The following is a 71,031-nucleotide window of genomic DNA, read 5'->3' as shown; positions in this document are numbered from 1 at the left end:
ATATTACAAATACATCACTTTTGTCCACTAGAAAGAATACCCATGTGTATCTAGTGTAGTCATCCACTATCACAAAGCCATATCTGTTTCCACTGATATTAGTGTATTGTGTTGGCCTAAACAAATCTATGTGCAATAACTCAAAAGCTTTACTAGTGCTCATCATGCTTTTCTTAGGATGAGTGTTTCCAACTTATTTTCTAGCTTGACAAGAGCTACAAAGCTTATCCTTTTCAAATACAACATCTTTCAAGCCTCTAACTAAGTCATGTTTAACCAATCTATTCAATTGTTTCATTCCAATATGACTAAGCCTTCTATGCCATAACCAACCCATGCTAGACTTAGTGAACAAGCATGTAGATAATCTAGCTTCACTAGCATTAAAATCAACCAAGTATAGATTCTCATATCTAAAGCCTTTGAAGATCAAGTTAGAGCCATCTACACTTATGATCTCAACATCATCTACCCCAAATATGTATTTGAATCCAAGATCACACAATTGAGCCACGGATAGCAAATTAAAATTCAAGCTCTCTACTAGCAACACATTGGATATGCTCATGTCATTGGATATTGCAATCTTACCAAGCCCTTTGACCTTGCCTTTGCCATTGTCATCAAATGTGATACTATCATAACCATCATTCCCATTGGTGTTGATTGAGTTGAATATTCTTGCATCACCGGTCATGTGTTGAGTGCACCCACTATCAAGAACCCAATGCCTTCCTCCAGCTTTGTAATTGACCTACAAAAGAAGATCAATTTGTTTTAGGTACCCAAACTTGCTTGGGTCCTTGAAGGTTAGTCACTAAGCTCTTTGGTACCCAAATGGCTTTCTTCTTTGAGCCCATCCATGGTTTACCAATGAACTTAGCCTTCACACCATTTGTACCCTTAGTAAGCATATAGCATGAATCAAGCTTAATGGAGGATACATTAGCATTTTTGCTCTTATTTTTTCATTCTTGCTCTTTGTGACCCACTTGCTTGCAACTATTACAAAACCAACCATTGTTCTTCACAAAACTAGTCTTGTGAGGAGCAAAGGCCGCCTTGCCTTTCTTGGGGGTATAGCCCAATCCCTCTTTGTAGAGAGAAGCTCTTTGGCTATCCAAGCACATAAGCAAGCGGTCCTCACCACCATAAGCCTTAGCTAAGGTGTGAGTGAGCTTAGTGATCTCCTTCTTGAGGTTCTCATTCTCAACCACTAGTGAGGTATTACAAGTGAGACCATCACTACTAGATGAGGTAGAAGTGGAAGTACTACAAGAAGGGTTAGTAGGAGCAACAATGATAGGCATAGATAGTGATTCATCAATTATATCACAAGTTAAACCTACATTACAAGTTTCAACATGCTTCTTTTTATTTTGCTCATCAAGCAAAGAAGAATGAGCTTTTTCAAGCTTTTTGTGAGCTTTGCCAAGCTTCTCATGGGCTTCCTCTAGCTTCTCATGAGTTGCTTTGAGCTCATCAAGGGCTTGCTTAAGGGCTTTTACCTCCTTATTTAAGCTCTTGCATTCCCTTCTCTTAATGTCAAAGTGTCCTTTAGCATCTTCTAGCATGTCAAATAATTCATCCTTAGTAGGTTCATCATCATCACTATTACTATCATTTTCATTTTCATGTTCATTATTATCAACATGTTCTTCATCACTTTCATCATCACAAGATTGTACCTTAGTGGCCTTAGCCATGAAGCATGATGAAGATTTAAAGAGAGAAGGCTTCTCATTGATAGCAATGCTTGCAAGAACCTTCTTCTTGGTGGTCTTGTTATCATCACTATCATCATCATCATCACTTGAGGAAGCATCACTATCCCAAGTGACTACATATGAACCACCCTTCTTCTTCTTGAATGCCATCTTGTCCTTCTTCTCTTTCTTTTCCTTCTTGTCCTTCTTCTTGTTCTTCTTGTTGTCATCATCATTGTCGCTATTGTATGGGCATTGAGCAACAAGATGATCTTTGCTTCCACACTTGAAGCACCTTCTTGACTCTTCTTTGTTCTTGAATGAAGACTTCTTCCTTCTAGCATGGTAGCCCTTCTTCACCATGAACTTACCAAATCTCTTGACAAAGAGAGTCATCTTCTCATCATCATCATCATCATCATCCCATAAATCATCTTCTTCACTTGATGTTTCTTGCTTTGCTTTGCCCTTGGATGATGTGGCTTTGAATGCCACACTCTTCTTCTTGTCATCCTTCTTGTCATCTTTCTTCTCCTTCTTTTCTTCCTTCTCATCATCATCTCTATAAGTATCATTAGTCATTATATCTCCTAATACTTGGTTTTGTGTCATGGTGTCCAAACCGCTTCTCACTAGAATGGTGACCAATGTACCAAATCTTGAAGGTAAACATCTCAAGAACTTATGGGAGAAGTCCTTGTCCTTCACCTCTTCTCCAAGTGCTTTGAGATCATTGACAAGCACTTGAATCCTATGAAACATCTCCATCACACTCTCATCCTCCTTCATCTCGAAGCTTGTAAACTTTCCTTTGAGAATGTAAGCCTTTGCACCCTTCATGGCTTGAGTGCCCTCAAATGACACTTCCAACTTCTTCCATGCCTCATGAGCCATCTCAATATTTTTGACTTGCTCAAATGTTCTTTCATCAATTGCATCATGAATAGCACTTAGAGCAATGTCATTGTTTTGGAGAAGTACTTCTTCGGCCGCGGTGGGATTCTTCGGATCTTCAATCTCAATTTTTGTTTCTACCACCTTCCAAACCTTCCTATTGATTGACTTGATATAAGTTGTCATCTTGGCCTTCCAATAGGGATAGTTGGAGCCATCAAATTGGGGTGACTTCTTAGTATTATTGATTTGAGCTATTTTAACACCGAAGGTTGTTAAGCCTCAAATAACGGTGACCTCGGCTCCGATACCACTTGAAAGGTCCTAATGGCTAGAGGGGGGGGGTGAATAGCCTAATAAAAAATTCTATAACAACACTTAACAAAATGGTTAGACAATTATGAGGCGAAGCAAATGTTGCGCTAGCCTACTCAAAATGCAAGTCACCTACCACAATTCTAATTTAGATAGTATCTATTCACACAATAGCTATGACACTACCCTATGTTAATGTGCTCTCAAAGGCTAACTAAAGAGCCACACCAACCAAGCAAGTAAGCTCTCACAACTAGCTACACTAAAGAGCTTGACAACTAGTTTGCGGTAATGTAAAAAGAGTGATCAAGAAGGTTATACCGCCGTATAGATGAAGGAACCAATCAATCACAAGGATGAATAACAATGAAGACCAATCACCTCAGAATCAATGATGAACACAATGATTTTTGACCAAGGTTCACTTGCTTGCCGGTAAGCTAGTCCTCATTGTGGCGATTCACTCACTTGGAGGTTCATGTGCTAATTGGCTTCACATACCAAACCCTTAATAGGGTGCCGCACAACCAACACAAGATAAGGATCACACAAGCCACGAGCAATCCACTAGAGTACCTTTTGGCTCTCTGCCGAGGAAAGGTCAAGAACCCCTCACAATCACCGTGATCGGAGCCAGAGACAATCACCACCCTCTGCTCAACGATCCTCGCTGCTCCAAGTCGTCTAGGTGGTGGCAACCACCAAGAGTAACAAGCGAATCCCGCATAAAAACACGAACACCAAGTGCCTCTAGATGCAAACACTCAAGCAATGCACTTGGATTCTCTCCCAATCTCATAAAGATGATAAATCAATGATGGAGATGAGTGGGAGGGCTTTGGCTAAGCTCACAAGGTTGCTATGTCAATGAAAATGGCCAAAGGTTTGAGCTTCAACTGGCCATGGGGCTTAAATAGAAGTCCCCACGAAATAGAGCCGTTGGCTCAAAAACGTGGGCTGACTGCACGTCGACCGGACACTCCGGTCCAATCGACCGGACATAGCACCGGACGCTCCGGTCATGAATACCGGACGTGTCCGGTAGGTCGACCGGACACGTACGGTCTCTCCTAGACCGCCACGTGTCCAGTTCAAGACAAGGTAGCCGTTGCAGCCTACACTTTCATGCGATCGGACGCTCAGACCGGACGCAGAACTATGAATGACCGGACGCTGAGCCACCGAGTCCGGTCGAGTCCAGTAAACCACCAGGCCGACTGGACGCGTCTGTTAGAAAATGACCGGACGCTGAGCCTCAGCGTCCGGTGGAGTACAGTAAGCATCCATGCTCGACTGGACGCGTCCGGTGATACCGGACCGGACACTGCCAGCATCTGATCGACTACTCTACCGAACACTGTGTTTTCTAATTCACACCGGACGTGTCCGGTGTGGCGATCGAATGCGTCCGGTTGTGGAGTTTGTCGCCAAATACCGGACACGTCCGGTCACTCTGTAACCAGCGCGACTAACTCCTCTTCGACTCTATCTTCTTCACTCTTGCTCAAATGTGTCAACCACCAAGTGTATCACCCTGTGCACATGTGTTAGCATATTTTCACAAACATTTTGAAGGGTGTTAGCACTCCACTAGATCCTAAATGCATATGCAATGAGTTAGAGCATCTAGTGGCACTTTAATAACCGCATTCCGATACGAGTTTCACCCCTCTTAATAGTATGGCTATCAATCCTAAATGTGATCATACTCTCTAAGTGTCTTGATCACCAAAACATAATAGCTCCTATGGTTTATACCTTTGCCTTGAGCTTTTTTGTTTTTCTCTTTCTTCTTTCCAAGTCCAAGCACTTGATCATCATCATGCTATGATCTTCATTTGCTTCATCACTTGGAGTGTGCTACCTATCTCATGATTACTTGATAAACTAGGTTAGCACTTAGGGTTTCATCAATTCACCAAAACCAAACTAGAGCTTTCAATCTCCCCCTTTTTGGTAATTGATGACAACCCTTTCACAAAGATATGAATTGAAATTCAATTGAATCCATATTGCTTGCCCAAGCATATTTACCATGTGTAAAAGGATATGGACAAGTTTCATGAACCCCAAATGGCAGCAATTACTCCCCCTACATATGCGCTAAGAGTTTGGATAGTAGCTTGCACATATGCTTAGATAGGAAATATAGGAGACAATGTCTACCAAATGATGCTAAGGTATAAAAGATGGACCTTTGAAGCATGATACCAATCGGAGTGCACCAATATACCATCCTTAGCACCATGGTTAGCTCAATACCACTTGGAAACAACACTTGGAAATGAAAGTTATCTAGATAACCTATGCATGCTAGTTTTTTATTTTATCACTCAAACCTACAACTAGCATACATCACACAAGCATGGATGTTTAAATTTAATACTTGTGCCATGCAAGCAAACATATGAAATGCACATTCAAATGCACCATACAAGTTCATGAGCTTGCTCCCCCTACTTGTGTGCTCAAAATTTTAGTTGATCCCTTTTCTTTGTCATATCTCTCCCCCTATGTCATATATCAAGATATCTTTATGTTTTCTCTCCCTTTATGATATTTCTCCCCATTTTTCACTATTTTTACTACTATCTTTGTTTCTCTCTCCCTTTGTCATCAATAACCACAAAGGTTCTAAATATAGATAGTATTACTTGTAGGGTCGAGATTATCAATGTCAATCAATGGGGTGAGGATCATTTTCCCAAATTTGGTCCAATCTAGATCATTTGCCAAAGATATTTAACTTGGTTTGATCCAAGGACAAGCTTCTTCACACCTCCAAATAAGGGTTATCTTGTACCATGTTGAGTTAAATACTTAGAGCTCATTTTCTAGATTAAACACTAGGTTTACAAACCCATAAACATGTTGTATGCCATCACTAGATCAAGTCAAGCATAGAAGCAATAGTGATACCATATAGACATCAAAATCATTTGATTTTCATAAATGAGCCTAATAAAATAGAACCACTTGAAAGGTCCTAATAAAATTGAAAATGTGACTAGATGCACTAATCATGTCCTTAGCAAAGATGTATGTCATGCCAATTAACTTTTACCTTGGATTGCTCGAAGGAGAGGCATGTCATATGAGTGGGGGTGCATCAACAAAGCATGCCCGAAGGATCACATTCCTTTGCCATGCATAGACTAGATAATTGACTCCACCTCAGGTTGCGAGATCCTCTCCTTTCTAGATGCCTACTTAGGCTATCACCAGATTGCGATGAAAGAGTCCGATCAGCTCGCAACCTTGTTCATCACCTCATATGGTTCGTACTGCTACGTAACCATGCCTTTCGGCCTAAAGAACGCTAGTACCACCTACCAAAGGTGCATGCAGCAATGCTTCACTGACCAAATCAACCTGCTCGATTAGCCTGATCAAGCCAAGCGACCAAAACTAACAATTGCCGTCTATGTTGATGACATAGTGGTCAAAACGGCTCAAGCTTGCGACCTGATTGCAAACTTGGCCGCAACGTTCGCGAACCTCCGATGGTTCAACATCAGATTGAATCTCGAGAAATGTGTTTTTGGGGTTCCAAAGGCGAAGCTGCTAGGATACATTGTGTCCGAGCGTGGCATCGAGGCCAACCCTAAAAAAATCAAGACCATCTCCAACATGGGCCCTATACGCAACGTCAAGGGCACACAAAGGCTCACCGGCTGTCTGGCTGCCCTGAGCCGATTCATCTCCCAGCTCAGCGAATGGGGGATGCCACTCTACAAGCTCCTAAAAAAGATGGATGCCTTCGTCTGGACTGAGAAAGCTCAGTAGGCTCTGGAGAGCCTCAAAGCGTCCCTGACATCGGCCCCAATCCTCGTCGCTCCTGAACGGGGACAACCCCTCCTCCTCTACGTCGTGGCAAACAACCATGTGGTGAGCGCCACCCTGGTCGTCGAAAGGGAGGAGCCGGGACACCACCTTACGGTCCAACGGCCCATGTACTTTGTCGAGGAGGTACTCACCGACCCCAAGGTCTGGTACCCCTAGGTGCAAAAACTCCTATACGTTGTGCAGATGGCAACCCAGAAGCACCTGTACTACTTTACCGACCATGAAGTCGCGGTCATCACTTCATACCCGCTCAGGGACATCGTCCACAACCGCGACGCCGTGGGATAGATCTCCAAGTGGGCACTCGAACTCATGGGCCACAACATCAGGTATATCCCCCATACCGCTATTAAATCTCAAGCTCTCATGGATTTTGTCACCGAATGGACAGAGGTGCAGCTACTGACCCTAGACGTCACTAGACAATGTACTTCGACGGGTCCGTAATGGCGCCCGGCTTAGGGGCCAGAGTGGTTCTAATCTCCCCGAATGGGAGTAGGCTTCGCTATGCCATCCACCTCCATTTCTTGGCCTCAAACAACATCGTGGAATATGAGGCCCTCATCAATAGGTTGTGCATCGCCATCGAGCTCGGCGCAACGTGACTCTACGTCCGTGATGACTCAAAGTTGGTTGTTGACCAAGTCATGAAGGAGTCCTCCTGCAAAAGCCCCCTCATGGTAGCATACTGTCAGGAGGTGCGCAAGCTCGAGGACAAATTCCAAGGGATCGAGCTGCATCACGTCCCCCGAAAGGACAACGATGCTGGCGATTTTCTCACAAAATTGGTCGCAAGGCGGGATCCGTCTCCGAGCGGGATCTTCATCAATGATCTCCATGAGCCATCCGCCCATGTCCTGGAAGGTCTGATCCAGACACACCCCGATGCCAAGCCGGCGCCCAGGGGCTCTAACCCCGACGCCAAGTCGGCACTCGGGGGCTCCAACCCTAGCACCTCCATGATGATGTCACCTACTGACGTCGCCGTGTTGGCACTCGATCAAACCGACTAGCGAATGCCGCTACTCGCCTACCTCCTCGAGGAGCTTCTCCCACCCGAAAGGACTAAAGCCCGACGGATCGCTCGACGCACCAAGACCTTCATCACGCTCATTGACAAACTCTATAAACGGAGTCCATCGGGGGTGCTCATGAAGTGCATCCCTACCAACCAGGGGAAGCAGCTCCTTCTTGAGGTCCATGCCGGGATCTATGGACATCACATGGCCCTAAGGTCGTTGGTCGAAAAAGCCTTTCGCTAAGGTTTTTACTAGCCCACCGCACTACGAGATGTAGAGGAGGTCGTCCGCAGGTGTGAGGGATGCCAATTCTATGCTCGATAAACTCATTTGCCGACACAGAAGCTTCAAACCATCCCTATCACCTGGCCATTCGTGGTCTAGGGCCTTGACATGGTAGGACCCCTCAAAAAGGGCCCAAGCGATTTCACTCACCTGCTCATAGCGATCAACAAGTTCACTAAGTGGATAGAGGCTAAGCCCATCACCAACATCCGCTCGGAAGAGGCGGTCAAATTCTTCCTCGACGCCATCTACCAGTTTGGCGTTCCTAACTGCATCATCACTGACCATGGGACTAACTTCACCAGGAAGAAGTTCCTAGACTTTAGTGATGGATATGGCATCAGAATCAACTAGGCCTCGGTTGGACACCCACACACTAATGGTAAGGTCAAGCGTGCCAATGGCATGGTCCTCCAAGGACTTAAGCCACACATCTTTGACTGACTCAACAAATACGTTGGGCGATGGGTTGTAGAGGTCCCAGCGATCCTCTAGAGCCTGAGAATGACCTCGAACCGATCCACAGGGTTCACACCCTTCTTCCTGGCCTATGGAGCTAAAACAGTGCTATCCTCTGACCTCGACCATGGCGCTCCAAGAGTGAAGGATTTTGACCACAACCAAACCACGGAGGCTCAGCAAGACACAGTCAACCTACTCGAGGAGGCCTATGAGACGACCGTCATCCGCTCTACTCGCTACCAGCAAACTCTCTGTAGGTACCACGAAAGGAAGATCAGGGGGAGGATCCTCGAAGTCGATGATCTCGTGCTCTAGAGGACCCAATCAATAAAGGAGAAACACAAACTCTCTCCACCATGGGAAGGACCCTATATGGTGACCAAATTGATCTAGCCAGGCGCATACCGACTGAAGGACGACAACGGCAACGTTCTCATCAACACTTGAAACATTGAACAACTACATCATTTTTCCCCTAAATTCGGTCTTACCGCTTTTATTGAACACTTGCTCTTGTAAAGCACCCTAGCCCGAACACTTTTAGCCTGATTCGCTCAGGGGCTCCATGAGGGTACAATACTAAATACTACCTCTCTTCTTTACTGTCACATGGTAAAACCTTTTTGCCCAAACGAAAGCGCATTCCATTCCTTCGATTACCCTACATGACTTTATTTTTACTCCCGACCGAGCGCACCATGCCATGACCTACAGTTATGAGCAGCCGAGCCTCGCGGGCCATGCTCGGGTTCTTAAAAGCTACAGCCTATGGAATGAACGGGCAGGTGCAAAAAAAGGATAAAAATAAAGCTATGCTAGGATAAAAATAAGGAACGGATAGTGATTCTATCACAAAACAGAACTGATGTATTCATTGATACAAAAAACTATTCACACAGGGGCTCTCCCATGAACTTAACGATTACATTTGCTGACTACTTCTACTCCGAATACTACGGTGGTCGCTCGGCGGCATCGACTGATGCCAAATGAGAGGCCACGGCACACGCTACCGAACATAACCACCACCGCAAGGGCCCCGTCTGGTTCTGCTCCTTCGACTTCGGTGAGCGCAACGAGTACCTCAAGGGCCCCGCCCAGTTTTAGTCCCTAGACTTCGACGAGCGCAACGGGTACCTCAAGGGCGTCGCACCCATAGATGCTCAGCAGAAGAGCATGGAGCGCTTGACCTTCTCATGCAGTCGAGGCAGCTCCTGGGCAGGGACGCTGCCCGTCGAGTCCCAAGCGTCTTCCTCCTCGACAAGGCTCGCCCAAAGACGACTCACCGAAAGGAGCCCACGTGCGGCTCCATCCCGACGAAAGCCTCACAGCCGGCGACGTGCAGTACCCTCTAATGCGCCACCTCCTTTGATGAAAGAAACACCTTCTCGGTGAAGGTGGCCAACACCACCTCATCTACGCTGGATGACCTCTAGCTCGACATCATGCTCTGAAATCACGAACGGCTCTATGAGTTCTCCTTTCCCTCTCCCTTCCCCTATTTAAGGACAAGATGCAGCAGTTGAAGAAGGGCAAAGGATTGGGGCAAAAAACCCTCTCCCTTCCCCCATTCAATGCGGATGGGAAACGACGGGACACGCCCTGACCGATAGGACGCACTCTGACCGATGAGACGCACCCTGCCTGATGGAACGACGCCTGGTCAGACAAGACATGGCCTAGGTATGGCCCACCACTACCGCATGACCGGGCACGAGAAACAAAGCACCACCACGCAGGCGGCCCTCCGCCTTCCCAGGCAGGACTTGGAAAGGCCCAACTACAGGATCTCCACCCAACAGAGACCATCGGGCTTCCTAAGTCAATCGAACAGCTCAGGAAAACACTGAGAGACAGGTAAGGAGCAAAGGAACGCCCCATGTGGGCCATGCCGACTCTATCATGAACGATGAGCATGGATCCTGGGTTAGACATTTTCGATTGGAGTTCTTCAAACCCCGTCACTTGAGTCATCAAGGTAACATTACCAACCCCTACTATTTCTTTATATAATCATTCATACATCCATACACGCATTCATTCATTCCATACACCTGTGCCCCTAGACGATTCTACCCAAATCGCCCGGGGGCTCGGGGGCTAAGGCATCGCATATGCGGTTAAATGCATCACAACACTCCATGTTGCATCACGAAGTGATAGTTGCCTAATTCAACATGAGCAACAACCGACCGGGGTTCAAAGGCCGGCCCACGAAGGGCTCGAGGCCGCCTCGCGTCAAACAGAGCCAGGGGAGAAAACACAGATGAGCCTCGAGCGACCCTCGCCCGGTCTACCCCGAAGCAGACAGGGCCATCTCAACCTTCTCGTTTGATCCTAAACCTCTGCTAAGCCCACAGAATCTCCATCGAGGGGAGGCCAGCGGGCCACCTGGGTCGGTCTCTGGAATGACCCAGGCATCTACCGGGTTGCAGGTTAAGGAGCACTGGAATGTCACATGAGGGCATGCTGACCCCATCACGAACGACGGACCTAGATTCCACTCGATCATACCCGTTAGCGAGCTCACCGAGCGTGTCACTCTAGCCTGAGCAATAGAGGCAAGCGACGTTAGCTCAGCCCCTCCGATTGTGAGAAACCGCTAACAGGGTAACACACAAAACTCAACCGACCCCTATCAAGCCCATCAGGGCTCAAGGGCTCAAGACACCTAAATTGCCTCGGCTACGCCTGACGCCAGGATCTACGAGCTCCGTCTCATCCGATCCCTAAAAACAATTGCCTCGGCTACACATGATGGGTCCATGAGTCCGCCTTGACCGATCCCTTTGCTATGCCCGACGCTAGGATCCACGAGCTTCATCTCGCCTGATCCCTAAAAACAACTACCTCGGCTGTGCACGACAGGTCCGCGAGTTTGCCTCGACCGATCCCTTGGCTACGCCCGACGCCAGGATCCACAAGCTCTGTCTCACCCGATCCCTAAAAACCGCCTCGACTGCGCACGACACCTTGGTTGACGACTCTGTCTCAACTAAAATGCATGCACACACGCCCGCTAACAAAAAAACCCTAGGTGATCCTGCCCGAATCGCCCGGGGGCTCGAGGGCTACACCCGCGGGTGCGCCCGTGCGCACCCGCTGACGAAACAAAACGTCCCCCGCTGGCAACAAGAAAAACCCCCCCAAGACGATTCTGCTCGAATCGCCCGGGGGCTCGGGGGCTACACCCGTGGGTGTGCTCGTGTGCACCTGCCGTTAAGATAAAAATCCCCCATACGACTCTACCCGAATTACCGGGGGCTTGGGGGCTCCTATCGGGTTCATAAACTCGAGGTCCCTCATGGACCAGCTTTCCAACAAAGGCTCGGCCCAGCAGACAACATTGCAAACGACATGCAACTCATGGGCCTGCCCAAATACCTAAACGACAGGACAAAATGGTGATCCAATCTCCGACCGGAAGGCCTGGTCGAGAAGGAACGGCACCCGCTTCCAACTCTAGCCCGCCTCTCCAATCGGAAGGCCTCACTTCTGACTCTGGCCCGCCTCCAGATGGCCTCTCCGACCAGAAGGCCTGGCCAAACACCACTTCCGACTCCAACCCACGTCCTCAACCGGGGATGCGCCGAACCTCTGCTCACAGCTCTTCTCTAACTAGCGCAATCAGAGCCGACTAGGACCAACTGTTCGGGGACGCCCGCTCGATAAGAACCAAGAAACGGATGGAGAAAGTAAGGTAGGACACTCAAGTCAACTGTAATACCAAGGACCGTACCCTACGACCTTCCCAAGCAGTGTTGTAGGCACCGACATTTTTCCTACAGTGTTGTGGGCGTCATCAACTCCCATACCAGACAAACACGGTAAGGCTTCCCCACATGCCTCTGGGCATCAATAGTGTTGTGGGCGCCGACATTTACCGTACCAGGCGAACATGGTAAAACCCCCTACATACCTCTCGACATCAACAGTATGGCAGACACCGACGTCTGTCATACTAGAAGAAGACGATGCAACCTCCCACATGCATCTGACATTTAACAGTGTTATGGGCGCCTACAATCATCTTGTATCCGACGGCGTGGGCAACAAGACTTAGTATACGTACACTCTCTCCCTCTCACTTGTAAGGTCATCCCCTTCATCTATAAAAGGGGATGCGCTCTCTCCTAAACAAGAGGATCGATCAGTTCACTAACACACAACAGCAGAACCACTAGGTTCAAACCTCGAGCACACGCTCGAACACATAGCACATAGCAGAGCTCCTGTCACTCTCGGCCCTTCAGAACAGAGTCCGACCGGACCTCTTGTACCCCCATATTTCTCCCTTTCGTTTGTAACCCCACAGCAAACTTCGAGCACCTGGACTCAGGAATAAAGTCACCGATTGACTCAAACTGGACGTAGGGCACGTTGCCTAAACTAGTATAAATCCTGTGTCATTGAGTGCTAGGCCACCTCCGATCACAACGCATGGCAAAACTACAAATATTTACGTGTTGGTTACTTTCGGCATCGACAGTGTGCAACACTTAAAACTTATTAGTGAGCACCAACATCTTAAACTTATATGATTACACTTTGACTCTAGATTGATCTTTCATACTGTCTTTGGTTTGGCAATACCACTTGACGTGTTACTCGAATCAAAAGTTGTACTCATATACTGGGATGAATATCTTAAGTTAAAGGAATCTTATAATAATAACTTTGTTCTTACAACAAAATAAACTTAACTTATACTAATTAAACATGTTATACCTTATTTTGTGTTACAAACTATATCTCATGGGTTTGTAACCATGGCTAGTGATTAGTGGTGAATGTGTGGAACTTTGGTGGCTAACACCCAAAACACAAGAAGGTTCATCCTAAATCGAGCTTCGAAGCCCTATGTCCAATCGTGTTAGGATGCTCGAGCGAGTTCTTACAACAGAGAAAGGCACACAGTAGGAGAGCATTTGTCTAGTTCTGATCTAGGATTTTGGGATGAGTTCGATCGGTCGATCCCTTGTTCGAGTGTTTGATCCCTTCCCTAAGGGTTCCCTTGCCCGTCCTTATATCTCTGGTGCGCAAGGGGCATACAAGGTTTGGGGTTTTCCATAGCTTCGTTGATCTTCAAGGAAGTGTTAAGGCTTCATTGTCTTCGTCTTCGAGCTGTTGGGCGTCGCTGCTCCAGGCTTGATCGTGGGCAACAATGTAGATATCGCCAGTGGTAGCTTTTGCATATGGTAGTGGCAGATCCTTGCAGACTAAGAGCTCGTTTCGCCCGTCCTTTGTCATCACTTGCATGCCAAGAGATACGAGGCCTGGGAAGCTGACATGTGGGTCCAACGCGCCCCTTGTCATGTTGTGCCATGCCCCGTGCATGACTTCTTACTGAAATATGCGGGCAAGCAGCGGCGGATCCAAAGGGGGGGCTGGGGGGCTCCAGCCCCCCTAATGGCTTGATTTCAAGCCTAATCACTGTAGCAAAAGCTTAATTTTACCATTAAATCTTCATGCAAATCAACATCTCCATTGTTTTAGCCCCCCTTATCCCGCATCGTGCATCCGCCACTGCGGGCAACTACATGCTAAGGCGGAGGGAATAGCGCCCTGATAGAGCTGACCACACCGTGCTTCTACTCAGGTGTCAGGCTCCTCTTGCATGGCAGGGCTAAGGCCTTATTGAATGCTCTGAGGCATCAGCTTGAGCCAACCCGCTAAGCCTCGTTTGGCCGGTCGGGCCCTCAGGTGACGGTGACACGAGCCGTCCCGGGCTCTAGCCCAGCTTACGAGCTAACTTTGCTTGGCCAAAGCCTCGGGTCATGGAGGCCTGGGCCTCACAGGCTTTGGTCAGGATCTAGAGCGGGGGCACACAAGTGTACATGTTGGTGTATCCACCGAGCCCCTGGCTGAGTATGAGAATCAGTAAGGGGGGTAATTATATAAGTGAGGGATTTGCATAACTCCAATGTTGATATTTATGAGGAGCCACCAAGACACTCGTGGTGTCTCTGAGTCGTCTTCAGAGTGACGATGAGGGGATCAGCCTTTTTTTGACCGTTCGTCCTGCCGAGCCAAGATCCCTGATTCAAAGTCCTTCGGTGGATAAGAAGTACGCCGACCAACTTGTAGGTCGGACGATGCCTTCGGTGAGCTCAAACCGGTCAAGTCTGAGTGGGGCCAAAACAATCTCACGGGGTAAGGCTGGATAGCGAGCTGGCTCGGCTCGGCTTGTTCTGGCTTGCTAAGATAATGAGCTACCTTGGCTCGGCTCGTTATCCTAACGAGCCAGAAATACAGCTTGGCTCGGTTTGTTAAAAGCTCGAGCTGGCTCGTTAAGTTCGCGAGCCAGGTATAAAAAATACACAAAATATAATATTTACATTTATCTAAAGTTTAATAATAATAATAATAATAATAAGGGTTAAGTCCAATTTACACCCTCCAACTTGCAGCAAAGTTCGAATTTCAGCCTCAAACTTCAAAACCGGACAACTTTGGTCCTCCAACTCTCGAAAAAGTTCAACTTTCAACCTTCCGGGCGGTTTTGTGGGTAAACAGTAACTTTTGATATTTTCGAGAGCGCCGAAATTTTATATTATTTTTTCGAGCATCTTAACGTCCTCAAATGAAAAAACTCAAAACTACAAAGTTGTATATCTCATCGAGGTCTATAATTTACATATAAAAATTATCTTCATTCGACATCGTATTGAAGAGTTTTCTATTTTTTGAAATTTGAGTCTCATCACACGATAAAATATGGTGCTGAAATATTATATTATTTTTTTGAGCATCTTACTGTCCTCAAATGAAAAAACTCAAAACTACAAAGTTGTAGATCTCATCGAGGTCTACAATTTACATATAAAAATATTTTCATCCGACATCGGATTGAAGGGTTTTCTATTTTTTGAAATTTGAGTCTCATCACGCGTGAAACAATTTTGTCGCGTGATGAGACTCAAATTTTAAAAAATAGAAAACCCTTCAATACGATGTCGGATGAAGATAATTTTTATATGTAAATTGTAGACCTCGATGAGATATACAACTTTTTAGTTTTGAGTTTTTTCATTTGAGGACAGTAAGATGCTCGAAAAAATAATATAAAATTTCAGCACCATATTTTATCGCGTGATGAGACTCAAATTTCAAAAAATAGAAAACCCTTCAATACGGTGTCGGATGAAGATAATTTTTATATGTAAATTGTAGATCTCGATGAGATATACAACTTTGTGGTTTTGAGTTTTTTCATTTGAGGAAGTTAAGATGCTCGAAAAAATAATATAAAATTTCAGCGCTCCCGAAAATATCAAAAGTTACTGTTCCCCCGCAAAACCGCCCGGAAGGTTGAAAGTTGAACTTTTTCAAGAGTTGGAGGACCAAAGTTGTCCGGTTTTGAAGTTTGAGGTTGAAATCCGAACTTTACTGCAAGTTGTAGGGTGTAAATTGGACTTAACCCTAATAATAATATAAAAGAAATGCATCTAGACCAGTTACCAGTCAATTTATAGGGTTTAGACCAGTTACCAATCAATTGTAAAGTACAAGACATGAAGTAATACAAAAATTAATATAAGTTTGGATACTTTTTTCCTAGAAGCTTGCTCGTTTAGCTCGCGAGCGGGCTCAAGTTGGCTCGTTATAGCTAACGAGCTAAAATTTTGGCTCGGCTTGGCTTGTTATCATAACGAGTCGAACCGAGTCGAGCTAGCCACGAGCTAACGAGCTTCGAGTTTTTCGTCCAGCCTTACACGGGGGCGTCTAGCTCGGGCCTGCATGGGGCGCTCCACTTACCCAACTCACCGTGGGCCGAGCAACTGGCTCGTTGCCTGGTCGCGGCTCGGGTGCCCACCCCTTAAGCTTACGATAGATCATTAGAAGACCCATGTAGTGAAAAGGGTAAGTGCCAGACTTGCAACTAAATAATTGTGAATAAAGACCTTGGCATTGTTTTGTTTCCCCAAATAGAAGATCTCACTCTTTTGATATTAATATTAATATCTGATAATTGTCCAAAGATACATAAAAGTAACTTCATGTTTTTGGGTTGTTCAATATCATGATCTAAAATTAACACGGTGTCATCAGCGTAGTGCGAGATAGAAAGACCATGATCTACCAAATGAGGCACTAACCCTTTGATTTGACCATCTACTTTGTCTCTTTCGATAATGATTGTTAACATATCCATTGTAATATTTTATTTGAGGAAACAGGAGGGGGTATCCCCCTACTGGTTAATATATATTAGTAATAGAAGAAAAAAGAGGTGTCTAGGTCCTTTCTTTGTTTGAGAATTGCTTTGTCTAAGTCCTTTCTTTGTTTGAAGTACGGACCTAAATGATTCCTTTGTTTGAAAGTATGGACCTAAATGATCATTAACTTTGATGCTATTTCCTCCTTGTACAAATATTTGAATCCAGTTACACCACTCTTGTCCTTTCATCCTAAGTGTTGTAGAAATCTCATTTCACTTTGTCATATGCTTTCTCAAAGTCAATTTTGAAAAGCACTAAATTTATTTATTTATTTCATATGCAGTTCATGTATAGTATATGTAGAATGCATGCCCGTGGCTTCATTTATTTGTTGAATTAACTGTTTGTTTAGATGTGAAGTGCGATCCAGAGAAGATACGCCTACATGCCCGTGCCTCTCCCCAGTCATTTTGGTTCCAAGTGACGACTAGCAACAAAAGAAAAATACAGCACAATAGCACACAATCCTGACATCAAATTATGCCTATTTCAGAACGACGAGCAAAACAAAGGTCAGTACGAGCAACATGGTTGAATTAGCATAGAAAAGCAGAATCCAGCATTTACAAGTCAAACAGTAACCAATGCACTGCCCACTGATTTACTCCTTACATCAGTTTGCCTAGTTCATCTGTATCTTTCTCAATTCTCATTACAACAGGTATAAGGAGAATCCCAGCTATATCAAGTTCATTCAATCTCACTAGAATCCCAGCTATATCAACACGAGTTCATTCGGTCTCGCTATGCATGTAGGCATCAGCCATTGGGTTCCGCTGTCTAAAATGGACACCAGTGTTTGGCTGACACCAAAGGTTCAGGTTTCGCCAAATCTTCAAGTGCTTGTCCCCCTCAGACTAACCAAGATTCAGCTCTTGCTAGTTCTTCATGCGCTTGTCCCTGATACTATTCAACTTTTGCTAATTCTTCATGCGCTTGTCCCTGGGAGTGACCATGGCAGTTGAGTCTGTCACATCCTGCAGATCAAGCATTGACTGAGATCTCATGAGAGCTGAGAACTGCTGGGGTGGACGAGGTGCAGGCGGAGAAGCAGAAACACCCATGGCATTGCTGGGCCTTCTGTGTGGGCGACGGGAAGACAGCTTCTGGGAGTGGTTATGTTCGTCATCGCTGCCACTGTTGCTTCCCGAGCTGCTTGTGGCAGCAGGCGATATAGTCATCCTCCTGCAGTTTGTGGGGCTTTTGATTGCATCATCTTTGGGGAATACCTCTTTATTCTGCGGTTTGCCCCATTTGAAACTGAATGGAAGAAGACCTTTGCGCTTCCTAGGGGATGGTGTTTCTGGCTTTGGAAGGTCTTTCAGCAGAGAAGGTATTACAGCATCTTGAAGCTTTGCAAGAGATCCAGACTTTCCATTGTAGAACTTGCATACCCCTTTCCTGACACATTAAGAATAATGATCAACAAAATGGAAGACTGATATGATTTTGAAAGATAATTTCTCACAACCAAGATAAAGCTAGTATAACAATTTAAGGACTGAACAGAGAGATTCCCCAGGCTGCTCACAATGAATAAAAAGACAAATTAAGTTGCCAACCCCAAAACAAAGACAAGTAACTACATATTTTTAGTGCTGTAGATAACAAACTAAGCTAGTAACTAACAAATTCATGTGGACTAAGAACACCCTGTCTGTTTGATCCTGTGCTTGGGTTATTCCATGTTGTCCCGATAACAAATTAAGCTAGTAGCTAACAAACTAAGTTGCCAACACCAAAACAAAGACAAGTAACTACTTTTAATTTTATATGATCAAGAGCATGTGCTCTAATAGACAGTAGTGGTAAATAGATAATCAAATATGTCCAACAATATGCTCAAAGAGGTTAATGCATTCATGTGATTCCACACACAAACCATGGAACAGTTTTTTCTTCTTTTCTTTTCTTTTTTGGGCAAAATCCCATAGTTTAACAAACACAAAGGATCACTTGCCAAAGATTACATGCATCTGCCAATCCCAAAGCTTACAACCTTACACAGACCCTATCTAACCATCAGTCAGTAAGGACATGGAACCAGGAACAAACAAGTTATACCAGATTTCCAATAGATATTGATCTATTTGACCTGCTATGATGAGTATGCAAAATGGATGGATTGCTACTTCCTTTGTAATGTATACCAGCTGCTCTAGTGTCTAACAGAAGAAATTTCATCATTTATGGGCATATGTTTTGAGCACATAGAAGCTTTGATAATACCAGGAGTCTATGGGATACAATCCTGCCATGTAGCTTATTATTTGGACTGAATAACTACTAGGATTGAAAACAGTTTTCCACTGAACTAGTAGGACTGAATAGGCTTGTCAACAGTTTGCCAACTACAGCAGCATTTGGTAAAATCACAGTAACATGTACTCCAGGAGTAATACCAATGAAAATAATATCACAAGAATTATAAAGTGTTCTGTGCCTAGTCCAAAGTACTGCTCCAATCATACATTCATATGTGATAGTAACATAACTATAAGGAACTCTACAAACAGTTGGCGCACAATCTCTCCATCTTAAATAGAAAGAAACAAAACTTTATAAAGAATAAGCTTATAGCGATTAGGCTTTATTGGAGAAATACTATGCTATTCTCATTGATACCTACTTTTACTCTCCTTGGAAATTCTAATCAAAACTTATCACTGCGCAGTCAAGTGGATCACAGAGTATTTGAAGGACTAGATCAGAGTTTGGTATTCTTCAATTATTGCAGGCCCCCCTGAGCAACTAGCACCAAAACATACACAGAAGTATCCAGTGCTTCCACTAAATTATTCCACCCCAACTTATCTTACATAAAAATACCTTAAAAGCAACACGAGAGATTCACAGACTTTAACATAAGAACGCTGGATACCTGTTGATGTCAAGCAGTTCAGGGAACAAAAATTTCAACGATCAAAGAATCCACAATATCAGGTGACGTTCGTATTATGAACTGTACAGTACAAATGCGTAATGTCCACAACCACAGTAAATGCAAAGCACCTCGGAGAAACGCATATAAGAACCCTAAATCGCAACAATTTTGCCATCCTATCACTCCAGAGTCAGAGGCACCTGTTGAAGTTAAGCTATTAAGGGGAATAAAATTTTCCGAGGCCAAAGAATCCACATTATGAGGTGACGTTTGATTGTGAAGACTACGAATGCGTAATCCCCACCACCACAGTGAATGCAAGGCACCACAAAGAATTGACTAGAAACGTAAATCGCAACAGTTCCCCATCTGATATTCTGATCACTCTGAACGAGACAAGAATGTGAAGAACCCCCTCGATTTCCCAGCAGAAGAAACAATCAGTGGACCAAAACCAAACTAATCCGCTCCAATTACTCCAAGACCTCCCTGCTTCAACAGAGAATCAGGAATCTGAGCGTATGTAACGCACATTCCCCAACTGACACCGATCAAGAACCAATCTCTTGGATTGCGTCAGCCCAACCAACGCAAGAAATCTCCAAATTTTCTTGGTAGAAACGAGATCAGCGACACAAAGAAGAACCGCCTGTAGCCACATTTACCCCGAATCCCCCAGAGGAGACGCGCGAATAAGCCGACAAGGCCGATCAAGATCCGTTCCCCGTGGCGAAGTGGCGGGCGCTCACCTGAAGGGCAGGGCCTCCTGGAGCGCGTCCATGGTCTCGAAGGGGGAGCCCTTGTACGAGCTCTGCACCTCGCCGTCGCCGCCCTCGACCTCCTCGCCGTCCCACTCCCACTGCGCCGCCGCCGCGGGGCTGTCGCTGTCCCGCCCCGCCGAGGACGAGCCGCCGCGCCCGGCCGACGCAGGTGGCGAAGCCGTGTAGCCGCAGCGGGCGACGCGGCCGAACCGAGGGGCGCCGCCGCCGCCCAGCCCGCGCCCGCGCTCCAGTGCGATCGACATGGCTCGCGCTCGTCTCGCGGCCTCGCCTCACATGCAACGGAAGCAGCAGCAGCCGCCGCCGCCGCCGCCGCCTCTTGTTTCTTTCGCTCTCGCTCACTCGACTCCTCACCTTCACACGCGCACGGGTACCGAAAGAGCAGTAGCGGCGAGCAACTAGCGTGGCGACTAGGACTGGTTTTTTAAGAAGGCACGGGCTGGGTTCGCGTGGTATTTATCTTTCTTGGAAAAAACAAAAGAGGGCAGCTTTTGAAGATTTTTTTTTATCCTTTTCACCTTTTTTTTCTTTTAACATTTTCCTTTTCTTCTTGAAATTATAATGCCTACGGGGTGAAGAACAAAATGGATATGCGGATATGCTAATATGCTATAGATGTTGGTGTAATTTCACTATAAACTTACAAAGTTACAAATGTTGATCTAAATAACAAAGCTAAAGTACATCAAACCTTAGCCAACGGCTTCTCGTACCGGTTGGTCAGGATGTCAACTCAGCACTCTCGCGTGCAGGGTTCGAGCCCCACGGGTGCGCTCGTTTGTCTATCGGAGATTAAAAAAATCTCCTCATCTATCATGTTTTTCTCAAAACACAGGTTAATGGACCTGCCCACTCACAGGGTATGTGATCCCTGTGAAAGGGCGGGACACGGGGTTCAAAGGTTTTCTCGGTCTATGTGAGAAGGTCTTCTTCCTTAAACACAATGTTACGGGGCTATCTACCCACCGTAGACCGAGTTTTTTTTAACAAAGCTAAAGTACATAGTCAGCATGTTCACTTGTTGGTTTCAATCAGCCAACCAACAGTATTTTTCTCTCACAATAAACCAGCACCAGCCAGTCCAAACCAGCCCAAAAACCAACCAACAAACAGACCGAGTAATTTAGAATAAAATGAGTACTACCTAAACAAGAATACTACTAACAAAAGACGAAACAAAACATTGCTAAGGTGAATCCATCAAACAAAAATTCCTGCATTTAAACTGGGGTTCATACTTTCTATCTCTCCATTGGTCTCGAGAGTCTTTCTGCGATGCAGCACTTTAAAAAAAAAAAGAAAACAGTCTTTTCTGCGATGCTCCTCCTGCTATGAGATACGTACTTCCTCGTCCCATAAAGAGCATCATTATCATTCCGTAAGAAGGTAAGTATTTTTCAACTTTGACCATATATACAAGATATTATTAAAAATTATAGTGCATAATAAATATCGTTTGATTAATCAATGAATATTTTATAATAAATTTATTTTGAGATATATAAATATTGTTAATATTTTATATAAATCTAGTTAAATTTTAGAAAGCCTAATCTGAACATAACTCTGGATGATCTTTATTTAGGACAGAGCGAGTAGTCATTTTGTCCGAGCTTCCCAAGGCGATTTTCAATCTTACCAAAGTCGGCATTTGCTAAGTAGGACAAAGTGACTAACACATACTCCGTAGCACGACATTCGCGTGTGTAGTTGAAGATTCAATGGTGATGGGCATTAGATGGCACGACCATGATCTGTGGCAAATTAAGTTTATTTCGGTTAATTCTCTAAAAAAAAAGTTTACACCAGTAGAGAAATAATTTTTGATCCACTTTGAAATTTGGCTTTAGTCCCAGTATTTTTCACGCCCGGGACTAAAAAGACCTTTAGTTCCGGTTTGTAGCTTCAACCGGGACTAAAGGTCCCTGCCCAACGGCTACTGCGACAGACTTTTATTGCATAGGACCTTTAGTCCCGGTTGGAGCTACCAACCGGGACTAAAGGTTAACTTTTACTCTCGGTTGATCCCTCCAACCGGGAGTAAAAGTCTACTCTCGACTGAAGGCTCCGTCCGGGACTAGAAAGAGACTTTTAGTCCCGGTTGGTGTCTTCAACCAGGACTAAAGGTCCCCTCCTACATACCCCTTCTTTCTCTCCGAGCTCGAGCCACTTCGACCTCAGTGTTCTTGCTTCATCGCCGGTGTCGGGTACCATAAAAAGGGGTCCCCTAAGCGAGAACCGAAAAAATCGCTTAGACCTTGAAAAAATCGAAGCTAAGAAGACAACCACCGGCAAACCCCCACCTTATCTAAGGCTCGGCTGGACCACCCGGCCCACCTCAGACAGTATCCCGACTCACCCGAAGCGGGCTCGTCCCAAAATGAAACAGTAAGGCATCGGACGAGGTACCGATTCTCCGCCTCGCTTGAGGCCCCCCACGTAAGGCCTCGGACGAGGTACCGATTCTCCGCCTCGCTCGAGGCCCCCCACGTAAGGCCTCGGACGAGGTACCGATTCTCCGCCTCGCTCAAGACCCCCGCACATAAGGCCTCGGACGAGGTACCGATTCTCCGACTCGCTCGAGGCCGGCTCGGCAGCTACCCTGTCACCGCCGCCTCGACCGGGACGTCACGTCCAACTAACGCGACCAACCACTCCTACGACGTCAGCCGAACGACGGCTCGACACAGCGGAGTGGCCGACGAGATGGGAGTCGCATCAATGCCATGCCGTCCGGGACAGGACGGGGCAGGGGTTACCGGCCGCTGTGCTCGACACAGTGCCCACGGCTGACACCCATACTGCACTGTGCCACCTAACCCCTGCTCCAAGGGTAGCGCGGCATGGAGGGTCATGTCTGGGTCCCTGTAGCCTCGAAATCAATGCACAAGACCAACTGCTCCCTCCGAGCCTCGGCTATCCGCTTCGGGGTCCCTATAGCCTCGGGACTCGCGCCCATTGAGCCCCCACGATGGTTCAGCCTCTGCACCGACTGGGCCTCGGCTTTCTGCGTTGTCAACATATAGCGACCGGAACGTCATCTGCAGTACGCACCATACCCTGCGCCAAGCCACAAGAGCTCCCACGTCGCACAAGATCAGGCGTGTCCAGTGCGTCGCTCCAGTGCATCAAGGACAAGACCGCTCCACCGACCATGCCGCCATAGTGACGAGCTACAGGGCTCAACATGCCACCTCTGCTCACAAAACGCCATGTAGCAAATCCATGTACCGCCCCCATATCTCCCTTCGACTATAAAAGGGAGTGATCAGGGCCACTTTTAGAGAGGAACGAAGAGAGACGGGCGAGCAACACACGGACACACACACAGACAAGCGACACACAACGCTCTATAACGCACACGCACAAGCAACCCACGCCACTCCACGCAGAGACCTAGGACTAGCTCCCTCTCTCGCCTAGCTTGTAAACCTCTACTACAAGCACCTCGGTGCAAGGAATACAAGATCGCTCTCTTAGACTGGACGTAGGGCACCTATTGCCTGAACTAGTATAAACCTTGTGTCTCTTTGCATCACCATTCGGGATTAGGGGCACGTAGTACACTTTCAGTAGTCGATTGAGGATCCATCAGACCCAAAACACCGACAGTTGGCGCGCTAGGTAGGGGATCTATTGCATGTCAGCCTCGTCATCCCAATAAGTTCTGAATGGCAGACCCCATGCGACCACTGCGTCATGGCACGGTGATCTGGTTCGGGAGCCTAGAGTTCATGTCTCTAGGACATGAGTACGACATGGTACTCCTCCCACCCAGAACCCCATCGACCGACGACGACATCGCGCACCAGCAACCTAGGTGCGGGCGGCGCCCAGGCCGCCGCTCTCGTCGCGCTCGCTAGGCGCGACGCGGGCGGGACCACCCCGATTCCACGTGAGCTCAGGACAACGCACCGCGCTTCACCGGTATCCCATGCCCGGCTGTTGGTACAGAGTCCCTGGTTGGGGACCTCTCTAGCCTGAGCCTAGGCAAGGGAAAGACACCGGTGGCGCACGGCGACGCCCCGTCATCGAGCTCTGCCCCGCCACCTCCTGAGGAGTCGCCTCCAGCAGAGCAGAGCCTGGCGACGGCACCATCCCCATATCCCTTTGGGTTGGGCAACACCGCCGCCACCTACCAATGTTTTGCCCTTGACCTCATCACCACAACCTCGATCCACACCCACGCTGACTCCTCGAAGGAGGATGAGGCGTGGGCCAGAGCAGACTTCTCTGGACTTCGTGACCCTAAAGCCATGCACCGCTTCATGGCCGCGAGCGACTACTGCTTTGGCTACTCCGACTCCGATGATGAAAGCACTTATGATCCCACTCATGAGTGCTTCAACATCGAGCTCGGGATGCCGAGAGCGGGCAATGAGGATGAAGGGGCAGGCAATCGATCTCCACCCCACGAGGGGGCAGGCAACGCCACACCTCCATGCATCGAGCCCCGGGCAGCGCGGAACGAGAACCTTGCTCCTGAGGAACTTCGACACCTGAACCTGGAGCAGCTCCGTGAGCTTTAGGCCAAGGTCAAATAAGACCGACTCCTTCTGCAACAGCTCCGAGACACTCTCGAGCATGAGCAGCAGGGTCACGGTGATGGCGGAGCAGCTCGGCGGAGGGCTCGCGACGTCAACCACCGCATCAACAACGACGAAGGGGGCGAGCAACCCCCTATCTTCAATCATGCTAGCCAGAACGTCATGGCAGCGGCAATGCTACTCCAAACGATGCCCGAGCCCTCTACCTCGGAGGGGCGACGGGTCCACGGGGAGCTCTGAGACCTCCTCGAGACCGCCGCGGTATAGCAAGCCGAAAGTTCCACCTCTCAATGGCACAGAGCGCCTCGGAACTACCCATGGCACCGCCTCGGCAGGATAGAGAGGCCTCGGTTCATCTCGAGCCCGCTCGGGCACCGACAGCCAACAGGGCCCCCTCGGTGCACGACCACCTCGGTGACCGACGCGAGGCGTAAGGCGACCACGATGTGGTCAGCAGGCGATGGCGCCACGACAACAATGGGCCCACCTGAGGCTACCAACCGCACCGAGGCGGTCGCTACAACAGTGGGGAGGACCATAGCCCTTCTCTTGGGCCACCTGGCCCTCGAGTCTTTAGCAAGGCCATCCACGGTGCTCACTTCCCAGCCTGGTTTCGGCAATAGGCCAACCTCACAAAGTACAGCGATGAGACCAACCCTGAGCTGTGGCTGGCCGATTATCGCCTGGCTTGTCAACTAAGCGGTGCGGACGATGACCTGCTCATCATCCGCAACCTCCCCTTGTTCCTATCGGACTCGGCGTGAGCCTAGCTCGAACACCTCCCTCCCTTGCAAATCCACAACTAGCACGACTTGGTAAATGTCTTCGTCGGGAATTTCCAAGGCACATACGTGCGCCCCGGGAACTCCTGGGACCTCAAGAGTTGTCGCCAGAGGCCGGACGAGTCTCTCCGAGACTTCATCCAACGCTTCTCCAAGCAATGCACCGAGTTGCCCCGCGTCGGCGACTCAGAAATTGTCCAGGCATTCCTTTTCGGCACCTCCTGTCGAGACCTGGTCCGAGAGTTTGGTCGGAACGTACCGACCACGGCGGCCGCGCTCCTCGACATCGCCACCAACTTCGCCTTGGGCGAAGAGGCTATCGGGGCCATCTTCCCCGGCAACGACGCCAAGGGGAAGTGGAGTGACGAGGCCCCCGGGCCTCAGCCCCCTACCTCCCTAAGAAAAAGAAAAAGGGTCACCAGGGGAAGCAGGAGGTTCTCGAGGCCGGTCTGGTCACGACCATAGATCGTAAGAATCCCCGAGGCCCCGCTAGAGACCCCGGGCTCTTCGACGATATGCTTAAGAAGCCCTGCCCTTACCACCTGGGCCCGGTGAAGCATACCCTCGAAGAGTGCACCATGCTCCGGCGTTACTATGCCAAGCTCGGGCTCCCTAACGATGATGCCAAGAAGAAGGGCACCGACGATAGGGACGACGACAAGGACGACGGGTTCCCCGAGGTGCACAACGCCTTCATAATCTTTGGCGGGCCTTCAGCGTGCCTCACGACGCGCCAGTGAAAGAAGGAGCGCCGAGAGGTCTTCTCGGTTAAGGTGGCCACTCCCCGGTACCTTGACTGGTCTCAGGAGGCGATCACCTTTGATCAGGATGACCACCCCGATTACGTCCCGAACCCTGGGCAGTACCCACTCGTCATTGACCCGATCATCGGCAACACCTGGCTCACCAAGGTGTTGATGGACGGAGGCAGTGGCCTCAACATCCTCTACGCCAACACCCTAGAGCTCCTAGAGCTTGACCAGTCATGGCTCCGGGGTGATGCCGCACCTTTCCACGGCATCATGCCAGGGAAACGCATGTGACCCCTTGGGCGCATCGACTTGCCCATCTGCTTTGGCACTCCCTCCAACTACCGCAAGGAGGTCCTCACCTTTGAGGTGGTTGGGTTCAAGGGGACCTATCACGCCATCCTGGGGCGGCCGTGCTATGCCAAGTTCATGGCGGTCCCCAACTACACCTACCTCAAGCTTAAGATGCCAGGCCCTAACGGTGTCATCACTATCGATTCCACGTACGAGCATGCATACAACTGCGACGTCGAATGCATCGAGTACGCCGAGGCTCTCATGGAGGCTGAGACCCTCATCGTCAACCTCGACCGGCTTGGTAGCGAGGCACCTGACTCCAAGCATTGCGCCTAGGACTTTCGAGCCCACTAGAGGCCGTCAAACCTCATCCCGGTCGACCCCACCTGCTCCAACGACCAGGCGCTGAGGATCAGGCGCCACCCTCAATAGCAAATAGGAAGCCGTGCTCGTTGACTTTCTCTGCACGAATGCCGATATATTCACGTGGAGTCCCTCGGACATGCCAAGCATCCCGAGGGAGGTCGCCGAGCATGCCTTGGACATCCGGGCCTGGCTCTAGACCAGGTGAAGCAGCGCCTGCGCCGATTCGATGAGGAAAAGCGTAGGGCCATCGGCGAGGAGGTGCAGAAGCTTTTGGTGGCCGGATTCATCAAGGAAGTGTCCCATCTAGAGTGGTTAGCTAATCCTATATTAGTTAAGAAGAAAAATGGGAAGTGGAGAATGTGTGTAGACTACACCAGTTTGAATAAAGCATGTCCAAAAGTCCCTTTCCCATTACCTCGAATCAACCAAATCATCGACTCCACTGCGGGATGTGAAACCCTTTCTTTCCTTGATGCGTATTCCGGTTACCATCAAATCAAGATGAAAGAATCCGACCAGCTCGTAACTTCTTTCATCACCCCATTCAGCATGTACTGCTATGTGACTATGCCATTTGGCCTCAGAAACATAGGGGCCACATACCAGCAGTGCATGACCCAGGTCTTCGGTGAGCACATCGGGCGAACTATCAAGACCTACATGGATGACATTGTGGTCAAGTCTAGGAAGGCTAGTGATCTCGTCAGTGATTTGGAAATAGCCTTCAAATGCCTCAGAGAGAAGGGCATCAAGCTCAATCCCGAGAAGTGTGTCTTCAAGGTCCCCCGAGGCATGCTCTTAGGATTCATAGTCTCGGAGCATGACATCGAGGCCAACCCAGAGAAGGTCTCAGCCATGACCAACATGGGACCAATCCGAGACCTCAAAGGAGTGCAGAGGGTTATGGGATGCCTTGCGGCCCTGAGCCGCTTTATCTCGTGCCTTGGCGAAATAGGCTTGCCCCTGTACCACCTCTTGAGAAAATCCGAACGCTTTTCTTGGACCCCTGAGGCTGAAGAAGCCCTTGCCAAGCTCAAGGTACTGCTCATCAATCCTCCCATCCTGGTGCTGCCGACTAAGGGCGAGGCCCTCTTACTCTATGTCGCCGCAATGACCCAAGTAGTCAGCGTGGCCATAGTGGCCGAGAGGCAGGAAGAGGGGCACACTCTACTCATCCAACAACCTGTTTACTTCATCAGCGATGTGCTCTCTGAGGCTAAGACATGCTACCCCATATCCAGAAGCTGATCTACGCCATAGTCTTGGCTCGACGCAAGCTGCGTCACTACTTCGAGTCCCACCTGATGACCGTGGTGTCGTCTTTCCCTCTGGGAGAGATAATCTAGAACTAGGAGGCCTCGGGTAGGATAGCCAAGTGGGCTATCAAACTCATGGGGGAAGCCCTATCTTTTGCGCCTCGAAAAGTAATTAAATCCTAGGTCTTGGCCAATTTTGTGGCTGAGTGGACCGACACCCAACTGCCACCTACTCAAGTCCAGGCGGAATGCTGGACCATGTACTTTGATGGGTCCCTGATGAAGACCAGGGTAGGCGCGGGTCTGCTCTTCATCTCACCCCTCGGAGTGCACATGCGCTACATGATTTGGCTTCACTTCGCCGCCTCCAACAACGTAGCCGAGTACGAAGATCGCCATCAAACTTGGAGTACGGCGTCTCGACGTACGGGGCGATTCACGGCTTGTTGTCAATCAAGTGATGAAGGAATCGAACTGCCATGCCCCCAAAATGGAGGCATACTGCAAGTTGGTACATCACCTAGAAGACAAGTTCGATGGTCTCGAACTCAACCACATCGCGCGAAAATTCAACGAGGCCACGGATGAACTGGCAAAGATGATGTCGGCATGGGCCCCGGTCCCCCCGAACATCTTTGCTAGAGACCTCCACAAGCCTTCCATCGACTACGCCTCGGTGGCGGAAGAGGGCCCACCGGTCGAGCCCATCGCAGGGCCCGAGGCCCCCTCTATCACCGAGGCCCCCGCGGCCGAGCTCGAGGCCATGGAAGTCAATGCGGAGCCTCCCAAGGCCAACTAGGGCACGGACTGGCAAGTCTCATTCCTTGATTGCCTCATTCGAGGAGAGCTTCCTGTAGATAGGACCGAAGCACGATGGCTTGCACGACGAGCCAAAACTTACGTCCTCAGCAACGGTGAGTTATACAGGCGAAGCCCATCTGGCGTCCTCCAACGATGCATCACCACCGAGGCAGGCCAAGCCCTACTTTGGGACTTGCACGCAGGGGCTTGTGGGCACCATGCAGCGCCTTAGACGCTCGTCGGAAATGCCTTCTGCCAAGGGTTCTACTGGCCAACGACGGTTGTCGACGCCCCCAAGCTAGTACGCTCCTACGAGGGATGCTAGTACTATACGCGGTAGACGCACCTCCTGGCCCAAGCCCTCCAAACCATCCCCATTACATGGCCCTTCGTCGTGTGGGGGCTGGACATGGTTGGGCTTCTACAGAAGGCCCCCGAAGGCTATACCCATTTGCTGGTAGCAATCGACAAGTTCTCTAAGTGGATCGAGGCTCGTCCAATCACTCGAATCAAATCTAAGCAAGCGGTGCTGTTCTTCACTGATATCATCCACAGGTTCGGGGTTCTAAACACCATCATCATTGACAACGGGACATAATTCACCGGCCACAAGTTCTTGATGTTCTGCGATGACGACCACATCCATGTGGCCTGGTCGGCCATAGGACACCCTAGGACAAATGGCCAAGTAGAGCATGCCAACGGCATGATCCTACAGGGTCTCAAGCCAAGAATATACAACTAGTTGAAGAAATTTGGCAAAAAATGGCTTGCCGAACTCCCATCGATCATCTGGAGCCTAAGGAACACTCCAAGCTGAGCCACAGGGTTCACACCATTCTTCCTAGTCTATGGAGCTGGGGCCATCCTCCCCACTGACTTGGAGTATGGTTCCCCGAGGCTATAGGCCTACAACGAGCAAAGCAACCGCACTGCCCGTGAGGACACCCTCGACCAATGGGAGGAAGCCTGAGACATTGTGCTGCTACACTCGGCCAAGTACCAGCAAGCCCTATGGCGCTATCAAGCCCGGCGCATTCAAAGCCAAGACCTGAAGGTGGGTGACCTGGTGCTGAGACTGAGGCAGGGCAATAAGGGCCGCCACAAGCTGACCCCACCATGGGAAGGGCCGTACATCGTCGCCCAAGTGCTAAAGCCCGGGACCTACAAGCTAGCCAACGAGAAGGGCGAAGTCCTCACCAACGCTTGGAACATAGAACAGCTACGTCGCTTCTACCCTTAAATTTCCAAGCATTGTAAACATTGTTTCTCGAAATACAATAAAGAAATGATCTTTAGTTATTCTAATTTTTCGAGAAACCCCTTGACCCCATCGATGGGGGATCGACGTTACAATAATGCTATAAGGGAGACTCAGCTCTACCTCTGTAGAGGTGCCCACCATGGGGCTCAAACAACACTAAGCTCTGCCTCTGTAGAACCAAGCCTCCCTCAGGGGCTAGAAGGGGGGATCCCCCCCTAAGTCCCAGACACCGTTTTTTAGTCATTCTTTTGAAAAAATTTCTATGCCAAACTCTCTCGCATACTCTGGCAAATCAATTGTAAAAAACCTAAGGACCGAAAGTCTGTCTTAGGGCCAAAAGGCCAGCCGAGCCACGAGACGGCCTACGCCTCTAGGCTATGGCAACTCCCTACCACCTTTTGCCCGAGGGACAGCTTAGGCTCCGAGGAAGTTTTTTGCAAGAGATATGTTAAAAGACGAGATAGACGGCAGAGGCTTAGAAATACAATAAAAAATGATTAAAAAGCGTATACGCATAAGTACTTTAAAAAAGGCCTCGACGGCCACAAGCGTTATGATATGGTAATATAAGTCCTAATCTGTTTACATGACCCCTTTGGCCTAGGTCAAAGCTCAGGGTCACCAGCATCTGCGGTCGGCGTGGGAGGAACCACCTCCTCTTCGAACAGACTGGCCAGTGCCGTGCCAGGGGCCTCAGCCGCCTCCACCAGCTTCATGACCTCCTTGGCCTTCTCGTCATCCTCAGCCACAACATAACCATCGCTGATGGCCTTGAGGTTGATGCCGGTGTAGTGCAAGGAGACGATAGCCAAGGTGCGCTTGATGCCCATATGCAGCGCCCTCAAAGCCACTCACGGACTCGGCCGCTCAACGTGATCAAGCGGCTACCGAGGGAGCTACCTGACTCGACCCCTCCAACCTCCATGGCCTCGCAGGCAGTACGGGCGGCGCTCTGCAGCATGTTGTGCTCCCAGATCTCGGCCTCGAGCACTGCCTACGCTGCGACGGAGGCCTCAGCTACCCGGGTGACTTCCTTCTCCAACCCTGCGTCAAGACAGGCGGGATGGGGTTAAGCACAAAAGAAAACAAACCAAATAGGGGCACACGCCTATGAAACTCACCTTCGGCTTTCTCCCTCTAGTTCTGGACCTCAACCCGAGAGGCCTCGGCCGCCCTAGAAGCCTCCCTCTCTAGTTCTGCGTCACATCGAGGAGTTAGGGGTCGAACGCAAGAAGAACAAATAAAACAAGAGGCGCGGCTCAACAGGTATCACCCTCGGCCTTTTCTTTCCAGGATAAGGCCTCGACCCGGGAGGCCTCGACCACCTTGAGGGCCTCCGCCAGGGCACCTTTCATCAACAGGTGCGCACACTGCTCCACCCCCAGATGCCCAGCGATGGCCTTGGCAGAGGTCATCGCTTCTTCAGCCTGGGACCTGAAGGTGTCCCGCTCACCGGCCACCTGGGTCAGCTCCTCCTCTAGCTCCTTGATCCATGCCACCAAAGGGATGGCCTGCTCCTAGGCCGTGGTTGCCTCAGCCTTCATATTAGCATAGCGAAGGCAGAGGTCCACCACCTCCGCGCTCCATGCCGACAGAAGCTCATTAGCATTAGCGAGCAGGTCCTTCTCATGCCAGAGGAACATCGACTTCCTGAGGGACCGGGCCTCGAGCTCCTAGGTAGGCAGAATAGGGGTCAAGCACTGTGAGAAAACTTGGAAAAAGATGACACAGCACCAGGAAAGAAAGCGTGCACCTAGGCAACGCTGGGCAGATCATCAGCCATGATGGACAGCGTTGTCCACAGCGACCGCTCCACTAGCTAGCGGAATTGCTCGAAGGAGCCCTAGCGCCCCCCTCGATTGCGTCCTCAAGGGCAAATAGAGGCTCCCCCTCAGGGTCATCCTGGCTCCGCCACAAGACACGCAGGTGATCCCACCCGCGGGGCTTGGGTTGTACCCGGATGAGGGCCAAGCTTCCCTCGCCAGAAGTCGGAGCTGGCTCCTCCATGGTGTCGGCCGCCTCAGCACCCACCACCTCCTTCCCCTGGGAAGTATCGTCGGAGGAGATCGAATGGACCTCCACCTCCCAGGCGCTCTCCTGCGATGGCGTCAGGTCTTAGACCGGGGCGGTATCAAACCTTGCCCCGCCTTTGTATCCACATCCTGGGCCACCGGCTCCGCTGCGCCCACACCGACCTCCGCCACCTCGGCCTCGGTGGTCTCGGGAGCCCCAGCCTCCGCCACCTTGGCCTCGATGGTCCTGGGAGTCCTGGCATCTGCCACCTCGGCCTTGGAGGTCCTAAGAGCCTCGGCCTCACCCTCGGTGGCCTCAGCGATTAAGGGCGCCTCGGCTTCACCTGGCTCGAGGGCCTTGGCCTCACGGGTCATAGGTGCCTCCTCCCCCGCTTGCTTCATGGCCAGCTTGGTAGCCTCTCCTTGGGTGATTGGCTCCTTCGGGTTGGCCCTAGCCGACGCCGCGCCACACTGTATGGTGGCCTGTGCCTCCACCACCCAATGGGCGGTGGAGCTGGTGCTCACCTTGAGCGCCTTATGTGGCACCAGGGCGGGCGCCTCCGCCTGACACTTTTGGTGAAGGCAAAAACACTCACAAGGTTAGCACACGGCCAAAAAGAACGAGGAAGATGCTGCAAACTCCCTGACAAAAACACTTACCTCGAACGGGGGACACAATAGCTTCCGTACTGGTCCCGTCCTCTACAACGGTGGTGGTGGCGGCGGAGGCACGGCCCCCGTGTCGCCGATGCGGCCGGCCCTCGTGGACTCCAGATGCCCCCTCGACCCTCTGTGGAGGCTATTGGGTCACCTTCGCTGCCAAGCTTCACCTCCACTGTCGCAGCCCACAGGGCTGACAATGCGCTTCCCTAACGCCCGTGCCTCGGGGTGTCGGCCTCGGCCACGGGGTGGGTGATCGCCGCCCTGATGCGTCCTCTCCTCCTCCTCCTAGAAACGCCGAGCTACTCACCGTCCCCGGTGCGGGCGCCGTCCCCTAATGTCAGGGAGATGGTCCAGGGTACCCACCCCGCCTCGCTCTCATTGTCATCACTCAAGGAATCCGACAACGACGGTGACAGAGACGGCTCCATCGGGAGACCATCGTGCCTCTGCTACCGGCGATGTTTCTACAGCTTGTCGCGCTCAAGGTTCTTCCTTTTGCACCTTGCCTCCTCGGCGTCCTTCCGCTCCTTGTATGCCTCAGCATGCGCCCTGTTCACCGCTTGCCACTCTGCGTCCTCGGGAATGGGCGCGGGGAGGCTCGCACATCCCTCATCCCCTATAGGAACGGCGAACGCAAATAAGGGAATAGGAAAATGTAAGAAGCAAGGAGGACTCGGGAGCCACAGTGGCACGTGACTTACCAGAGAGATGTACCCCCACGATGGGCGCATTGGGAATGGGGCCAGATCACTGCTCCTTTGTCGCCCCTCCACCATCTCCCTCACCCGACGCAGAACCTCCTCATCGGAAATGGTGACGGCGGACAACCGGATGTTGTCGATTGGCTCAGTCGGTGTCATCTTGAACAGGCGTTACCACCAAGCCATCAGTGGCAGCACCCTCTGGCAGTGGAATGCCGCCACAACCATGGCTGCCTTAAGGCCACAGCTATGTAGCCTCTCCAGTGCCTTCAGGAGCGGCTGCAACTTAGGCTGATCAACCACCAGGATGCCGTACCTCCACCTCTCCGGCTGGCTCTCCACAACCCGCCCGGTATAGGGGGGAAGCCCGCCGTCATCATTGTAGAGGTAGAACCAGCTGTTGTACCAGCAGTAGTTGGACGGCGTGAGCTGGGCCAGGATGTAGGAGGGCTGCCTGTCTTGGCGCACTTGGAGAGTGCAGCCACCGACCCTCAATGCCTTCTGCGTGCCCGGTGTGCCTGGCGGCTTGGTGTTGAGCCCTGCCTGGAAGAAGTGGAGCCACACCTCCTAGTGGGGGGCGATGCCCAGGTACCCCTCGTAGACGGCGACAAAGATGGCCGCCTGTGCGATGGAGTTAGGGTTGAAGTTGTGGAGCTCCACACTATAGTAATGCGGGAGCGCCCGCATGAACCGGTTTGCTGGCAAGCCAAGACCACGCTCATGGAAGGCCACGAAGCTCACGATGTATCCATCGTGTGGCCTCAGCTCTAGCTTGCCCCCCTAGAGCAATCCACTTCGGTCTGTTGGGGTCAGTGACCGAGCGGAGGAGACAATCATCAACGAGCGACTACAGCGTCGCCGTGGACACATCGGACAGACCAAAAGGATCCGCCTAGATGACAACAACACCACCGGCCATGGGTGCGGTGGAGAGTGTGGCTACGGTGGTAAGGATCGCTCTCCCTTCTTCTCCCCAGCGCTCTCTCCCTCTCCTTTCCTTCCCCTTCTCCCTTCTCCCCGGCGCTCTCTTCCTCTGTTCTTAGCAAACCGCTCGAGGGCAGAAAGGGCGAATGTAGGCAAGGTAAGGAGGGGCGGGGCTCGGCTCGTCACGTATTTATGAGAGAGGGAAGAGGGCGAAATGAATGGGCGATGAAATCGGGGAAGTTTCCCCCAGATCTAGCGCAGTTAATCCAGATCTAACTAAACCGCCCACGCGTCCACATTTTCCTTATTAATCGCGCGCACGGTAACGTCCCATCTGTAGATGTCACGTCACATTCGACCGCAACAACGGCAGGCGCCATTCCATCTCCCTGAGGAACCACCTCAAAAGGCACAACCGCCATCGCCAGCCGATGGGAAGGGAATATCCCCCACCCGATTCCTTTTAGACTAAGGAACTGGGCACCAAGCCCATTACGGTCCAGGGGTTCGAAGGCTGGGCCCCCAAGGGTCTTGGCAGCCACCTTAGGACAAACAGAGTCAGGGAAGACTATGGGTGAGCCCGTACATGGCCGAGGCCTAAGCAAACAATTACTTAGGATGCCCTAAGTCGTGTCCGAGACCGGCGGGGAGGTCTCGGAATGGGATCCCATCGTAGGGAGGCACTGAGCCCCCGAGGCTAATCGAACGGCCCTAGGACCCACTAGAGAAGCCCTCTGGTACTTTTGGAGTGTGTCTCTGGACCGCTAGCTGACCCCTATCGAATGGGGCATGGGCCTCCACTTGGACTTACCCGATAATAGTTCACCGGAGGCGTCACTGCTCGTGCCCACCGAGGGTAGCCTAGCATACTCCACCCCTCCTTCCGAATGAAAAGGATGCGTGAGGGCCACACAAAAAAGACAGGGAAACTCCTGATCGCCCTCTTGCTCCACGCAGAGGCTCGAGGGTTCTTCCTGCATACACGTCGATGCCCAGCAACCCGAACTCGCACTCGGGGGCTCGACAAAACGCGATAAAGAGGCACCGAGCCTGTTACGGTCTAAGGGTTCGAAGGCTGGGCCCCCGAGGGTCTCGACAGCTGCCCTAGGACAAACAGAGTCAGGGATGACTATGGGCGAGCCTGTACATGGCCGAGGCCCAAGCAAGCAATTGCTAGGGATGCCCAAAGTCGTGTCCAAGACCGACAGGGAGGTCTCTGAATGGGATCCCACCGTAGGGAGGCACCGAGCCCTCGGGGCCAATCGAACGGCCCTAGGACCTACTAGAGAAGCCCTTTGGTACTTTTGGAGTGCGTCTCTGGACCACTTGCCGACCCCTATCGAATGGGGCACGGGCCTCCACTTGGACTTACCCGATAATAGCTCACCGGAGGTGTCACTGCTCGCGCCCACCGAGGGTAGCCTGGCATACTCCACCCCTCCTTCCGAACAAAAAGGATGCGCGAGGGCCACACAAAAAAGATAGGGAAACTCCTTATCGCTCTCTTGCTCCACGCAGAGGCTCGGGGGCTCTTCCTGCAACCAAGCCGAGGCCTAGCGACCCAAACTCGCACTCGTGGGCTCGGCAAATGCGATAAAACCCCTCGCTCAACATGAGAAAAGCCCCTAGAGGAATAAATCGACTCCTCTAGGGCCTTGGGGGCTACACCCAGTGGGTGCGCTCGCGCACACCCACCGAGGCCTCGAGTATGAAACACCATCCCGCCAGGAGCTGCCGCGAGCCAAGTCTCATCAAAACCTTAGGGAGAGCGCTCACACTCTCCTCGAGGCTCGGGAGCTACTGTCGGGTACCATAAAAAGGGGTCCCCTAAGCGAGAATCGAAAAAAATCGCTTAGACCTTAAAAAATCGAAGCCAAGAAGACAACCAACGGCAAACCCCCACCTTATCTGAGGCTCGGCTAGACCACCCGGCCCACCTCGGATAGTATCCTAACTCACCCGAAGTGGGCTCGCCCCAAAATGAAACCGTAAGGCCTTGGACGAGGTACCAATTCTCCGCCTCACTCGAGGCCCCCCACGTAAGGCCTCGAACGAGGTACCGATTCTTTGCCTCACTCGAGGCCCCCCACGTAATGCTTCGGATGAGGTACCGATTCTCCGCCTCGCTCGAGACCCCACACATAAGGCCTTAGATGATGTACCGATTCTCCGCCTCGCTCGAGACCCCCGCACGTAAGGCCTCAGACGAGGTACCGATTCTACGACTCGCTCGAGGCCGGCTCGGCAGCTACCCTGTCACCGCGGCCTTGACCGGGATGGCACATCCAACTAACACGGCCAACCACTCCCACGACATCAGCCAAACGGTGGCTCAACACAGCGGAGTGACCAACGAGATGGGAGTCGCATCAACGCCATGCCGTCTAGGACAGGATGGGGCGGGGGTTACCGGCCACTGTGCTCGGCACTGTGCCCACGACTGACACCTATGCGGCACTATGCTGCCTAACCCCACCTGCCCTGAGGATAGTGCGGCATGGAGAGTCATGTCTGGGTCACTGTAGCCTTGGAATCAGCATAAAAGACCAGCTGCTCCCTCTGAGCCTCGGCTACCCACCTCTGCACCCCTGTAGCCTCAGGACTCACACCCGCTGAGCCCCCCCCATAATGGTTCAGCCTCTGCACCGATGGGGTCTCGACTCTCTACGCTGTCTACATGTGGCGACTGGCACGTCGTTCACAGTCTACGCCATGCCCTACGTCATGCCATCACAGGAGCTCCCACGTCGCATAGGATCAGGCATGACCAGCGCATCATTCCAATACATCGAGGACAAGACCACTCCGTCGATCATGCTACCATAGTGACGAGCTATAGGGCTCGGCATGCCGCCTCTGCTCACAAAACACCATGTAGCAAATCTATGTACCGACCCCGTGCCTCCCTTCGACTATAAAAGGGAGTGATCGGGGCCACTTTTAGAGAGGAACAAAGAGAGACGGGCAAGCAACACACGGACACACACATAGACAAGTGACACACAATGCTCTATAACGCACATGCACAAGCAACCCATGTCACTCCATGCAAAGACCTGGGACTAGCTCCCTCTCTCGCCTAGCTTGTAAACCCCTACTACAAGTACCTCGGTGCAAGGAATACAAGATCACTCTCTTAGACTGGATGTAGGGCACCTATTGCCTAAACCAGTATGAACCTTGTGTCTCTTTGCATCACCATCCGGGATTAGGGGCACACAGTACACTTTCACTAGTCGGCTGAGGATCCACCAGACCTAAAACACCGACAGCCGGCCTCTCTTCTTCCTCATCGCCGGTAATCACAAGATTTCATCGATTCCTCCATCGATTCTTCGGTTCTAAAGGTTACCAACTTTATACTTTTATGTTTCATCAGTAACATATCTCATTTTATGGACTAGATATATGTGGTTTTTTATGATGGATTTTTTTTATTTGTAAGCCATTTAAGCTCAAAATCATTTTAAAGTTTGCATATTTGGATGAAGGAAGGTTAAAGTAGTTATTCAAAACTAGTATTGAGCTTTCATTTCTAGCATGCATAGCACACTTCATGCTTTAGAGATATAGAGAATTTTGAGTTTTTTTTAATTTTATTTGTTTATAAAATGAGAAATTTATATTATATTAAAAATGAGTATAGAGAGTAGATGGCAACTGCTTCTGGGTCCTCAATCTCTCATCGGGTTACAAAGCAACTGAGGCCAGACCTCCCTCTCATTGCATGCGGCAAGTGTGAGGAGAAGATTGTGATGGAGTACCGGGTGAGGAAGGAGTGTCCCAACAAGGGCCGTATCTTCTACAAGTGTTCGGATCGCAATGTGAGTTATTTTGTCACATTTGATTATTATGGTTAATTTACACTTATTTTCATGATGATTGTGATTAAAGTTCTAATTTTTTGTTTTAATTTCAGTGGGATGGCACTGGATGTTCATGCTGGTACTGGGAGGAAGAGTATGTTGAACATGTGCAAAACTCTCTTGCACAGACGGCTACGGTGGCTGATGAGGCAGTGATCTTGCGGAAGAAGCCCATATATGTTGAACAAACATATGATCTGTCTGTTTTAGTTGGGATTGGTCGTGAAATCCTTATGCTGCTGAAGTGCATTTTAGCTTTAGTTTTTTTAGTGATAGTTGGGATTGTCTACATTATAGCGAGACTTTCATAAATTAATACCTTGTGTGATGGCATGTATGTCGTATAATTAACTAATTATGTTCTAGGTTTTAATATGGTATGTATGTCATGTAATGCAGATGAGACGGCATTGGATGTACAATGCTGATCGCCGCTCCCAAGAGTTCATTGAGGGCGCGCATTCTTTCTTACGTGTGGCCGAGGCAAACAAACGTGATGGTTTCATATGCTGCCCATGTGCCATATGTAAGAATTTGAAGGAATATGCTAGCTCAAGGAGTCTTCATTCACACTTGTTGAAGTCAGGTTTTATGCCAAACTATATTTATTGGACGAAGCACGGAGAAACCAGGGTTGTAATGGAAGAAGGTGAAGAAGAACAATGGGACAATGATGACATTATTGCTGAATATGGGGCCTTCAATGATACTACAATGGGGGAAGCTAAAGAAGAGGTAGTGGCAGAAGATGAGCCCGCTGATGATCTTGGTCAGGCCATTCGTGATGCACAAAGAGAATGCGAAAGTGAAAAGGAGAAGATCAAGTTCGAGTGCATGCTAGAGGATCACAAGAAATTGCTATACCCAACTTGTGATGCGGGGCAGAAAAAGTTGGGTACCACACTAGAATTGCTACAATGGAAGGCAAAGAATGGTGTATCTGATAAAGGATTTGGGGAGTTACTGAAAATCCAAAAGAAGATGCTTCCAAAGGATAACGAATTGCCCGCCACTACGTACGAAGTAAAATAGATAGTCTACCCTTTGGGATTAGAAATCCAGAAGATACATGCATATCCTAATGACTGCATCCTCTACTATGGTGAGGAGTATGAGAAGTTAGATGCATGCCCAGTATGTCATGCATCGCGGTATAAGATTAGGCGAGATGACCCTAGTGATGTTGAGGGTGAACGTCCCACGAAGAAAATCCCTGCCAAGGTTATATGGTATGCTCCTATAATACCACGCTTGAAACATCTGTTTAGAAACAAAGACCATGTAAAGTTGTTGCAATGGCACAAAGAAGACCGTAAGGTAGACAATATGTTGAGACACCCTGCTGATGGATCCTAGTGGAGAGCAATCGATAGAGAATTCCCGGAGTTTGCAAATGACGCAAGAAACTTAAAGTTTGCTTTAAGTATGGATGGTATGAATCCTTTCGAGGAGCAGAGCAGTAGTCATAGCACTTGGCCTATTACTCTATGTATCTATAACCTTCCTCCCTGGTTATGCATGAAGTGTAAGTTTATTATGATGCCAGTGCTCATCCAAGGCCAAAGGCAACCTGGCAACGACATCGATGTGTACCTGAGGCCACTAGTTGAAGAACTTCTACTTTTGTGGAATAGACCAGGTGTACATGTGTGGGATGAGCACAAATAGGAGCACTTTGACCTACGAGCATTGTTGTTCGTAACAATCAATGATTAGCATGTTCTAAGTAATCTTTTAGGACAATCAAACAAGGGATATAATGCGTGCACGCACTGTTTCGATGACATTAAAGGTATATTCTTGAAAAAATGTTGAAAGGTCATGTACCTTGGCCATCGTCGATTTCTTCCTGCGAATCACCCCCTAAGAAAGAAAGGCAAGCATTTTAAAGGTAAGGCAGACCACTAGACCAAGTCGGGCAACCAGACTAGTGAGGATGTACTCAATATGGTCAAGAATGTGAAAGAAGTATTTGGAAATGCACATGGCAGCAAACCTATTCTGAACGACACCGACAGTCATGCACCCAAGTGGAAGAAGAAGTCCATATTTTGGGAGCTACCCTATTGGCAAGTCCTAGAGGTTTGTAGCGCGATTGACGTGATACACCTGACGAAGAATCTTTGTGTGAACCTACTAGGCTTCATGTGTGTGTATGGGAAGCCTAAGGACACACTTGAAGCACGATAGGACCTGCGGTGTTTGAAAGAACAAGACAACCTACATCTAGAGAAGACAGATGATGGACGCCATTACTTAAGTCTTGCCAGCTACACTCTTAGCAAAGAAGAGAAGGAAAGCATGTTTGAATGCCTAGCAAGCATCAAGGTACCATCTGGATTCTCCTCGAATATAAAGGGTATAATAAATATGCCAGAGAAAAAATTCCTAAACTTAAAGTCCCATGACTGCCACGTGCTCATGACACAATTGCTTCCCATTGCATTAAGAGGAATTCTACCTCCAAATGTACGTCTAGCCACCGTAAAGCTATGTGCATTCCTAAATGCAATTTCTCAGAAGGCAATCGATCCAATGGATCTAGCTAAACTACAAAATGATGTGGTTCAATGTCTTGTCAGCTTTGAGTTGGTGTTCCCTCCTTCCTTCTTTAATATCATGACACACCTCCTAGTTCACCTGGTCAAGGAGATTAGCATTCTCAGTCCTGTGTTCCTACACAATATGTTCCCCTTTGAGAAGTTCATGGGAGTCCTAAAGAAATATGTTCACAACCGTGCTCAACTAGAAGGAAGCATCGCCAAGGGCTTTGGAACAGAGGAGGTCATTGAGTTTTGTGTTGACTTTATTCCCGACCTTGACCCGATTGGTGTTCCTAAATCACGACACGAGGGGAGACTAAGTGGAAAGGGGACACTAGGGAAGAAACCATATATTGGTATGTAGGACAATTATTTTAATAAAGCACACTACACAGTTCTACAAAACTCCCTCTTTGGTGGATCAGTATATCGAGACACATAAATAGTTGCTCCGATCCGAGTTTCAGAGGAAGTCTGAAGCTTGGATTACGCGTCAGCACATGGAAACTTTAGCAACTGGTTGCGAAAAGAATGTTCAGGGTGATGAGAGTATTGATGAGCAACTTTATTTGTTGGCTAGGCAGCCATCAGTGGCATATCCTCACATACAAAGGGTACGAGATAAATGGGAATACATTTTACACACTAGCCCAAGATAAAAGGAGCACTAACCAAACTAGTGGTAGTCCGCATAGATGCCACCAACCCTAATGGAAATAAGCAAACATATTATGGCCGCATAGAGGAGATATGAGAACTAAACTATGCACCTACTTTTAAGGTACCTTTGTTCAAGTGCCAATGGGTAAAGGCGACTAGAGGACAGGGGTAGCATTCGACAACCAGTATGGAATAACAACCGTGGACCTCAACAATATTAGGGTAACAAAGACGAACCGTTCGTCCTTGCCAAGGATGTGAATCAGGTGTTCTATGTCAAGGACATGTCTACAAAACCGAAGAGAGGGAAAAACAACAACGACCCAATCAATGAGCCAAAGCGCCACATAGTTCTTTTAGGGAGAAGAAACATCGTCGGAATTAAAGACAAGTCAGACATATCAGAAGATTATGAAAAGGATGACCGAATTCCACCCTTCACAGTGAACAAAGACCCAAGCATCTAGCTAAATGATGAGGACACTCCATGGTTACGACACGATCATAACCAAGGGATATATGTTAAGAAGAAGTTCACTATTGTGCCTGCTTGATATATATAGTGATGTATTAGACCTATTATGTAATAATTGTGACTTTAGATTTTTTTGTCGTGTTTTCATATTTTCTACGGTTTAAATGAATTTTTTGCTAGACAGGTGGATTTCCCGTAGAGAATGTGTGATGAAAAACCAAATGATGAACGTTAATAAGATGTGAAAACTAATTTCCTGTCGAAAAACAATAGTTTTAATGATTTTAATAAGTAGTATATTTTTGCATGATGTAAATTGTAATTATTATTTACACTATGTCAAATATTTATACAGTAAAACAAAAGAGTTTAGTTTACAATTTTTTTTACGTATAATAATGCAAAACCAAGTCCAAGAATTTTTTTATATATTTTTTTGGATAATATTTTATTTATTAGGCAATTAATAGCTCTCTGCATATTTATATAAAAGAAATATATAAAAAAGGAAAAAACTTATGGTAATTGGAGAAAGCCAACTGCAGCTCTCCCTTTACTCCCGGTGGATCAACCACCCGGGACTAAAGGTGGAGCTTTAGTGCCGAGTGTATCCACTAGCCGGGACAGATCCCCCTTTACTCCCAGGTGGATCAACCACTCGAGACTAAAGGTAGAGCTGTAGTTTTTGTGGCTCGCCTAAATGCCCTTTACTCCCAGGTCGTGGGTACACCCGGGACTAAAGCTTAGACCTTTAGTCCTGGTTCTAATAATAGCCCGGGACTAAAGAGTCTTTAGTCCCGATTGGTAGCTCCAACCGAGACTAAAGGTATTCCTTTATAAACCATGCCCTAGTTCTCTTCCTCTATGTTTCCGCCACGTTGTCGCCTCATCTTCTCCACCAGATCGATCCAGCAGTGCCGCCGCTCCCAGACGACCACCCTAGCCTCACCTCATCAGCGCGCCTCTTCTCCAGTCGGCCAGTGCACTTCTTCTCTAGCCGGCCAATGCGCCTCGCTCATCCTCGCTGAAGCGCACGCCGTCCTCATCCTCGGCCCCCACCTCGCTCGTGCTCACTGGAGCGTGCCGAGCCTTCCCTGCGCTGCCTCACCGGAGCTCGCCCGAGCCTTCCCCACACATGCTGCCTCATTGAAGGATGGCCGAGCCTTCTCCGCGCTGTCTCACCGGAGCTCGCCCGTGCCTTCCCCGCGCGCGCTGCCTCACCGGAGCGTGGCCGAGCCTTATATGTGCTTCCTTCATTCGGACATGCTGCATACCGAACCAAGGAAAGATTTTATGTTGTAATTAGTTTATCTTGTATGTGCCTATCAATAGCATTGTATGTTTGAGTTTCTGTAACACTTGAAAACGCGACGTGCGGGACGGCGGAGAACTCGTGCTGCCGACTCCACGCGGTTGTGGTGCCCAGCGGTGCGGCTCATTTCCATCAGGAGCGCCAGGCAGGCGTCAGTCGTCGTTCAGCTCTATTGGTCATGGTTTTGCGGTTGCGTTGCTGTCTTGTGCACTTCATTCGTAGAATCGGAGCCCGAACAGCCAGCTTGACAGTTTTTGTTGCATTGCTGCGGTCCGGGGTGCAATGCAACGCAATGACAATTGATAATGCGTTGCTAGGTCAAATATGGTCGTTTCTATGGACTCCGCGACTAAACATTTTATTTTAACTTTTTATGAAATGAAAAACTTAGAAAATAGTTAGAAAATTGTAGAAAATCCATACTAGTTGAACTTGCGGACCATGTTTAGCTCGACGAGCATGTTCTCTGCCGAGCGGTAACGGACGTCAAGTAGGAGCTTTGATTCTACGAGGGAGAGCGGCAACGGTCGTGGAAGACCGTGTTTCCTTCCTCGTAGAATCGGAGCTCTTCCTTGGCCAAGTACAGTGCCATCCGGTGGAGAAATGCTCGTCGAGATGATCACGTAAGCAAGGTCAACTAGTATGGATGGTTATTTATTGAAACATGTTTTTGAGCTATAATTTGATGGATATTTGATAACTTTAGACCTACAAATATCACAAATGTTACTATCCTCGGCAACCTAAACGCCCGCGAGCTCGCCGATATCGAGTAGGTCATTTAGAATTATTTTTTCAATGAAATGAAATACTTAGAAATCATGTCTTTTATTTTTTAGAATTAATTTTTCCATGAAATGAAAAACTTAGAAAATAGTTAGAAAATTATAGAAAATCCGTATTAGTTGAATTTGCGGACCGTGTTCATCTCGGCGAGCATGTTCTCTGCCGAGCGGTAACGGACGTCAAGGAGGAGCTTTGATTCTACGAGGGAGAGCGACAACGATCATGGAAGACCGTGTTCCCTTCCTCGTAGAATCGGAGCTCTTCCTTGGCCAAGTACGGTGCCGTCCGGTGGAAAAGTGCTCGTCGAGATGATCACGTAAGCAAGGTCAACTAGTACGGATAGTTATTTATTAAAACATGTTTTTGAGCTATAATTTGATGGATATTTGATAATTTTAGACCTACAAATGTCATCTACAAATGTTACTATCCTCGGCAACCTAAACGGCCGCGAGCTCGCCGATATCGAGCAGGTCACTTAGAATTATTTTTTCCATGAAATAAAATACTTAGAAAGCATGCCTTTTATTTTTTAGAATTAATTTTTCCATGAAATGAAAAACTTAGAAAATAGTTAGAAAATTGTAGAAAATCCATATTAGTTGAATTTGCGGACCGTGTTCATCTCGGCGAGCATGTTCTCTGTCGAGCGGTAACGGACGTTAAGGAGGAGCTTTGATTCTATGAGGGAGAGCGGCAATGGTCGTGGAAGACCGTGTTCCCTTCCTCATAGAATCGGAGCTCTTCCTTGGCCAAGTACGGTGCCGTCCAGTGGAGAAATGCTCGCCGAGATGATCACGTAAGCAAGGTCAACTAGTACAGATGGTTATTTATTGAAACATATTTTATTTTTTATAGATATATCTAGTGGAGTAAAAGCTAGATGGCTGCCCCGAGAGACAACATGGATGAAGAAATGATGAATATTATCAACACCGGCACTCAATTTGCCAATGGTGACCAGCAGGATGTAGATGACGGGAGTCAATACCTGGCTCTTGAAGATAACCAAGAAAATATTGTGCAAGAAAATACTGGCGAGGTATATATATTTATATATATTTGAATATTGTATATATATATTTGAATATCTATCATCTATTATGTGTACACATGATATTTATTTATTCTTTTTTTATACGCAACCCTCTGGATCGACGACCACAACAGCGAAAAGCAAAAATATTCGAGGCCCAAAAAAGCCATTGGAGGGGCGCTACATAATATCAGAATTCAATATCGAGACAGGTGAACCACTTGTTCCACATGCAAGGAAATTCGTGCAACACTGTGGGTACCTTGTAAGGGACAGACTTCCGATAAGTGCCCGTGAATGGAAGGAAAAGATCAACGAGCCTCATGTTAGTTTTGTCTCTGATCTTGATAAGAATTTAATTTGGGATGATATCCTTCAACATTTCACGTTGCAAGCGGATGATTATGATGATATCAACGATGATGAATTGAAGGAGCTAGTTCGAAAGTGGGCTATGAAGAAGATGGTCACACAATTCTAGACTTAGAAGAAATCCCTATACACGAAATACGTCAAGAAAAACCTAACGCCCAATTTCAATACTAGGGGCCCACTCGTGAAGTTGAGGCCCTACTAAAATGATTTTGTATAGTACAAGACATCGGAAGAGGGCGAGAAACGGGTGAGAAGGAACCAAGAGAATGCCCGACAAAAGGTATACCACCATGGCATGGGATCTGGTGGCTACGCGACTGCCATTCCCAAGTGGGAAAAAATGGAAACAGACATTCTTGTCAAGGGTATCACACCAGAATCACTCAATTGGCCCAAATGCGCGAAGAATTGGTTTTTCGCTCATGGAGGAAGACTGGACCTAGAGATCAGGAAGCTGGTTCATGGCCCAAAACTCGAAAGAGCAACACAAAGATTATCTTATGCTCTATAAGTTAAAGCTATTGGTGCATTTAGGCCCAATAGAGAGAAGGATGAACTGACGTATGCCATCAGGACTGCTGAACACAGTGACCGAACAAGAGGTTTAGAACGGAATATTTCTTGGGAGCATGGTTTCCCTAACGACAGAGATACCTATAGAAGTCGGCAGAGAAGGAAGGATGAGGAAGCAGCGTGGATCAGTAGGTTGGAGGAATATGTTTGTGAGTCACAGGAGGCGTTGCTTCAAGCACAAGAGCGTGAAAAAAACATGCAAGCTAGAATGCAGGACAAAATCATAAAGCAAGTGCAAATAGCAATGAGTGCCTAAATCCAGGCATCAGATCCAGGAATCAACATTAATATTAGCCCCCTGATCAGTTGAAAAGCAGCTGCGCTTCCACGGAGTTGCCAAATCAAGATGACACAATGCTACGTTTCCCTGTGGATGACATCACTGCACCGTTTACATCATGTGAGCTACATATTCCAAAAGAGAATGCCACAATCATGGTGGCTCTCGGTGTTTTTTCTCCTCCAGATCCTACCAAGACACCAAGAATCCATGGGGCAATAATACCACCTATATATGTTAGCGTCTCAGTGGATAGAGTTAACAAAGGTTTTAGTGATCTGGCTCTTGACATTCCAGGAGGTGATGGGGAGAAGAGTCTAAGAGAAGCAGAGAAGACATTCATACTATGGCGCAAGCGCTACATCATTATTCCCAGGGTCTCTAGTCCACCACCGCTTCCTCAATTGCCAAACAATAGGTGCGGACAAAAGTGAACAAAAAATTTTCACTAATTTTCTATTGACATGCATGATTAAAAATAACAATTTCTTATATCTAATTATTCTTTTTTGTACTCACACAGCAGGGTCTCTGCCAACCTAAGTCCAATTATCCAATCTCCAGATCATCATAGTGCTTCGAAAAATCAGGTGGCAACGCCGCCACCGCCGCCACCTCCAAGGAGGTCTCCAACGGCTTCCCCGCCTCCCTTGATGACTTAGAAGAAGCCAACTCCTAAGAGGTCCGCCCCACAAACGAAACCGTTGGCCCACCAGCCGATAAAGAAGAAAGCCTCATCTAATCTAGTTATTCCCCAAAAAACTGTCTTACAAGAAAAGTGAAAAGGAATTAAATGCTACAGTATAAAAAGATGTGGACAGTTTCTTTGAAAAAGTGAAAAAGCAACGAGAAGCGAGGGAGAACCCGGAGAAACTGTACTTCTACCTACCTCCAGATCTTCTAAGAAAGAAGGTGGACCAGAAAAAACAGGAATCTCAAAAGACCCTGTCAAAATCAGACTACGACCGCTCTCTCACCAAGTCATTTGAGGCGGCGCAAAAAAAGACTAGACTAGGGAAAGGTGTTGCACAACTCAGACAACAATCACAACAATCAATCCCCCCTCTTGTCGTTCGTAATGAATATGGTTTGAACTTAGACTTAGACGTCGATTTTGAGAAGCTGGCTCGATTTTACGAGGAAACTGGTTTGGACCTTGCCCAAGTGCTCGCTGAAGGACCATCTGCTCTGAAAGTGTATCATTGGAAGAAATTTGAACATGGAAAAAGTCTATACAATCCTGAGGCCTTAGGTGAACTAGGTACGCAAATGTACCTGCTAAACAAGTGGTACATGGCTGCGTGTGAATGGGGAGAGGCCTTTGTTCCAGTCAGAGTTAGAAACCAACATTACTTCCGTGACGATGACGTTATATATGTCGAGTTTGTAGAATTACACCAACTATGCCACCTGGATTCTCTCGATAAAAGTCTCATTAGCTGCTATTGTCTGTAAGTGTGATTATTTTCTACTATTAAAGTGTATATATATAAAGCTACATGTATATATATAAATTATATATCCTCACACTATATTTTTATATATGTAGATATGAGATGACAGAACTCAGAAAGAGAAATGATAATGATGTTGGTTTCATTGATCTAAATGTCGTATTCAAACACCCTAACCCCCGCCTCCATAGAAAGCTGAACTCGAGAAAAGTCTCATGAGGTTCTTAGTGAACTAATAAAACAAGAACATACTCTTCCCCTACAACTTCAAGTGAGTGTTAAATAATTAATGTCGATCGTATGGATATTTGTTCAATTATTTGCTTACTAGCTAAGCTATCTCCTATATATATATATATATACTCTAGTTAATGTCGATCATATTTGTGTATAAAAACATATGCAGCAATCACTGGATATTGATGGTCATCGATATGGCCAATAGTCGGTTGAACATCTTAGACTCGTTAAGAAAAGAGCAAACAGAGTACCAAGACATGATAGATATTATCCAAGGGTAATTTGGTCTCTCTAGCAACTATATATACCCGATCTCTTAACTGCAACAATTATTAAAGGTCAAATTAATTTTTTATTTTATTGGACGCAGTGTTTGGAAAAGTTTCATTGAGGAACACCACATAAAGCATTGCAAAACGCCACTGGATGTAATCGCACACAAAGTAAGTACTAGCTATATATATATATATATATATATATATATATATATATATATATATATATATATATATATATATATAATTCAATTAACACCATACATGCTTTCAATTCACCGGATCTTTTTTCTCGTAAAAGTGGGTTCTAAGGCAAGAACAGGGGAACAACTACTGCGGATACTATGTTTACGAGTTCATCATGGCGTACGCAAAAAGAACTCCTGAAGAGATCCTCAAAGTACGTTATATAAATATATTCATATATTCACAATTTCTTTTGTTGCTCATATATATAAGTAATCACGTGACCAACATATATATATATATATATATATACTTTTTCTTTAATTTTTATTGAAGACTCTATGGTTGAAGGAAAAAGTCATACGACGTGATCAACTGAAAGCAATTCAAGAGATCATAGTAAGATTTCTTAATGACCAGGTCTTAAACCCCGCCGACGAGTTCTACAATGACGTGAACGAAACATAAAAGCCAAACCAGATGGAGTGAATTTGTTATCCCAAGGATATGATAGAATATACAATGCAAGCTTTATTTATAATATATATACATATTATATGTACATAAAATAACGTACAATATATGTATATGTATGTAATATATACGTTAGTTTCATACTTTAGTTTGTACAAAATGTTCGAACATTATAAGCGTGTAGAATACGTATATTATTAGCAGCATAGAATGCGTATTCGAAAACCTATTCGGAAACCAAAACGAATTATCAATTGAAAATAGAAACAAAAAAAAGAAAAAAAAAACCTTTAGTCCCGGTTGGTACGTGGCCAGGCCGAGAGGCCTCTTTAGCCCCGATTAGTATTAATAAACCGACCTTTAGTCCCGGACGAGAAATCGGGACTAAAAAAATGGCTCTTTAGTTCCGTATTTATGCTCCCGGTTGGAAAACCGGGAGAGTTTCGGACTCGTTTTTGTACTAGTGTTATTTCGGTTAAAAAGCTGAGGCCGGTACAAAACACACACACGAGCGAGCATCCCTACGTGTACATGCGCGTGGGTCGGAAAAGGCGGTGGTCCACGGCTCCGATCCACGCACGCACGTCCCCGGCCGAACGGCCGAACCAACACGCCACGAACGGCCGGCTCCGGTGGAAGCAGCACGTACGCCAGCCTAACAGCCAACATAGACCTACCCCAACAAACTCGCGCGAACCTTTGGGCCGAGAGCATTATTGTGCTGTGCGCCTGTGCCTGTGCAGCATGCTGCATCAAATCCGGCCGGCCCGAAAGCACCGACCGACCGATCCATCACGGATTCATCACGTCTCTCTCTCTCTCTCTCGCTATATAGCACACGTAGTCAGCAATCTCAGCTGCATGCAGACACTGGATCAAATCCAAGAGTGAAATGAAGTGAAAGCTGTCGATTCGTTTTGCCTATGATGCAATCTCGATCACATCTTCACATGCAAGCAAGAAACGCAGTGAAAATTTATCCATCCAAAAGCCATAGATTTTAGTTTTAATCATCGACACGTACGAGCGTACAGAAACAGGATGAGATCGATTTGGGTCCGCACATACATACACCTAACATAACCAACCGTACGGCGGGGGCGGAATCGACGGATCAGTAGAAATGAATGAAGGAAGAAACAGCGCGACATCAGTCATCAGGCATGCATGGAGCCATGGGGATCGATCAGTCATCAATGCGTGGCGACGAGCTGCGCGCCGCGGACGGCGAGCGCGGCGAGCGGGCCGATGGCGAGGGAGTTGATGTAGGTGCAGGGCTCAGTGTAAGAGGAGTTGCCGCGCTTGTCCACGAACCCGTCGTTCTTGTCGGGCCCGCCCACGATGGCGCCCGTGAGCTCGTTGGGGTTGGGTTTGTCGGGCGCCATCCACTCCCCGAAGCTGAGCCCGCAGTTGACGTCGGTGCCGGGGGGCAGCACGGGGGTGGAGGCGCCCCGGTGGTGCGGCTGCGTGGGCGAGTTGGCGCCGAAGCCCACCACGTAGGAGCTGTGCCGCGGGTTGGCGCCCAGCAGGTAGTCCATCTGCTGCCGCGCGAACTCCCGCAGCCGCGCGGGCGCCACGGGCTGGTTCCCGCACATGACGGACTGCCCCGTCCGCAGCAGCAGGTCGGAGTAGACCACGAAGAGGAACGACGTGCTGGTGACGTACTGCGTGTTGGCGCCGTCGCGGAGGTGGATCACGCCGCCCGGGGTGATGAACACCTGGTGGAACGCCGTGCCGGGGAGCACCGCGCACACGAAGTTGTCCGCCTGCACCTTGAAGTTCTGCGCGCCGCCGCCGGAGGTCATGTTGAACTCGGCCAGGAGGACCTGCGCGCCGGGGAACTTGAGGTCCCAGCTGAACTCGGCCACGCTCGACGAGATGGCCTCGTGGGAGATGAAATCCGCGTACACCTGACGCTTCGTCGCCAGGTAAAGCCACGTCGCAGCCCACAGCAGCTCGTCGTTGTAGCCCGAGTAGGAGCAGTAGAAGGGGCACTCGCCGTCGTAGCTGCCCTGGTGGGCCTTGGCGAATAGAAACAGCTGTTGCATTGGGCCGGACCGAACCAATGATAGCAAGTGTTACATACTACGCGGCTAATATGTAAGCAGATGTACAAAAGAAAGAGCCTGCATGCTAACCAGCTTGGCCTTGTTGAGGAGCGCGCGCGAGTACTTCTTGTCGTTGCGGAACACCATGGAGGACGCGGCGAAGGCGGCGGCCGTCTCGGCGGCGATCTCCGTCCCGGGCGTCTTCTCGTCGATCTCGTACAGCGTCCGCGGCGCCTTCATGTTCTCCGGCCGCACCCAGCACTGGTGATCCAAGTTGGGGTCGCCGACCTGACATAAAAAAGATGGAGGATTTCCGTCGTCGAACTCAGGGTCGATTAAACACGCACGGGCAGACGCCGGCGTCTCACCTGCACCCACAGCTTGTTCTTCCTGGCGGCGCATTTGAGCAGGTAGTCGGTGCCCCACCTGATGGCCTCGTGCACGTGCTCCAGCTCCTTGGTCTGCTCCAGCTCGGGCTTGAACGCCAGCGCCGTCCACGCGAGCGTGGTCACCGTGAACGCCAGCGGCAGCCCGTACTTGACGTTGTCCCCGGCGTCATAGTATCCGCCGGTGAGATCCACCTGCTCGATCGCGTCGATCGATCGATCGGGCACACATTAAGCTCTTGTTAGTGCCATACCGCTATATATGGCAGGATATATTACATGAATATGGAGATACAGTAAATCTGCTGTATCTTTTTTATCCGTTCGGACGGAACTGATCATGTCAATCACATTATACATGTCAGTTTCGCATCTGCATCCATGAAAGGGACGACCAAAGTCCAAGAAGAAAATGGAGAAAGAAGAAGACGATGGACACGCGTCATATCATCGTACATTGGCGAGCTTGCCGTCGTCGAGCGCGGAGTCGCCGCGCCACTTGACGCGGTTGTTGGGCGGCAGCTTCCCGGAGCGCTGCGCCTCGAGGAATATGATGGTCTTGGTGAGGGCATCCTTGTAGTCGAAGCCGGCGGCGGCCAGCGCCGGGTGCAGGGCGTCGCCGGCCAGCACCAGCGCCGCGAGGGCCAGGGCGACGTGGGCGCGCATGCTGCTGCCGTGGCTCAGTGCGCGCATGGCGGAACGACGCGAGAGGCGAGCACCGGGCACCTGGGGGATATGGGGCACGCGAACTGGGAGGCGACGGAAAAGGAAGGGACGCGCTTGGATTCAGGAGGAGGGGCACCCACCACCCAGGCGGTTTGCGAGGTGTTCGGCCCACAACGTTTCGGCTACACTAACACCACCTCGGCTCAGCCCGTCATGGAATGGAAGTGGTGGGTCTTGGTTTTGTGACGCCCTGATGCGGTTGAGGAATGAGGAAGGTGTTTCCAGAGCCAGAGCCAGGTGACCGTTGCTCCTCAATCGTGACGGTTAATGCAGTGCATGCTGTCAAGTTGCCAAAATGAGATGACCTCCTAATCAAATGCACTAAATTTGCCAGCAGAATCATCTGTGTCGCACATTTCGATCGGGTGCTCCAAGCCTCCAACACAAATACGGAGTAGTAAGTACTAGTGCTATTACGGTCCCAAACATCAATGTAATCGCCTGGGGTAATAATTCAGTGATTATTAAGAGCCCCGCGAGCTGTTAACTTGCTAAAATTCCCTTGTACAGTACCTAACTTGCTGTTTTCAACTTCCAGTGAGAACAGACGTAAAGACACAAGCACCCTACTCACTACGAGACGAGTATCAGCAACTTTGCTAAATAAAGATCGGCAGATCACATATAAAAAAGGGGTGAACCATCAATCTGTAGGAACAGAGCTGAACCCCGTCATTTTTTACTTGGGGGTAGCGAAACATCCTCTTGTTGTACACCTTGTTACTGTACCATTTATTTGTACATGACAGTGCGCCAGCCGGCCAGGAAATGGCAAAATGCCAAACTATATGAAAAGCATGGAGGCATTTGCCAAGGATGCTAGGCCTCTATATTGTTGAAACTTTTTGCCTGTTTATAGTTTACAAAGTCACTGTCTACCACAATAAATACAATCGATCCTCTCCTGGTTTCCTTTCTATTTATATCTCCTGTCCTTGTATAGATGAATGAAATGATTCCAAGTTCTTCGATTTAGGTTTTCGGTTTTCCTAGCATCTTCTTATGAGTCCAGCCACATTTTGCGCAATGTCTTGTTTGGTCTCCACTGAAACAGGGGGGTCACCAATATACATATCGAAGAAGGCTCCTGTTCATAAATACATGATTTAATAACCATTAATGATTTGGAAAATCTAGATAATAAATGCATAAGAGTCCAGTATCTTTGACACTCTGACTTACTGCAAAGATCTTTGCTCTGGACAGTGCCAATTTGTTTGCCATCAACTGCACACGGTTCTTAGTCAAGACATTGTAGTGGAGGCAAGAAACTAAAGCATGTGGAAACAAATAAGCTATATGGTACTAACTTTCAGTTATTAGCTGGCCATCAGATGTTTGCCGGAAGTCTATCTTTGTACCCTGCAGTTGCATTGACTTTTAACTTCTCACACCAAATGCACTAAGTTACGTAGCCCAGACATAACATAGAAACTTACAGCAGGTATACGAATGTCTTCACTAAAACAAGAACCAAATGTCTTCAAGCAATCATAATCAGTATTAGGATTCATCTGGTTCAGTAAGTATACACAAAAAGCTCACTTAGGCCTATATGGTTAGGAAAGGATGAAATAATTGCTGAATAAACAGCAAATACCTTTTGCAACCGGAAACCAAGAGACTTCTCAAATGCACTGGAAAGCATGTTGAGACAAATGATTAACTTCAACTTGCATAGATACTAATATATTTTTTTGAACCAAATATAAAGAAAAGAATGCTTACTCTCGAACTGTGCCAATGCTGAGGCCATTGTAGCTTACTACTAGCCTCACAGTCATATCAATATTTTCCCTGGAAAAGATTGAAAGTTTGTTAGCATCACAGGAAAATAGAATGCAGATAAAGGGGAAAAAATGAAAGTAAATTTTGCAGTGTCAGATAAAAAGAAGATTCCTATGCAGCATCAGAAGCCCACAAAATAAATAGTATTATAAATGATTTTCAAGCAGTTGCAGGTCTGGACTGGAGAAGTGCTCTATACGTGACACATTTTTTTAATGAAACCAACATTTCCTAGCATTTTTTTAAATGCATGCCTAGCTGACACTATTTATGTGTAATGTAAGGTCTGACTGACTAGGCAAGGGCCAGAATTTGGGGAAGATCTTTAATAATAGAATTCATGAAGACAAATAAACGATCAATAGGCATTGCACACCTCAGAAGATCTTCGTAGAAATCTGGGTGATCCTTCAACTCAGCATCTGGAATACAAGCATACTTTGTGCCCAGCTTCTTGCAAACAGAATCAGGTTGTATATCTGAGAATATGTCAATATAACATAATAAGTAACCAAAAGACTATAATTAAGCAGTAACTACCGATTAGCAAGTCATAAAAACAGTAAGTATGAAAAAAGTTGTGTTACTCACATAATCCAAATGCATAAAGATTCAGATCTTTGACCCTCATTATTCGCATACTTCTGAAACCCATTCCAACAAGGACCTGCCAATTTAACCATCAGATCCATGTATCAAGTGGAGCAGTGTACAGTGTACCTAGAAAGCATCAACATTATAGATTTTTTGTAGAGCATTGTGATGTTCATATGCAAATATGGGGAAAAATATTGGCCCAGGAAACAAAAATCCACAGAAGCAAGCTTGAAAAGGGACCTCTGTAGTCAGATTGGAATTGTGTTCGAGTAGAGTGGGGAACTTGATGCCAGTTTTTGGTTCTGTTAAATCTTCTGGTAAGCGTACTCTTGGCACAGCAACACACGCACAACCTGGACGGTTTTCCTCCGAATAAGACTGTTCAGCAGGCTCTCGGGTGTGTCCACCATCTTTTCTTAGTGCCATTGACTCAGCCAGCATCTTCGGCATTCTTGTCCATGGATAAAAAAAAAATTAACAAAGCAAAAACCAAAACTACAAAAAGTTAAAAAACAAATGGTAAAAGTAAGTTGTGTCAGCTCAGAAAATAGCATGTGGTGAACTCATACAGTCATACATGTTTTCAAATGGTGGTATTACAGTAGCGGTAGCCAGCATAAGGATGTTGCAGGCATGTCGCTCCTCCACCTCCGTCCACAAGCGTCCAAAAGTTGCACTTGCAAGCCTTGCTAAAAGCATTTGTATAGCATGCTCTTCTCTTAATTGTGAACCAAACTGCAGTCCAGGTAAATGCTGCAAGCAAGAGGTCACTTGCTTTATGTGTGACCGACAAGCTCTTGAACTTGAGCCTGCAGCAGCTGATAGCCTTTGGAATAACTTAGGATTTGATGCTCTAGAAAACCAGAAATAGAAAGCTCCAGCAAACTTGCTGAAACTGCTGAATGCTTCCTGAACTGCTCCACTCCCTGTAGCACATATATGCCTTGGATGTTGAAATGAACACTCAACTAAGTTTCCAACTTGTGATATCAATCCTAACCCAATTTCATGAGATACTGGAGAGTCGATTGGGAACTTGGGGAGGTAAGCTCCATTATGATCAAGTTTGGAGAAAATAGACCAGTCTTTCATAATGAAATCACTTGCTTCCTTAGATGAAGTCAGGGAGTTTAATAAGAGTGAAACTTTGCTGAATCTGTCAATTGGAGCAACAGAAGTGAATCAGGAAATAAAGATAGTAATATGTCAATTGCATGCATGCTTACAGGGAACTATTTTTTTTCCTGGACATAAATAACTATTTTACAGCAGCATTTGCATGTAGACCTTAACAGCACTATTTAATAGTCTTGAAAACATTCAGATCAATACATATGAAACGATACTAAAAAATTCACATCAAAATTGCAACTGGATGTTCTCAAACCATTTTGTAAAATAAAAGTAGAGCTTCTCAAACTAGATCCTAAAATACTCTTCTCAAACTATCTCCTGAAAAACAAAACAGACAACCGCACGACCTCAAAAGTAAACAAAGCAAAACAGTGATGATCTATCTGCTAAGATGTTCTAACTCGATCAAAATTAATACCTCGCAGAAACGAGCCTGAAAGAGCACCCAAAATCTCACCCCGTTTACAGAAAATCTACAAAGCCCCGAGCCCCTGGCCCAAACATCCCAAATTAACATCAGAACACCACGATCTCGCTATTGCCCCCAGGATTCACATTCACCCAGCACTACGGTTGCAAACGGTGCGGCGGCAGTCAGCCCGCCCCGCGTCCGCAATAGCCACGAGGGAGTTTGCGGGCAGATGCAGCGGCCCGCATAACGCCGCTTGTTTTTGCGGGCTTCGCAATAGCCCGCGTAGCGCCGCATACCTTGTGAGTCGCGACCAGAACACCGCGCTGTGCATCACTGAGACGCCGACCGCAAACCCAACCCATCCATGGACCATGATCGATGACGACCCCCAGGCGGGGACGAACAAGACGAGGCCTCTGCCGCCATGGCCTGCATCTACGCTGGCACGAGCTCCCTCTCCTCATACCTCATGCTCCGCGCCCCGCTCCAGACCCGCTCCCCGATCCTGAGCATGTCTGTCACCGCCTCTCCTCGATGAACTAGTTGAACACCAACGGCCACATCAGCATCGGCACGGCGGCGGCGGCCGCCTCCAGCAGCGAGCTATCAACCCACAGTGCGTTAGTGTCGGGGACCAATACTAGGGTACCCGAAGAGGAGCTAATGGTCATCAACATTGATTCATCCGAGCAGTCAAGAGCGCGACTACAGCTCCAACCGACCCCCAGGTGCGCGGGCTCCGCCTCGCCCAACCTCTTGGGGCAGGCCCCGCCTCGCCCGGCCTCCCAGGTTCGGGGGCTCCGTCTCGTCCAACCCCCCAGGTGCGCGGGCTCCGCCTCGCCCGGCCTCTGGGTCGGGGGCTCTGTCTCGCCCAACCCCTCAGGCGCGGCTCCTGACGGAAGCCCGTACCGCCGCCAACCACTACGGGCCAGAAAGTACAACCCAAGGTCAAACTTCTGGCATCGTGCAAGGAGCGGGCACATCTCAACATGACCCATGCCCGCGACATGTCACTCTAGGGAACTCACATCACTAACAGTGACGGACGTGTGGTCACTATGTTGCCTACTCCCTGTACGGCCGCGGACCAGCACGCTGGTTCGCCGCGTCGCCCGCCGGGACGGAATGGGACGTCACGACCCGCTGACAACGCCGGGGCGTGGCATCAGCGGCGAACAAGCGCCCGGCGTGGAGCCATCCCTGTCACCATCTGCAATATCGGCGGGACTCGCATAAAGGAGAAGAAAGGCCCGGCGGTCCTGGATGCCTTCCTCTCCTTGGCTATTCTCCCTCTTTCTCTCTGTGTAACCTGCTCTTCCCCTTCGTCTATAGAAGGGGAAGCAGGACGCCCTAGGAGGGGGGATGGTGGTTCACCACTCTACACGGCTGTAGACATCAAAACACACGCCCTAACACGCCTTAGGAGCACACGCACATGAGAGACTTCCGCTTGTTTATAACATCTACTACAAGAGCACACGCACATGAGAGACTTTCGCTCGTTTATAACCCCTACTATAAACTTTCAGTGCTATTAACACGAGCAGCAACGACGAACAGGGACTTTCTGCCCGAACCAGTATAAACCTCATGTCCTCTAAGCACCATCCAAGCCAACGCGCAATACTAGAAATTTAGTTGGTAACTTAAAACACCGACAGTCAGGAACACGCCCACCAGCCACCGCTGGCTGGGAGTGAGACGGGTCCGACGAAGTAGCCGCACTTCATGGATCCGACGCGGCGACGCGCTCGCGCGTGGCTCGCAGTACTCTTCCTCTAGGTCTGCGAACGTTGCGGCGCCGTTGGTCGTTGGACTACGGGACACTGCGGGTTTGCGGGACGCTGCGGTGCCGTTGAACTACGCGGACAAGCCGCGTCAACCCGCTCCGGTCTTGCGGGTTTGCGGCGCGGGTAGTCCAGCGGGTTAGCGGCGCAGCCCGCGCCGTTTGCAACCGTACCCAGCACCAACCCCACAGAGGCCGCCAATAGTAACGCCGCCCAGCCTCACCGCGCAGCACCAGACAGCCAAATGCTCAAATCCCAAAACAAACCCCACTTCCCCCAACACACCCGCAACAGATCCCGCATTCGCTGCTCGGACCACGATTCCACAAAGCAAAAGCGCCGAACCTGGCCTGGCCGTCCCGCGGGATCGCGCGGTGGCTGATGGTGACCGTCGTGCTCGTGCGGCGCCGCCTCGCGCCGGCTGCAGCGGAGCTGGAGAAGAGGCGTAGGGCTCCACGCCTCCCTTCCCCGGGCGCCGCGGCGTGGCGTGGAGTGCCGGGCGCTTCCTCGCCGGATTCGGGAGCAAATCCAATTCCAAGGGAATGGGGGAGGTGAAACTAGGCCGGAAGCAAGCGGCTTGGTGGCGGTTTCGTATTAAAAACTCGGGCCGCGACCGCTACCTGCCACCGTCGCCACTTCGCGCTCTCCGCCCGTGACCGTGAGAGAGGAAGGGCAACCAAACCAACCACACGTTACAAGTGCGCGCGCCTCTGCTTTATGCCTGCTCGGCCTCCACTCTGATTACGGGTTTTAAAGGGAGCGGAGCGTGACCAAAAGGCCCCCTTTTTCTTGCCTGATTTTTCTGCTAAATGCTATAGTACCCCCTTAGTTTTTAAATATACAATCCTTTGTCTCTAAAAAATATTTTATTTTATCATAAGTCAAAACGTCTTAGATTTGACCCTAGTTTAAAACTATCAAAATTTTATTATACGAAATAAGGATATGATTAGATTTTTTGGGGGAGGAAGAATTATTAGATTCATCGTGAAATATGTTTTCTTAGTATGCATTTGGTGTTATAAATGTTGACAATTTTTACCTATATAAATTTGTTGATTTTAGACAAATTAAATGGCTTTCTTATAGAAACCGAAGGAGTAACGTTTATTAGGGCAAAATAATAAGTTCAAAGATGTCATATATTTATTATTACAGAGAGAAGTATTAGGTGATTTATTTTCGATATCAACCCTGTAATGAACCTACCATATGCAATTTCGGTTGCCACAACCATAAAATGATGAATTAGCAATGAATTGAACATAGTTCATCTCGTTATATTTCAGGGCCTGCCTTCCTAGAAAGTGAGTGCTTGTATTTTTTTTAATTTTATCTAAGATTTAATGAGTAATCACTACTAGAGACCAGCTCTTTGTCGAGTGCCAGGCGGTTTGCCGAGTGTTGTTTTCGGACACTCGGCAAAGCCGCCTTTGCCGAGTATTTTTTTTAACAATGTTAATATATAAGATTTGTGAACAATGTTAGAACGACCATGTCGGATGAACAGATGACCAAACAACCAAAATAAACTTTGTAGATCTCGAAAAGTTATGAAACTTTGTAATTGGCAACTTTTTGATTTGAAATCATCTTGTCATGCAAAATTGTGTTTGAATTTCAAAAATTTAAAATTCGAACTTTTCAAACGACCTCGGATGAAAAAACAACCAAAATAAACTCTGTAGATATCGAAAAGTTATTGAACATTGTAGTTGGCAACTTTTTGATTTGAAAATATCTTGTCATGCAAAACTGCATTTGAATTTCAAAATTTTAAAATTCGAACTTTTCAAACGACCTCGGATGAAAAAACAACCAAAATAAACTCTGTAGATCTCAAAAAGTCATGAAACATTGTCGTTGACAACTTTTTGATTTGAAAACATCTTGTCATGCAAAACTGCGTTTGAATTTCAAAAATTTGAAATTCAAATTTTGTAAACGACCTCGGATGGAAAAACTTCCTAAACTAAAAGTGTAGATCTCGAAAAGTTATGAAACTTTGTAGTTTACAAGTTTTTTATTTGAATTCGTTTAGAGCCTCAAACATGCAATTTACACTCGGTTTAGTATAATATATTGGGAACTAAAACGGAATCCAGACACAAGTGAGAGTGTGGTGTAGTGGTAGAGGAGCTACGTACATAGCGGGAGGTCTCGGGTTCGAATCGCGTCGGCCGCATAGTCATGAAATTCACGCGAAAAATGTCGGAGATGGGTGGGGCGCTGGCCGGTGGAGGCCTCCATCGATAAAAAAAAATGGATAAAAATTCCCATTTTTTCGGGTTTTTTTCGGTTTCAACTTTGCCGAGTGTCGGCACTCGGCAAAGGCTTTGCCGAGTGTCCGACAAAGACGCCTTTGCCGACGAGTTATTTGTCGAGTGTTCTTTGCCGAGTGCAAATTGGGCTTTGCCGAGTGCCTGCCCCTGGCACTCGGCAAAACCACTGGTTCCCGTAGTGAATGACGTTATTATTTTAAGAGGTTGGTAATATGCCTGTTGATTATTACGAGATCTCTTTAGTGACATCGTCAATTTTCTATCTATCGGCACCGGTCATTTGGAAGGGGTACGGCGTGCTGTGCGTGTCCACATTCATAGAAGTGAGTACGAGAGTACGTGTGTATGCATCCAAGCATCTATACTCGTGGAAAAAATTAACAAATTAGCACCAAAAAGATGTAAACACACATCCATATATAATACCCGAATATGGAGAATGTTTGGTGACCTGGGTGCAAATAGCCCCGATTGTCGGAGAGAAAAGGAATCCAGGCCGGGGGAATCGCAGGATATGCTGCCGAGAGCGACGGGCACCGAGAAACGGCGAGACCCCGCCGGCGCCCAGATCGTTCTGGCGTGGAGCGGCTGCTGGCCGCCGATCCTGATGGTTTCGTCGCGGCCCCTACCGCCGTCCACGGACGTTGACGCACCCTGCCGGCGCCACGGCCCGGCGGCCAACCAACAGCATGTTCGGCCGGCTGGTCTATATCATGGATTATTTACTGCTAGCTAATTTAGCTAGTTTAATATAAGAAAAAAATATTATTTCAACTTATAATCCACGATCGTAGCCCGCCAAACAGGCTGCAAGCTTTTAACCGTCTCGCTTGACGTTTCCGGCGCCAAATTAACCCCAACACGGCGACCAACCAGAGCCCAGACTCTAGGGCACGCGTCAACCCATGACACCAGCAGAAAGGTACTGCTACCAGTAGTAAGATTAGCAAGCAAGGCCACGACTTTGCGCCTCTGCCTTTGCAAAAAAAAAGAGGGACGATTTCCTTTACAGACGCGCATGGACGCATGGTGGGGGTGGGGTGGACCAGGCCGTGACATGACTCGGCGGCAATCCAGAACTGTCTCTCCACATGTGGCATCGGCTTGTGGTCTTTGGGTTGGGTCTGTGGGTGGGGCACCGCCAAACTGAACAGAACGGGATGGATTTTGCATGCGGACGCACACGTCACGCACCCTATTCTCCACCTCACGTCGCCCAACTAACAGTGGGCACCCTTCAGCCGACTCGGCGGGAAAATACAGTAGTTCTTGTGGCCGCAGCGTGTGGAACCGCCGATTCTTCTTGGGCCGACCGACGGGGACTCTCGATGGGCCTCACGGCCTGAGCGGCGCGCGTCGGCAGGGGCCAGGGGGCCGGCCAACTGCATGCTAGTATGCTATGTACCGATCAAACGATATAAGGCCTTGTTTAGTTCGGCCGAAATCGGTATTTACATAGTGTTTATGTGACGATACTGTAGACAACAATTTCGTTTCTATTTATGAATTATTGTCTAAACATTGACTAATTAGGCTCTAAAGATTCGTCTCGCAAAGTTCAACCAAACTGTGCAATTAGTTTTTGATTTCATCTACATTTAGTACTCCATACATGTACCGCAAGTTTGATGTGATGGGGAATCTTCTTTTTACATAGTGCTAAGATTAAGAGTTTGGGAAACTAAACAAGACCTAATATAGGTCTAGCGCTGGAGCTTGTGGTGTGAGAGTGATGGCTCTCCATCTGCCGGTTTGGTTGGCGCCCACATGGAGTGCTTGCTTACCGTCTTGCAGCGCCCACATGCCTACTACCAGCTTAGCAAAGGCTACGTGCGTGATACGCATATATATGTATATAATAATATATGTGGTGTGATCCCCACTGGAGGGTCCAAATATAAAAGCTTAAGCTAACATGCGATGGATCAGAGTGGCCTACTGGCCTCTCTTAAGTCTTTTTAGGATTGGGATTATAGGATACAAATGAAGGGATCTCAGTGTTGCTCCAGTGCACAGATTTTTTTTTCTCCTTTTGGCCTGGGGTTTCAGAAGGGATTTCACTGTTGCTCCAGTGCACAGTCCCCCGATATTTTTTTAATTTTAACACTTTTTTTAAACTAATTCTAAATCTAACACGGGTTGTTTTTTTATTTCAAATCTAACACTTTTGGCCGCGCCTATTGCCATGGCGCGGCCAAATGCCTGTGACGCGCCATGTATGGTGGCGCGGCGAAAGGGCTGATGTGGCGACGACCGGGACGCTGATCGGTGATGTGGCAGGGTCTGTCGTGCCATCGATCTTGGCGCGGCGCCGCCGCGCCATCACTCACGGCGCGACAGTCGCTGTCTGGTCGATTCACCACCCATGCCTTGCTGCTTCGTGTGCGACGTGATTGACCTGGGACGTGATTCACTGCTGCGTGTGCGACCTGTGACGTGATTCACTGCTACCTCTCCTTGCTGCCTATGCTGCTGCGTGTGCAACGTGATTGACCTGAGTCTTGCTCAGTATTCACATCCCTTGCTATTAGGTACTATTAAATCCGTTCCAACCAGTAGTATGGTTCAGTAGCGTTCCTTTCCCATGTCATGACCCTTTTCTGTGTTGCTTTGTCTATGAACACAACACACAACCGCTGCTACTATTCCACGAGGGCCTAGCATGTTGCAATTCCTAACTGTAGGTGAAAGCCTGCAGTAAAAACATGGGACCTAACACGTGAAGTAACGCTTCACTTTAATTTTAAAGTGCAAAAGGATGGTAATTCTTCGAAAATCATTGATAGTTAAAAGAACTCTATCTGAAAATCGAATAGATACATAAAAACAGGACTTTAGGGAAACAAAAACAAGTACTGCTGGATCTGATAGCTTTTCACCTAGACCAAAACACTCATAGGAACACCAGAATCAAACATCACATAAGTTTACGGCGAGCTTGCATTTTTCTATTTCTTCTTCTCTCTTGCTCCCACTTTCTCAAGTTTACGGGGTGTTTGGACCCCGTGACTACAATTTAGGAGGTGTTATGTGAGGGTGTCACATGGGGTGTTCGGATACTAATAAAAAAACAAATTAGAGAATCCGTCGGTACTCCACGAGACGATTTATTTTCGTAACGTATGCGCTCCTTGCAGTTGATGGTTGGTGCACTACTGCCGTGCATGTGAGGTCGCCTAACGCTGCATGGTTTGGTTTCATCGATCAGATCAATCGTTTACCGACGACTTCATCAACTATCTTAAATTTAAATTTGATTAACTTTATAGAAAATAGTATTAATATCCATCACTCCAATCAAATAGATACATTATGAAAATATATTTGATAACAAACTTAATAGGTATTCAGTGTGATAAATATTAGTATTTTTTATATAAATTTATATAGTTAACCTTTAGATCGTTTAACTTAGCGTTGTTCTAAAACAAGTAAAGTCCACAGCGGCCTCTCAAACTTGTTCATCTATGTCATCACAGTCTCTAAACTCATAAACTTGTTCGACTGTCGATCCCTAAACTTGAAAATTGCATATTTAGATTCTTACACTCGTTTGGCCATATCATCTTGAGTCCTAGACTCGCTAACTGTCTATTTAGGCAGTCAATCTATGTTTGGATCTAAAGGGTGATTTGCAAATTAAGACAACACAATTAAACAAGTTTGAGGACCTAAGCATGCGATTTGCATGTTTAGAGATCAGAATGATATAGTCAAACAAGTTACCAATTATAATTTAAATGGACGATTTACAAATTTAGAGACCAGAATGACATAGCCGAACAACTTTTGAAGAACATAATAAGCTTTACTCCCTCTATCTAAAATAGAAGTCGTTTTCGCTTTTTGAGAAGTTAGCTTTTTTTAACTTTAACCAATTATAGAAAAGGGTCATGGCATGGGGAAAGGAACACTACTGAACCATAGGTTGGAACGGATTAGTAGTACCTAAGAGCATCTCCAAGAGTTTGTCAAAATTTACTTGGCAAATCTTGTGATTTGCCAACTCCCAAAATTATATGCCAAATAAAAAAACAATCCATCTCCAAGAGTTTGACATTTTTGACTTGGTAAAATAAAAAAACCCGTTAACAAAACGAAGAGGCCCGCTAAGTGAACGAAGAGCCCCGCTAAGCGAACGAAGAGCCCCGCTAAGAAACGAAGAGCCCCGGATGCCAAGCCTTATACGCGCGCGTATATTTGCCAAGTTGCTATTGATGCCAAGTTGTTTTGCCAAACTGTTGGAGGCTATTTTTTCTTGTTTTGCTAAAATTATATGGATGCCAAGTTGAGATAGCAAACTCTTGGAGATGCTAGCAAGGGATGTGACTACTGAGCAAGACTCAGGTCAATCACGTTAGGCAGCAAGGAGAGGCAGCAGTGAATCACGTCACAGGTCGCACACGCAGCAGTGAATCACGTCCCAGGTCAATCACATCGCACACACAGCAGCAAGGCATGGGTCGTGAATCGATCAGACAGCGACTGTCGCGCCAAGATCGGTGGCGCGGCAGACCCTGCAACGTCACCGGTCAGCGCCCCGGTCGTCGCCACGTCAGCCCTCTCGCTGCGCCACCATGCATGACGCGTCACAGGCATCTGGCCGCGTCATGGCAATAGACGTAGCCAAAAGTGTTAGATTTAAAAATAAAAAACAGTCCGCGGTAAACACCCCCCCCCCCCCCCCCAGTCATATACTTTGGGCGTCGTTGGAGAGGGGCCCAAGATTTGAATCGTTTTCCCTTCTCAAATTGGAAGGTGCAACATTCATTGAATCTGGCCCAAAGGCCTCAAAAGCGGGAAGGAGGAACGGCAGCTCTCACAAATGGTGCACAACAGTCGGATTCCATCATATGTGCTGTTGTGATTTTTTTTGGCGACATCTTCGACCTGAGAAGAGAGAAGAGAACATGCCTACCTCCAATTAACCTTATACGACCTCCGTCCACACACACACACACACACACACACACACACAAAAAAACACTAGACCATACGGAATATGCTATGGTTCTGGACCTCTCTGGCTTTATGATTCATGACACTGGGGTACTTCGAACATGTCATTATACTTTCAATCTAAGCAGCAGCATCTACAAGAGGCTTGTTAAGCGTATATATTTACTGCCGAAAGGGTATTATTACAAGTTTATCAGACAAAAGTTCGGTGCAATGAATATATTTCAACGCATAAAGAATATGGCAGCAGTTTTACACTTTCCATAGAACAAGAAACCTGGTGGAATGGCACAAGGTCTCATCAGTCCATAAAGTAAAATTACACATTGGTACAACACAACATCAAAGGATACATAAACAACACAGTGGTAAAATGTTACTCTAGCAGAACCACTGGGAATCAGATCTACTTATTGCTGGTAACAAATCGAATTGCCTACAGATATGCTGGTAGCTCATATGAGCCAAAACTTTTGTTCTATATTAAAGGGTTCTTAATCACAGATATGTTTGTGTGGTGCCTGCAAAAAGATTATGAAGATTGCATGAGAATCTCACTTATGGTGGCAAGAACCAGATGAAATCATTTAGGCCAGGCACAATATAGAGGGTATACCTATGACACCATGTATCACCTTTATCATGTCCCTTAGATTGCTCTATTCAGCCTGGTAGAGAAAACGAGGTGATGAGTGAGTAGATTTGTACTAGTATTTTAGTCATGCAAACATAAGAGGAAAAACTTGAAGTTTTTAAAGGTGAACATAATTTAATGTTTGTAGACATATATTTAAAGATGGAAAACAACATATTCAATGCAATGCTAAGGCAAACATGAGAATAAAGATCCATCTGGAAATGCTACATTTGCAAAAGAATACACAAAGAACAAGTGAAACCTAATTACCTTTGGAGAATATGGGGCAAAAATGGCTTTGACGTCTTCAAACACCTCAGGAATTGGTTTTGCAGCATCAATCTGAAAAAATGAAAAGTTACTATAGGGGCTAAAGTGAAAACATTGCAAAAAGAGAAGGCCATCAATTAATTAAAATGTGGCCTTTAATGGCCATTAGCAAAGGAACACACACACGATGGATCTAAAATATCCTTCTAACCTCAGGTACTTATTCTAATTGCATCTTACTCTGGCTTTATTTCTACTGTATAAGACATCACATATTTGCGTCTTAATTGATATGTGAACTATAATGGCCATTAGCAAAGGAACACACATGATAGATCTAAAATATCCTTCTAACCTCACGTATTTATTCTAATGTGCATCTTACTCTGGTTTTATTTCTACTGTATAATACATCACGTGCCTGAACCTTGATTGCTTCTTCTGGGTTTCAACTCTAGCCTACCCCAACTTGTTTGGGACTTAAAGGCTTTGTTGTTGTTGTTGTATAATACATCACATATTTGCATCATCGGAGTGCAATAGGAGTACCTGCTGGCAAGATAAAAGTTCATCAATACCTTTTTAACCTTGTCCCTTGAGTTGTAATGCTCAATGACAGGCAGACTTGATTCAACAAAGGTTTTGAACCTTTTTTTGATAGTTTCAATGTTATCATCAACTCTTCCCTGCAAAGACAGTAAGAAATATTGGAAATGAGAATTTTGTGACTAAAAACCACAATTGGTTAAGGATGAAGGAAACCTGATTGCGCCCCAAGAGACGTCTCTCCATCTCTTCCTCGGAACAGTCAAAGAATAGCACAAACGCAGGAGAAATTTTGGTCTGAAGGAATGAGAAAGAATTAATAGTCTAAAAATTCATTTATAAGTAACTAAAAGAATGGAACAATAATTTCTTAAACTGGCAATGAGAACCAGAAAAATTTTGCGTACAAAAAAGAGGGACTTACAACATTCTCAAACGCTGCACGATTCTCCTCGTTCCTTGGAAATCCATCAATCAGGAATTTGTCATTTTCATTTTTTATCATTGCCTCCTGCAACAGCTTTATAGTCACCTCCGATGGAACAATCTTTCCCTCCTTTATCATGTTCTCGATCATGGTTCTGTGAAACATCAAGGAGCACCGTGGAGAGAGAACGCACAAATGTCAAATGTGCAGCTCAACAAGACTGATCCTGCGTTTTCTCTAAGAAAAAAGTCTGTACAGAAGGAAAAATAAATGAAAAGGATAAGTTAAGCTTTCTTATAGAGGGAAAAACATACCCATTCTCAGAGCCAGATTTAATCTCTGCACGCAAAAGATCTCCGGCACTAAGATGGGTGAATCCAAAGTGCTCCACAATGTTGGCACACTGTGTGCCCTTTCCACTTCCAGGACCACCTATGTGTAAATTCTTGGTCAGATGCAAAACAAAATCATCTATTTAAAGTGCACATAGTAACCCCATAGAACACATGAACTCATTTAAGTTCAAAGCTGTTATAAGCTCCTGCTCTTCTATGCTAGGACACAAATAACCAAAAATTCTCTTCTGTGGTAGGACACAAATAGCCTGAAAATTACTGAAGATAGAACAGATACCTAGAACAAATACAACTGTAACTTTCTTGCCACCCAACATGTTCTCAGTGACCTGCACATAGAGCACATTTCTAAGATGAACCATAGTTTATGAATAGCACGAGTCATATGAGATGATGAGGACATTTCTTTAATGAAAACATGCAGGAAGCACAATTTCCTTAAGGATATGGGGATTGATTTGATTTCAAGAAGCATGAATCAGACAGGAAAATAAGCAAGGCATACGTACTAACAAAATCAGCTGAAATTTAGTTATAAAAATGCAAGGTTCAAGGGCACCAACTGTTAATGAAAAGGTAAGACGCTGAACATTCTCAATGAACCTAGTGCTTTGCAGCAGAGCCAATTATTGAATACATAGGGGATAAGGAACTCCAAGTAGATGAGTAATGCAAAGTACCTCCTCAGCCACAACAGCTGGAGCGGCATCCACAACTGTGCCCATGGCTCAAAACTACCCTGCAGTTTGATTACAATTGGTATTGCATCTTTGTACAACAAAATTCCAAACTTGCACATATCAAATGCAAAAAAAAAAAGGAACCATTTCATAATAAGGGCAAAGCAAGTAAGCAACCACTTTTGTTTACCGAGAAATACAATGTTACATAACAACTAGGTTGTAACGACAGATTAGCTTATACTGATTGTCTCATGTTTGCAGCATTAGAAGTCAATCAGCTAAAATATTGATTTGCCACCAAGCAATTCAAGTGCAACCCATTCCATGCATTCTATTGGGCGCTATACTCTTAGGAGTGCAAAAGGTGCTGGCTTTATGAACTGAGAAAAATTATACAGCGCCTCAATGAAGAAGGCATCCTAGGTAGGATCCGACAATGTTCTACCTTTACCAACAGATGCACTGATTCATGTCATTAACAATCAGAAGATCAAATAATCATAAGTCATAACCTGATCTGAACTCCCCTGATCTCGTGGCACCAGCTATTTTTGTATTATTCTGACAACTCCCGCCAATTTCCCGGTCCCAGCGTCACAAGGCGACAAAGATCACACAGCAGGAGCACCTGACGCACCCTTCTAGAAGCAGAAAATCAGGGGGCCTCCCTATACGAGTACTCTCCTTAGCGAAAGGCGGAACCACCTCTAGATCCGGCTCCAAACGCCCCATCTCTGGATCCCTACTGACCAGATACGCACCCTAAACTGCCAAATCAACTCATTCAAACCGAGATCCCCCTCCCCTCGCCCCCCGAGCAACTCAGATCGCACCCACAAGACTCGAGGGATCAATCAACCAACCAACGATACATGGACGGAGAAGGTCGAACGCCATAAGCATTAGCAAAAAATGGTGGCGGGATCCGCGTCCGTACCTTGCGGGAGACGCGCGAGATCTGGGAGCGCGGATGAGGGGGGCCTGGAACGAATCTGTGTGCTGGTCGCTAGGTGCGTGCGCTTCCCTCGGCCTTCTGGGGCGGGCGGGGGAGCGAGGTGGCCGTTATTAATACGCGCGCGCGCGGGTTCTCGGGTCCGGGCGGGGTGGGCTGACTGCTTCAAGGATCCGGCAACGCCAACGCGGCAAATGGTCGGTGGCGTGGTGGCGCTGCTGGTGACCGCCTGACCAGACACCAGAGGCGTCGGCGCGGAGGGTGGAGACTGGAGAAGGGAGGGCGGAGATGGGAGGGAGGCGGGAGATGGGAGCGAACGGGGGAGGAAGGCGTGAAAGGAAAGCGACACGTTCCGTTCCGTTCCGTTGCGTGACACTTACGGTTGGGGGTAGCCAGGTGCCCAGGTGGGCCCGTCTAGAGATTTTTTCCCACCAGGAAAATGCAGGCCAGTTTTTTCATTCGAAATTTATGCCGTCATTTCAGATTTCAGATTTGGATGTTAGCACGTGTTTAGATTGAAGAAAATTTCAACTTGATAAATAGTAGTACTTTCGTCTTATTTGGTAAATATTATCCAATCGTGGACCAACTAAGCTCAAAAGATTCATCTCGTGATTTCCAACTAAACTGTGCAATTAGTTATTTTTTTTACCTATATTTAATGCTCCATGCAAACATTCAAAAATTGATGTGATGGAGAGAGAGTGAAAAACTTTTGGAACTTTGAAGGGAACCAAACAAGGCCTCAAAGCAGAGATATATTTGGATGTTATTGTGGTACCATGACAAAAATTGACAAGTGCCTCATGGTTTTGGCCTTTTGGGGGGAGAAGGACGGGCGCTTGGTTGTAAGCATCGACATTGAATGGTCTTCTGCCAGATTTTAGGTACCAGTTGACTTGGTGCTGCTTCCTTGTTTCGATTTCTTTGAAGTAGCATGGAGAATAACCTCAATTTTCTCTAGGACAGCAAACAGAAGGGCATTTGGTCACCGTCACCAGGCTACAGATGGGACCCCACGTTATGTGATGTTCTACCACACAAATTGCAAGTCCATTGACGAAGAAATGGTGGGAGGATATTTACCAAAATATTCCCATGGAGATTCCTTGGTTGCTGTAATGATCTGTCAGCGCTGCCTTTACGCATCCACCTGTGTTTGTGTGGGAAATGAAAGAAGCCATTGGCAAAGTATCTATTCTCCTGGCACCGAAACTGTAGCCACAAGCCACAAATCGGCGACTTCGTCTTCACTTCGTGTTCCCCTGGAATCGAATTCTGTCCGTGCTAAACTGTCCGAACATACAGTCCACACATCTAGGCCCGTTCGGATAGTTATGATTCTGGAGGAATTTGGATGGTTCAGAGAAATTCTAAAGAAATTTATGAAAGAAAAAATATTGTTTAGGATAAAAAAAAAGAAGTAGATCAAGCTAAATTTAAGGGACACTTAAATGGGAGTATTCATCTCAGGACCATGGTCCATGGGCATAAAAAGACGCGTGATCTCTTCCAAACATCTCCGTTGTGGACGTGTCCATTCTAGACTGTCAAGTGTCAATGCAAATTAATCGCTGCCGTAGGATTCGTTGCAAGTAAACGCAATAACATGACTACTCGTCAGTCTTTAACCAGAGGAATATCGTATAACACGTGACAAGCTTACGAAGACCTACGTAGAAGATACCAGATTAAACTTCACTAAGAACAAAGAAAGAGTCCGACAGAATAC

At 47.6% G+C, this 71,031-nt stretch overlaps 4 protein-coding genes across 5 annotated transcripts; all 4 read right to left on the bottom strand.

The window, feature by feature from the left end:
* Positions 1-17,204: 17,204 nt before the first annotated feature.
* LOC136475023 (protein OXIDATIVE STRESS 3 LIKE 1-like) lies at positions 17,205-20,789 on the bottom strand. Its single transcript, XM_066472583.1, has 2 exons — positions 20,383-20,789; positions 17,205-18,150 (listed from the first exon to the last, which is right to left on the bottom strand). Exons 1-2 carry the CDS (start codon positions 20,655-20,657, stop codon positions 17,670-17,672), a joined length of 756 nt encoding a protein of 251 aa, XP_066328680.1. The 5' UTR covers positions 20,658-20,789; the 3' UTR covers positions 17,205-17,669.
* Positions 20,790-50,260: 29,471 nt separating this feature from the next.
* Positions 50,261-52,580, bottom strand: LOC136475022 (endoglucanase 8-like). Its single transcript, XM_066472582.1, has 4 exons — positions 52,200-52,580; positions 51,726-51,938; positions 51,448-51,645; positions 50,261-51,348 (listed from the first exon to the last, which is right to left on the bottom strand). Exons 1-4 carry the CDS (start codon positions 52,434-52,436, stop codon positions 50,503-50,505), a joined length of 1,494 nt encoding a protein of 497 aa, XP_066328679.1. The 5' UTR covers positions 52,437-52,580; the 3' UTR covers positions 50,261-50,502.
* Positions 52,581-53,071: 491 nt separating this feature from the next.
* LOC136478195 (fatty-acid-binding protein 2-like) lies at positions 53,072-58,887 on the bottom strand. Its single transcript, XM_066476548.1, has 11 exons — positions 58,533-58,887; positions 55,432-56,010; positions 55,095-55,305; positions 54,849-54,924; positions 54,634-54,736; positions 54,198-54,266; positions 54,070-54,106; positions 53,909-53,983; positions 53,780-53,831; positions 53,652-53,696; positions 53,072-53,556 (listed from the first exon to the last, which is right to left on the bottom strand). The coding sequence occupies exons 2-11, from the start codon at positions 55,944-55,946 to the stop codon at positions 53,459-53,461; spliced, it is 1,281 nt and encodes a 426-aa protein (XP_066332645.1). The 5' UTR covers positions 55,947-56,010; positions 58,533-58,887; the 3' UTR covers positions 53,072-53,458.
* A 6,759-nt stretch (positions 58,888-65,646) lies between these two features.
* LOC136475021 (UMP-CMP kinase 3) lies at positions 65,647-69,597 on the bottom strand. 2 transcript variants are annotated; one of them, XM_066472579.1, is made up of 10 exons: positions 69,285-69,594; positions 68,345-68,403; positions 67,942-67,993; positions 67,623-67,740; positions 67,306-67,462; positions 67,098-67,178; positions 66,914-67,021; positions 66,336-66,407; positions 66,045-66,096; positions 65,647-65,949 (listed from the first exon to the last, which is right to left on the bottom strand). In XM_066472579.1, exons 2-9 carry the CDS (start codon positions 68,387-68,389, stop codon positions 66,088-66,090), a joined length of 642 nt encoding a protein of 213 aa, XP_066328676.1. In that variant the 5' UTR covers positions 68,390-68,403; positions 69,285-69,594; the 3' UTR covers positions 65,647-65,949; positions 66,045-66,087. The 2 variants fall into 2 exon arrangements, with proteins under 2 accessions (XP_066328676.1, XP_066328678.1); XM_066472581.1 differs by lacking the exon at positions 68,345-68,403 and having other exon boundaries at positions 69,285-69,597.
* Positions 69,598-71,031: the final 1,434 nt, after the last annotated feature.

Source organism: Miscanthus floridulus, chromosome 8, assembly GCF_019320115.1.
Source record: "Miscanthus floridulus cultivar M001 chromosome 8, ASM1932011v1, whole genome shotgun sequence".
Taxonomy (NCBI): domain Eukaryota; kingdom Viridiplantae; phylum Streptophyta; class Magnoliopsida; order Poales; family Poaceae; genus Miscanthus; species Miscanthus floridulus.
Note: the sequence above shows the minus strand (reverse complement) of the source record. Positions and strands in the feature narration are given on the sequence as shown.

What these genes read in the sequence shown, in the direction of transcription:
- LOC136475023 (XM_066472583.1), bottom strand. Translation starts at nt 20,657, where the DNA reads ATGTCGATCGCACTGGAGCGCGGGCGCGGGCTGGGCGGCGGCGGCGCC. An exon ending in CAGGAGGCCCTGCCCTTCAG is followed by an intron (nt 18,151 to 20,382) that starts GTGAGCGCCCGC and finishes TTAATGTGTCAG; the next exon opens with GAAAGGGGTATGCAAGTTCT.
- LOC136475022 (XM_066472582.1), bottom strand. Translation starts at nt 52,436, where the DNA reads ATGCGCGCACTGAGCCACGGCAGCAGCATGCGCGCCCACGTCGCCCTG. An exon ending in AGAACAAGCTGTGGGTGCAG is followed by an intron (nt 51,646 to 51,725) that starts GTGAGACGCCGG and finishes TTTTTATGTCAG; the next exon opens with GTCGGCGACCCCAACTTGGA. An exon ending in TCCTCAACAAGGCCAAGCTG is followed by an intron (nt 51,349 to 51,447) that starts GTTAGCATGCAG and finishes CCAATGCAACAG; the next exon opens with CTGTTTCTATTCGCCAAGGC.
- LOC136475021 (XM_066472579.1), bottom strand. Translation starts at nt 68,389, where the DNA reads ATGGGCACAGTTGTGGATGCCGCTCCAGCTGTTGTGGCTGAGGAG. An exon ending in CAGCTGTTGTGGCTGAGGAG is followed by an intron (nt 67,994 to 68,344) that starts GTACTTTGCATT and finishes CTCTATGTGCAG; the next exon opens with GTCACTGAGAACATGTTGGG. An exon ending in TACAGTTGTATTTGTTCTAG is followed by an intron (nt 67,741 to 67,941) that starts GTATCTGTTCTA and finishes ATTTACACATAG; the next exon opens with GTGGTCCTGGAAGTGGAAAG.
- LOC136478195 (XM_066476548.1), bottom strand. Translation starts at nt 55,946, where the DNA reads ATGAAAGACTGGTCTATTTTCTCCAAACTTGATCATAATGGAGCTTAC. An exon ending in TCTTTATGCATTTGGATTAT is followed by an intron (nt 54,737 to 54,848) that starts GTGAGTAACACA and finishes ACATATTCTCAG; the next exon opens with ATATACAACCTGATTCTGTT. An exon ending in AAGACATTCGTATACCTGCT is followed by an intron (nt 53,832 to 53,908) that starts GTAAGTTTCTAT and finishes ATGCAACTGCAG; the next exon opens with GGTACAAAGATAGACTTCCG.